Consider the following 67867-nt stretch of genomic DNA (forward strand, 5'->3'; position numbering starts at 1 on the left):
AGTTTGTTGCAGTATTATGCCACTTTTACAGACACATAAGAACAACTACCAAACCTAACCTAAATTGCATTTAACAGGCCAAAAAGGTAAAGAAACAGTTTTTCCTGCGTAATCACTTGTATATAAGGCTAAATAAACCAGAGAAACCCCAAAAAATATCCCTTTTAGCGTTTGTTGACACATACTATTGTGGCTTTTTTTCACCTTTTACAATTGGGAGGTCCCTGACTTATACATTTTGTAGGTCCCTCTGTCATACATCATTTTTAGCTTGCTATTCCCCAGCACTTTACAAGCACAGCTAGAAAGTACCAGTAGGTATGTTCATCTTTGACCTAAGAGGCCCCAGGTGGCTCTGTAACATGTGTTTTAGAGGGACAGCTGTTAATTAGACATTTGTCCGGTCCCTCCATCATTGATACTCAGATAGTGGAATACATATTCCATAGCAGTTTACAATGTGCCCATTGTAGTGTTGGGCTTGTCCCTCCTCCTACTCCTCCTCCTTCTCCTCCTCTTCCTCCACCAACATGTGATACTGCAGCCCTAAATTCAAATGTTCAGAGCGCCTGCAGTAGGCAGGAAAGCGGAGTTTTGTGAGAGCCCTCGTGTGGCCGTATAACATACATTTGGAAGTGTGCTCCTTTCCTAATTTTGGAGGTACCTCTTGTGTATATTTGAGAGTGCCCTTACTTATTCATATTGTAGGGCCTTCACTCTATTATTAAACTCATTTAAGGGCAGAGACAACAGAGAAAAAGGCCAAGAGACATGGAGTACTAGAAGGTAGCAGTGAGTGTGGCCTGCGATCCTCAGGTGTGGCTTAACTCTGTGAACTGGAAAAATAAAGCTGCATTAGTCAACTGGATGACTAGCTCAAATATATCACGTGTGCAAGTCATTGGACAAAGGATATATAGTGTCCCCCCCTCCAGGTTGGGTTGGAGAAGTTTCTTCAAATGGCTCAGAGATTTTATTCCCCAGATTATATAGGAAGAGAAGACTTTTTGATATTGTACTACTTGGTCCAGTGCAGAATGTGCAACGTATTTCCAGAAATTACTCCTGGGGGCTGTGTCATAGGTGCAGAAAGATTCCATGACAAGGGCCTCCCTTGACAAACATCATCTACGATCGGGTCATCAACAGTCAGTGTAAATTTCAATTGAATATGTATCCCCTATCTTAGTCACAGTGTAGCACAAGCCAGGCATGTTTTTTCGACAAAAAGGGTGACTGACCGTACATTTCTATTGAATATGTATCCCCTACATGAGTCACAATGTGGCACAACCTGTGACAAGGGCCTCCAATGACAAATATTAGTTTGGTAGGACCACTTTACAATGTGCATAGGGTTTTTAAAAATTAGCCCTATGGGCTGAGTCATGGTTGATGCAGGAAGCCACCATCCCAAGTGCCTCCAATCACAAATAGTAGTTAGGCTGGAGTAGGAATACTGTCCTAGTTTGTCCACAGCACAATGTGCATAGGGTTTGTAAAAATTAGCCCTATGGGCTGAGTCATGGTTGACGAAGGAAGAAAATGGGTTTTTATGGGAAGGGGGTGACATTAACAACAGTCACATGAATCTGCATTTTTGGTGAATTTAGGTTGGTTTGCTGTCATCTGGAGGGATTAAAAACTGTGGCGATATCCAGTCCTTGTTGAATTTAATCAAAGTAAGTCTGTCTGCATTTTCTGCTGAGAGGCATGTGCGCCTATCAGTGAAGATTGCCACAGCGTAACTGAAAACACGCTCTGACACCACACTAGCAGCCAGGCAGGCCAGCACCTCCAAGGCATATAAGGAGATTTCGGGCCAAGTGTTTAGCTTAGTCACCCAATAATTAAAGAGAACTGAAGCGTCAGAAAAGACGCACATATGGTCACTTAAGTACCCCTTGACCATGTTCTGCAACTTATCTCTCCTTGGCATTGCTACAGGCACAGATAGCCCTTGCTGTTGTGCTGGTTTATTGAAAATTGCCCAATTTGTGCACAATTTTCCCCCCACTTCTGTTGGTGCTGGTGTTCGTGTCTCTCCCCATTATTTCTTGGTGTTGAATAGAGCCGGTTCCTCTGCCACTAGCATTGTCTGAGGGTGATATTTTCAGCAACTGATCTACAACGACCCTCTTGAATGATCCCATTGAAAAACTTTTTGATGACATCAAAAGGAGAGAAGGAAATTTCTCCTTGTAGCGTGGATCGAGAAAGGTGGCCAACCAGTATAGGTTGTTGGATAAAATGTGTATCAGGCGAGGGTCTTGCAACAGTCACTTACACATGAACTGTGCCATGTGGGCCAAGCTGCAAAAAGGCAAATATTCTGTGTCCCCAACAGTAGAAACAGTACCCATCCTCTCCTCACGATGACTCGCCTCCTCCTCCACCTCCTCCTCTCCAGCCCATCCAGACTAGACAGACATGAAGCATGGTGTTATGCACACGCCCGGACTGACTGGCGTGTGCGGGTGTTGTGGTTCCACTGGACCATGAACTGGAGAGTGCCTGGAGGGGCGTGACTAAGTATCTGGCCGATCCGACCAAGATGGCACGACGGCATACGACGCCAGTGCACCAGGGAGAAACCGGGCAGAGGGACCAGGTGCTACTCCAGGTCAAACTCCGGACACGGGGGTTGACCCACAGAGGGATTACTGGAACAGGCTGGTTAGGCTGGTGCACAGACTGGAGGGTATAGGCAGGCACGACTGGTATGCAGGCAGGCGGGTAAAGGCAAGCGCAGCTAGAGTGCAGACAGGGAGGCACTAGCAGGTAGGAACACAGGCGGGATAGGACCCAGTACACACTGGGACTCAGGAACAGGCAGGTTAGGCTGGCACAGACTGGTGGATGTAAGCAAACATGGCAGGTATGCAGATGGGTGGATACAGGCGAGTATGCAGGCAGGGAGGAACTGGCCGAAAGGACGGGCTGGAGCACAGAAAGGTTAAGACCCAGTACAGACTGGGTCACAGAACCGCAGATACGGTAGACAACCACAGCAGAGAGGGAACGCCCGAAGCGGTGGGCAAGAACAGAGCAGGACGGGGCTGCAGGAGCAGCAAGCACAAGCAGGGCAGGACAGGACTGCCGGAGCAGCGGGCAGAAGCAGGGCAGGACAGGACTGCCGGAGCAGCGGGCAGAAGCAGGGCAGGACAGGACTGCCGGAGCAGTGAGCAAAAGAGTCAGAGCGGAGCAAGGCTGCCGGAGCAGTGAGCAAAATGGTCAGAGCGGAGCAAGGCTGCGGAGCAGTGAGCAAGAAGTCAGAGCAGGCTAGAACCGCCGGAGCGGTAAGCAAAGGAGTCAGAGCAGACTAGAACCGCCGGAGCGGTGAGCAAACGAGTCAGAGCAGGCTAGAACCGCCGGAGCGGTGAGCAAAGGAGTCAGAGCAGGCTAGATCCGCCAGAGCGGTGAGCAAAGGAGTCAGAGCAGGCTAGGCTGAGTAGGGGGGACAGGGCTCTGTTCACACGGAACAGACAGGAAGGGAAAGGCAGAGCCAGACACCCACAGGGTACTAGCAGAGAAGTAGCGAGTGGACCACAAACTCACAAACGGGAGTACAGAGACAACAAGCAGGAGTTAGGTACGAGTTCAGACTCTGCAGAAAAAGGAAGGGAACGGACATAGAGGCAAAACAGGTAAAGGATAGGAGAGAGTTCAGACTGGAACTGAGTGTACGGAGGAGACCGACACTGCAGCGGAATACAGGAGCGGGTCTGGGAATACGGCCCCCAGAGAGGCAGGACGAAAAGGCAAGGAGCGTGTTCAGACAGGACAGACAAGATACAGGAGCGGGTCTAGGTAATCGGCCCCTAGAAGGCGGGAGGAACAGGCTAGGAGCGTGTTCAGACAGGTCAGACAAGATACAGGAACGGGTCTAGGTAATCAGCCCCTAGAAGGCAGGAGGAACAGGCTAGGAGCGTGTTCAGACAGGCCTGGAAATACAGCCTCCAGGATAGGCAGACAAGAGAACACAGAACGGGACCTGGCACCTTCAGAGTGCAAGCACACACTGAATGAAACACTATGCTCAGGCAGGAATAGATGGGAGCAGCTGAGCTATATACCAGGTGACAGACAGCAATAGGCTGAGGACGCACAAGGGGTGTGACCCACAGCAGGTACAAAAAGCAGGAAGTGATCGGGCGCCGCCCTTAAGCAGCAGACACAGACACAAACAGACAGCATGGAGGGAAGCCAGAGAAACATTCTGGACTGGAGATCAAGTGCGCGCTCTTGCACAGTGGGAGATGGACCACCATGCAAGGACGCCGCCAGGTATGTTACAGTACCCCCCCCCTTACGCCCCCTCTTCTTCAGGCCTGCCAGAATCTTCCGCAGGGAATTCGAGGACCAGTCGTTCACTTCAAGGAGATCACTTCCACTGTCCACAGAAAAAACTGATCTCATCTGGTTAGCTAGGATGCTACCTCCTATCCAGCCATCCTCAGCAACAGACGAAACGGGTGGAGTACCAGGAACAGCACACAAGGAAGTCTCTCTCCACATATTTTCAGGTGGCACCCCAGAGGGTTCAGGAGACAACTGGAAGTCCTTCACCGGGTTGGAGGGGGACAGAGACTTGGGGGTAATCTCTGCTTCGAGGTACATCTTGTCAAGCTCACAGGAAGAAATAGACGGGTTATCAGGTACATAATGAGGAAAAGTCACTGTCTCTTTGTTATCTGGTGGTACCCCGGAGGATTCAGGAAACAACTGGAGGTCCTCCGCCGGGTCGGAGGGGTGTAGAGACTCGGGAGTAACCTCTGCTTCGGAGTACACTAGGTTGGACTCACTGGACGAAGCGAGCGAGGTATCAGGTACAGAGTATAGGAGAGTCTCTGTCCTTTCGCTACCAGGTAGCACCCCGAAGGGTTCTGGAGACAACTGGAGGTCCTCCGCCTGGTCGGAGGGGTGTAGAGACTCGGGGGTAACTACCACTTTGGGGTACCGATTGTCAGGCTCACAGGACGAAGCGGACAAAGTATCGAGTACCGAGTGTAGAGAAGTCTCTCTCCATTTGTCATCGAGTGGTATCCCGGAGGATTCAGGAGGCAACAGGGGGTCCTCCGCCAGGTAGTAGAGGTGCACAGACTCAGAGGTAACCACAGCTTTGGAGCATCCTTGGACATGCACACCGGTTAAAGTGGGTGAAGCATCTGATGCCGGGTGCAGGAAGTTCTCCTGTGTGGAGTCTGGATGGGCAGAAGTCTCTTCTGGCAGGAGAACCGGAGCACTACCCACGCACATTACCCGTTGGGGCTTCTCCGGGATACAGGGAGATGAAGCTTCAGTAGGGACTTCAAGGTTGGGGTCAGGAGGTCTCAGGGAGGACAGACCCTGGCGTGACGGCTTGCCTCTACGTCTAGCACGTCTGGACTGCCTCTTGAGGTTGGGAGATGTATTCCGGAAAGCGTAGTCACCCTGTGAAGATTCTGGGTGGACAGTAGTCTCATTGGGCTGGAGGACTATTGCGCTACCCACACACATTACCCATCGGGGCTGCTCCGGGATATTGGGAGGTGAAGCTTCAGCAGGAGCCTCCGGGTTAGGATCATCGAAGACCATTAGAAAGGCCACCAGGAAGGCCATTAGGTCCAGGAGGATCGGATCCTGTGTTTCATATAGGGGGTTGATCCATTCCAAGGCATCACCCGCCAGGTAAGACATAATGAATGCCACCTTAACCCGATCGGTGGGAAAACATAGAGGGTAGAACTTGAAGTGTAGCATGCATTGCTCCACAAATGCACGACTTTGTCTTGGATCCCCATAGTAACGTGGCGGATCCGCAGAAACGAGAGCAGATAGATCCATCTGGACGGGTGCGTAATTCGCCTGGAACTCAGCTGAGAAAAATAAAAAATAAATTTTATTTATTTATTTTTAATGCATGTATTCGCTGGAAAACTTCTCAGAGAGCGAAGGCTATGGGGCTCAACGGGAACCATGGCCTGAGCATGCTGTTATGCACACGCCCGGACTGACTGGCGTGTGCGGGTGTTGTGGTTCCACTGGACCATGAACCGGAGAGTGCCTGGAGGGGCGTGACTAAGTATCTGGCCGATCCGACCAAGATGGCACGACGGCATACGACGCCAGTGCACCAGGGAGAAACCGGGCAGAGGGACCAGGTGCTACTCCAGGTCAAACTCCGGACACGGGGGTTGACCCACACAGGGATTACTGGAACAGGCTGGTTAGGCTGGCGCACAGACTGGAGGGTATAGGCAGGCACGACTGGTATGCAGGCAGGCGGGTAAAGGCAAGCGCAGCTAGAGTGCAGACAGGGAGGCACTAGCAGGTAGGAACACAGGCGGGATAGGACCCAGTACACACTGGGACTCAGGAACAGGCAGGTTAGGCTGGCACAGACTGGTGGATGTAAGCAAACATGGCAGGTATGCAGATGGGTGGATACAGGCGAGTATGCAGGCAGGGATGTACTGGCCGAAAGGACGGGCTGGAGCACAGAAAGGTTAAGACCCAGTACAGACTGGGTCACAGAACCGCAGATGCGGTAGACAACCACAGCAGAGAGGGAACGCCCGAAGCGGTGGGCAAGAACAGAGCAGGACGGGGCTGCAGGAGCAGCGAGCACAAGCAGGGCAGGACAGGACTGCCGGAGCAGCGGGCAGAAGCAGGGCAGGACAGGACTGCCGGAGCAGCGGGCAGAAGCAGGGCAGGACAGGACTGCCGGAGCAGTGAGCAAAAGGGTCAGAGCGGAGCAAGGCTGCCGGAGCAGTGAGCAAAAGGGTCAGAGCGGAGCAAGGCTGCGGAGCAGTGAGCAAGGAGTCAGAGCAGGCTAGAACCGCCGGAGCGGTAAGCAAAGGAGTCAGAGCAGACTAGAACCGCCGGAGCGGTGAGCAAACGAGTCAGAGCAGGCTAGAACCGCCAGAGCGGTGAGCAAAGGAGTCAGAGCAGGCTAGGCTGAGTAGGGGGGACAGGGCTCTGTTCACACGGAACAGACAGGAAGGGAAAGGCAGAGCCAGACACCCACAGGGTACTAGCAGAGAAGTAGCGAGTGGACCACAAACTCACAAACGGGAGTACAGAGACAACAAGCAGGAGTTAGGTACGAGTTCAGACTCTGCAGAAAAAGGAAGGGAACGGACATAGAGGCAAAACAGGTAAAGGATAGGAGAGAGTTCAGACTGGAACTGAGTGTACGGAGGAGACCGACACTGCAGCGGAATACAGGAGCGGGTCTGGGAATACGGCCCCCAGAGAGGCAGGACGAAAAGGCAAGGAGCGTGTTCAGACAGGACAGACAAGATACAGGACCGGGTCTAGGTAATCGGCCCCTGGAAGGCGGGAGGAACAGGCTAGGAGCGTGTTCAGACAGGTCAGACAAGATACAGGAACGGGTCTAGGTAATCGGCCCCTAGAAGGCAGGAGGAACAGGCTAGGAGCGTGTTCAGACAGGCCTGGAAATACAGCCTCCAGGATAGGCAGACAAGAGAACACAGAACGGGACCTGGCACCTTCAGAGTGCAAGCACACACTGAATGAAACACTATGCTCAGGCAGGAATAGATGGGAGCAGCTGAGCTATATTCCAGGTGACAGACAGCAATAGGCTGAGGACGCACAAGGGGTGTGACCCACAGGAGGTACAAAAAGCAGGAAGTGATCGGGCGCCGCCCTTAAGCAGCAGACACAGACACAAACAGACAGCATGGAGGGAAGCCAGAGAGACATTCTGGACTGGAGATCAAGTGCGCGCTCTTGCACAGTGGGAGATGGACCACCATGCAAGGACGCCGCCAGGTATGTTACACATGGGTTAGGTGTCCCCTCTGTAGAATTACGAGTCCCCTTGGTAGCACAGAAAAACAATTCCTCTCCCTCTTCATCCTCCTCATCTTCCTCCTCATCACCCAATGTTGCCTCAGAATATTGGCTCGGCTGGGTAGTATTACTCATTGAGAAATCTAGCTCCATACCAACATGCTGGACGCTCAAAGCTTCCTCTTTGAGATTATGCAGTGATTGTTTCAAGAGACACATCAGCGGGATGGTTACTCTGATAATAGCCTGATCACGGCTCACGAGGTTGGTGCAGTACTCAAAGTTCTCTACCTTACAAATGGCAGCGATCCAAACCCACTCAACATTTGTTATGTGTGGTGGCTGATTCTCAGTCTGACGGGAATGTTGAAGCTGATATTCAGCTACTCCCCTCTGCTGTTCACTAATCCTCGCCAACATATGATAGGTTGAGTTCCACCGTGCGGGCAGGTCGCAAATAAGCCTAAGACTTGGCAAATTCAATCGCAAAAGCAGTAGAGGAATGGCGGAAATGGGCTCTAATATGGCACACCTTTTCAAGTAGGTACGGCAAGTCATGGTAAGTTTTCAGAATTTTTTTAAAAACTAGGTTCAGCACATGAGCAATGCATGGCACATGTACCAGCTTGCCAACCATTAAAGCCGTCACCAGGTTACGGCCATTATCGCAGACGACCAGATCGGGTTGGAGGTGCAGCGGGGACAGCCACTGATCAGTCTGTTCTTTTAAAGCTTGCCACAGCTCTGATGCAGTGTGTGCTTTGTGACCTAAACAGATAAGCTTCAGCAGAGGGTGTTGCTGCTTTTCCGATGCGCTGCTGCACAGGTCCCAGCTTAGCAGTGATGGGGAGGGTAATTAAGCAGAGGATAAGGATCAGGAGGAGGGGAGAGAGAAAGTGGAATATGAAGAGGCAGAAACCCTGACAGAAGTTGGGCCCGCTATTCTTGGCGTGGGTAGGATGTGTGATGTTCCAGTTTGCGCCTTTGTCCCACCCTCCTCCAGGTCCACCCAGTGTGTCGTGACAGAATTGTATCATTCCTGTCCACAACAACTTGTCCAGATGTCTGTTAGGTGGACCTTCCCGGTTAAGGCATTGGTGAGAGCATGGTTCAGCTTGTTTAATACGTGCTTGAGTAAGGCAGAAACGGCACACTGGGCAAAATAGTGGCGGCTGGAAACATTGCATCGTGGGGCAGCCACAGCCAAGAGATCACGTAAAGACTATGTTCCAACAAGCCTAAACTGCAACATTGCCACAGCTAACAATTTGGCAATGTGCAAGTTTAGTATTTGTGCCTGTGGGTTCATGGCTGAGTATTTATGCTTTCTTTCCAAGCTCTCAGGCATGGACAATTGGAAGCTTTGCTGGGACAAAGAAGTGGATGTGGTCAATGATTGTTGTGTGTGAGCAACCACAGCTTGTGGGCAGGAGGTATGAGCACCTGCTTCCTGAACAATAGATTCCAAAGGACAAAGCCCAGGTGACATGTCATTGGTTTAACCCGCAGATGCAGATTTTGTATCCTGGTGTTCCACCCACCTACTGGGGTGCTTGGCTGCCATGTAGTTTTGCATACTGTTGTTGCTCAGGTTGCCTTTGCCCTGGCCTCTGCTCAACTTGGTATGGCAGTTGCAACACACTACAATGTTTTTCTCTGAAGGACTTTAAGAAAAAAATTCCACACAGCAGCTGAACGCCCCCTTGCCCTGACTTGGCACACAGCGGGTATGTTCTTGGGAACAGCTGACCTAGTTCTCACTCTGGGCAAACCACGACATATCCATCTTCCTCTGTGTTGCTGTCATGGCTATAAATGCCAATGGTCCAGGTCGGATCAGTGGACTCATCATAGACCACATTGTCTTCCATCTCATCCTCCTTCCCAGTTGACATTGTAGGCTGACCTGATGCTAACTGTGTCTCATCATCATCAGCCTTCACCTCTGGAGACAGTAAATGATGTACCTCCAAGTGGCTTTCTTCTGGCCGTAGGTCCTCAAATACTTCAGCATCAATGCACACCAACTCCTCTTGTCCCTCTTCAGTGCTGCACATTGATAGGCCAGAGCCAACCAAAGGATATGTACCAAACAGGTCCTTGGAGTGGCCAAGCTTGGGGTCATATGTGTCCTGTGACTGATAATGGCGGGAGGAAGGAGAACCAGCTTCAGGATTCAATGGGCCAGACTTCTGTGTAGACTGTATGTCATGGAAGATTTGTTGCTGATTGGCAAATGCGTAAAGGCCTTGTCTGCTATCCAAGACAGAATCTGCTCTCGCTCCTCTGGCTTCCACACACGTTTATTTTCCAGACTGGGAAATTTTTCCAGGAAAATAGTGGATGCATCAAGCTTCTGACCTGACACAGACTGAGTGCCTTCTTGCACTCCACTGACAAAACCACCTCCACGTCTCTTAAGAACAGGCTTTTTTTTACATTTTGGGTTTTGTTGACAGATTTTTAGATGTTGATGGAAAAAGCCAAGCTAGCTGTCACAGCCAAAATAGTGGGTAAAATGGCGTGGTGCGTGCTTGGTAGCAGGCAGTAGAAAATGTTTGATCTACTGCCTAGCGTTGGGCCCTAAACACCTTTTTAAGTGGATTAATGTGGACAGAAGGCAGGCTGTCACCTCAAAAACAGCGGGGGGAAATGGCCTGGTGCATACTTTGTAGCAGGCAGTAGAAAATGTTTGAACTACTGCCTTGCGTTGGGCCCTAAACACCTTTTTAAGTGGACTAATGTGGACAGAAGGCAGGCTGTCATCCCAAAAACAGCGGGCAAAATGGGTTGGTGTGTGCTTGGTAGCAGGCAGGAGGAAATGTTTGGACTTCTGCTTTGCGTAGGGCACTTAACGCCTTTTTAAGTGGACTAATATGGGCAAAAGGCAGGCTGTCACCCCAAAAACAGAGGGGAGAATGGGCTGGTGCGTGTTTTGTAGTAGGCAGTAGGGAATGTTTGGACTACTGCTTTGTGTAGAGAACTAAACACCTTTTTAAGTGGACTAATGTGGACAGCAGAAGCCAGGCTCTGACCCCTAAAACATCAGGAAACATAGGCCGGTGCATTTAAAAAAAAAGGCAGCACAAAATGCTACTACTCTGTGTGCAGGAAAAATATTGCTTTGCCTCTGACAAAGAGCTGTTTTAAGATGGACACTGGAAGAACACTTTAACCTCTCCCTACCTAATGCACAATCTCTCCGTCTCTGTGCTCTGACTGTTATGTGTCTTCAGCTCTGAAAAGAGCTATGTTTTGGTGGTATTATGGATCTAGTGAGAGGCTCCTTTAAACTGTTCCTGCTCGAGTATCTCTCCCTCCCTACTCTACACTGAACTAGTATACACAGCAGATAGCCCTTACAAGGGGTTTTGTTTTATCAAGATGTCTCAACACTCTCCCTAGCAGCTCAGCGATCTCTCCCTATGCTTGTAGAACGTATGCAGTGTGCACAAAATGGCGGCAGCAGGGCTTAAATAGACCCTATGACGCTGGACGGCAGCCAACCACAGTAATGCCACAACCAAGGTGTCTGCGGCAATACTGTGATTGGTTATGAAGCCCAGCATGTTTAATGGCTGCAAAGGAGGCGCCAAAACTAAAGGGTGGACATCCGAATATAGCGAGGCAAGTACACAAATACTCGCAATATAACGAGTAACCCGAATACCATACTATCCTTGCGAATAGCGAATAGTAACGAATAGACTCGCTCATCAAAAACAACCAACTCGACCCCTCACTATAAGTAATTTTAAAAGTTAACATTTTTAAAGGCCAAAATATATAGTTATATTTTAATGTATCGTATTTTACGGACTATAAGATGCACTTTTTTTCTCCAAAATTTTCCAGGAATGTGGGGGGTGCGTCTTATAGTCCAAATACTATATACCTGGCTTTGCATGGTGGTGGGTGTGGGGGAGCAGCAGTGGGGGAGCAGCAGCGGGGGATCAGCAGGGCACAGAAGGTAGCTGCCACCTGCTGCAGCCTACGCTGTGCCTGCTACTAAAGAAAATTAATATTCCCTGCTCCCCACGCCCATGGGCGTAGAGAGCAATGAGTATTCGTTTTTCTTAATATCCGGCACACTGGAGCCGCAGCACGGCTCCTGCTGCTGCTCTGCAGTCTGTGTGCCCGCTATTGAAGCTCATGAATATCCGCTACAACCCACTCCCATGGGTTGTAGTGAATATCCATGGTCTTTAATAGAAGGTACACTGACCACAGAGCGGCAGCAGGAGTCGCGCTGCGGTACAGTGTGCCGGCTATTTAACACACTGAATGGTCACTGCTCCCCACGCACAGAGTCCCGGTGTGGGGAGCAGTGACTATTCCAGCACAGCTTCTTACACTGTGTGAGGGCACATGGCAGGAACGCCATGCGCGGCTCACACAGTGAGAGTGTCGGCAGCAGAGCGGGACAGCGCTGCAGGAGAGAGGTGGTGAGTATGATTGTTTATTTTTTTTTGTAGGCAGCGTGATGGGGGCTCAGAGAGTGCCATGCATACCAGGATGGGGGCTCAAGGGGTGCCATGCATACCAGGATGGGGGCTAAGATGGTGCCATGCATACCAGGATGGGGGCTAAGAGGGTGCCATGCATACCAGGATGTAGGCTCAAATGTGAAATGCATACCAGGATGGGGGATCAAAGGGTGCCATGAATACCAGGATGGGGGCTTAGAGTAGCCATGTATACCAGGATGGGGGTTCACAGAGTGCCATGCATACCAGGATGGGGGCACAAGGGGTGCAATACATACCAGGATGGGTGCTCAAATGTTGCAATGCATACCAGGATGGGGTCTCAAGGGGTGCCATGTATACCAGGATGGGGGCTCAGAGAGTGCCATGTATACCAGGATGGGGGCTCAGAGGGTGCCATACATACCAGGATGGGGTAAGAAGGGGTGCCTTTCATACCAGGATGGGGTATCAAGGGGTGCCTTTCATACCAGGATGGGGTATCAAGGGGTGCCATACATACCAGGATGGGGGCTCAGAGGGTGCTATGTATACCAGGATGGGGGCTCAGAGGGTGCCATGCATACCAGGATGGGGGCTCAAGGGGTGCCATGCATACCAGGATGTAGGCTCAGAGGGTGCCATGCATACCAGGATGGGGGATAAAGGGGTGCCATGCATACCAGGATTGGGGCTCAAGGGGTGCCATGCATACCAGGATGGGGGCTCAATGGGTGCAATGTATACCAGGATGGGGCTCAAGGGGTGCCATGAATACCAGGATGGGGGCTCAAGGGGTGCCATGCATACCAGGATGGGGGCTCAGAGGGTGCCTTGCATACCAGGATGGGGGCTCAGAGGGTGCCATGCATAACAGGATGAGGGATAAAGGGGTGCCATGCACACCAGGATGGGGGATAAAGGGGTGTCATGAATACCAAGATGGGGTATAAAGGGTTGCCATGCATACCAGGATGGGGGATAAAGGGGTGCCATGCATAACAGGATGGGGGATCAAGGGGTACCATGCATACCAGGATGGGGATGAGGGCCAGGTACACCAGGATGGGATGAGGACCACTTATACCAGGAAGGAGGGGCCATATATACCAGGATGGAGGATATTAACAGAATTGGGGGACAATACCCTAATACCAGTGTCAGCAGCAGACCTTCTCCCCCATAACAGGGCATCATGACCACATTTTTTGCTTAAATTTTTTTTCCTATTTTCCTCCTTTAAAACCTAGGTGCGTCTTAAGCTCAGGTGTGTCTTGAAGTCCGAAAAATACGGTATACTGTTTTATTTAAATTGTGTGTTATATTTTTGATACAAAACTATCAAAGGCCTCTTTATATGAAAAATGTATCTATTGATTTCGATCATATTAAATTAATTGTTTATAAAGTTCTTTGAGTCTGTTTCTTTCAGCTAAACAAACTCAGGGACAAAATTCTACCTTAGGTGATTTGATCCCAGCAGAAATGGGGGAGTGCGATTCACAGGTGTAGGGGATTACTTATGTTTTTAAACACTGACTACATGTATGCACCTCATCCCTGTCAGCCATGATGTACCTTTGTTTCCTAAGGTGATAGCAGAGAATGGATCAACTGGTTTATTACCAACTGACCCATTACACAAGAAAGGTTCTTGCTCCTGTACAGCTGAATAGGTCCGGCACCCCTCTGATGATCAGCTGATGCCAGAACTAAGGATTTCTTTAACTCTTTGCTTTAGCAGCCTCTGGTCATCTACTGGTATGGAAATTAACCATGTGAACATATGTCATGTGATCATCTGATGGACTAACCATGTGCTTTGGATATGCCCATAGTGGAAATAACTTTGTTCAGGGCACATCTTACTCCGAGCAGATATTCTGTGTTTGTGCCTGTTGGGCGATGTGAAACTTGTGGTAGACATAGATATAAGTTTGTTTATCTATCTATCTATCTATCTATCTATCTATCTATCTATCTATCTATCTAAAGCAGCACCAAGATGTAGTGTCTGGGTGTCAAGACTCCAGGAACAAAACATACCTTCAATATAATTTAAAATATTGTAGGCAGCACAACATTCAAAGTGAAAAAAATGCTATTTAATGGCCCATCATGGCAACGATTTGGTTCTGAAATAAGAACCTTTCTCAAGTCTCAAGCACTATTTTGTTCCCTTTGAATAGTGTGCTGTCTCAATCTTTTATGATATAGATATATATCTATGTATATGTATATATACACATACCGCTCATCTTACCTAGATATGTTGCTTGTCAACCCCCCTTTTTTTTAAAGGGGGAAATGATATGAAGACCACAATTACATTTTTAAACATTAATTTTACAGTAATAAAACAAACAATATTTTAGAGAAACAATAAATAAATATTATCCTTGGACATTCCTGTCCTGAACCATTTTCCATCATGTGCTTCATGTCTTCCCTCAGGGGATGTTTGCTCTACAGGATGCGCACCACCAACACAGGAGTATTGCCAGGGCACGGCCCCTTCAGAACTCATGAAATAATGAGCAAAGGTTTTTCTCAAACACACACACCTGTATTGTTGGGACGTCCAGGACCTCAGTTGATTACTGTATCAAAAGCTGAGTACAATGTCTCCACATCTACTTCAGGACTGTAGTCCCTAATAGAGATGAGCGTTGTTCTACTCGAACTGTTCGCCAATCTCAAATTCGAGCTGTTTTGGGCGGTGTTCGAGCCGTTCGGCGAACACGAACAATTTGAGAAAAATTCGGCTGTTCGAGGTTATGTTCGATAACTGTTCGTGCACCAAAATCATAACTGGATTTTTTCTCAGTAATGATGAAAATTAATGTTAATACGCAGTTTGAGTGTACAGCGGGGTGGGGGGAGGGGCAGGGGATGGATCTCTGCAGGAACAATGAAGATCTCCATTTTTTTTTCTCTTTCCCGCATTTGCAGTGGGGAGGTGCAATCTGTCAGCCTATCAGCAGCGCACACACGGAGCGAAGTGCTTTTTTTCACACAAGCAAGGGCATGTGTCATTGGCAGTGTATGTCACATGTCCTTGCCCTACAAGACCAAGCCATTTTCCCCGTCGCCACCATTTTCTCACTGCTGCAGCTGCGTGTTAGACGGCACCGCTGTTGCTGTGTGCGCTATACCTTGTTAATTTCAAGCCAATTTTCGCACAAATATACAGATAGCTTGGGAGTAGGGAATAGTTGTGATTGCAGTCCTTTTAAGGACTAGGTTACAGCATTTCCTACGACTTTTATCAGGGAGGTCTGTGCTCTTAAATAGATAGGTTGTGGGAGTAAAGACTAATTGTAATTGGAGTCCTTTTCAGGACTAGGTTACATCAGTTCCTATCAGTTTTTGCCAGGCAGGTCTGTGCCAGTGCTGTGCAAGTTTTTTTCACAGCATTTGGCTGAATCTAGCAAAGCTAATCCTTTTTGGCCTATTGCAGAGTGTGTTAGTCAGTGGAGTAGCCTATCTGTGTTGCAAGATATAACACCTGTGTATAGAATACCAATTTTTTTACTGCACCTAGTGAAGTAAAATCTTTTGGGCATAGCATCATTCTATTAGTCCATCTATACTGACCTCCATCAGGTTGCAAACTGAATATAATTTTTTTCTGCATCTAGCTCTGAAAAAATATTTGGGCTTCTAGCAGTGTGTGGGACTTGGTCTATTAGTCCATCTATACTGACCTCCATCAGGTTGCAAATTAAAAATAATTTTTTTCTTCATTTAGCTCTGAAAAAATATTTGGGCTTCTAGCAGTGTGTGGGACTTGTTCTATTAGTCCTTCTATACTGACCTCCAGCAGGTTGCAAATTGAATATAATTTTTTTCTGCATCTAGCTCTGAAAAAATAGTTGGGCTTCTAGCGGTGTGTGGGACTTGGTCTATTAGTCCATCTATACTGACCTCCATCAGGTTGCAAATTAAAAATAATTTTTTTCTGCATCTAGCTCTGAAAAAATATTTGGGCTTCTAGCAGTGTGTGGGACTTGGTCTATTAGTCCATCTATACTGACCTCCATCAGGTTGCAAATTAAAAATAATTTTTTTCTGCATCTAGCTCTGAAAAAATATTTGGGCTTCTAGCAGTGTGTGGGACTTGGTCTATTAGTCCATCTATACTGACCTCCATCAGGTTGCAAATTAAAAATAATTTTTTTCTGCATCTAGCTCAGAAAAAATATTTGGGCTTCTAGCAGTGTGTGGGACTTGGTCTATTAGTCCATCTATACTGACCTCCATCAGGTTGCAAATTAAAAATAATTTTTTTCTGCATCTAGCTCTGAAAAAATATTTGGGCTTCTAGCAGTGTGTGGGACTTGGTCTATTAGTCCATCTATACTGACCTCCATCAGGTTGCAAATTAAAAATAATTTTTTTCTGCATCTAGCTCTGAAAAAATATTTGGGCTTCTAGCGGTGTGTGGGACTTGGTCTATTAGTCCATCTATACTGACCTCCATCAGGTTGCAAATTAAAAATAATTTTTTTCTGCATCTAGCTCTGAAAAAATATTTGGGCTTCTAGCAGTGTGTGGGACTTGGTCTATTAGTCCATCTATACTGACCTCCATCAGGTTGCAAATTAAAAATAATTTTTTTCTGCATCTAGCTCTGAAAAAATATTTGGGCTTCTAGCAGTGTGTGGGACTTTGTCTATTAGTCCATCTATACTGACCTCCATCAGGTTGCAAATTAAAAATAATTTTTATCTGCATCTACAGTACCTCTGAAAAAATATTTGGGCTTCTAGCAGTGTGTGGGACTATTTGTATTAGTCCATCTATACTGACCTCCATCAGGTTGCAAATTCAAAATAATTTTTTTCTGCATCTAACCCAGCCAATAGTTTTGGCCTAATACCACAGTTTGGCCACTCAGCTCTGCTCGGTTACCATCCATTGTTTTTTTGTGCAAACAACTCCAGAGTTGTCAATTAGTTAACCACCAAAATGAGTGGAAAATATAGGCGTGTTGGGAAGGGCAAAAAAGGTTGTGTCCGTGGGGTAGGTGTTAAAGCAACAGTAACATCTGCAGAAGAAAGACCATCTTCCAGCCAAACTAAAATGTCTACTTCTTTTAGCGGACAATGTGATAAGATCCCTTTCTTACGGCCACGCCAATCGCTACAAATTCCAGATGAGGCATAAAAACAGCAGGTGCTTCAACGGATATCAAGTGCTCCTTTAAGTGGGCTCTCCTCCACATCAACTTCAACATCACAAATACTCCAGTCCTCAAAGGTGTCACCCAAATCGCACTTGCTTCCTCACAGCTCCCAAATCTCCAGCTGCCCGTCTGAGTATGAGGTAGAACAGATGGTTGAGTCTGCAGAGCTGTTTACTCATACTATAGCCTGGGAATCAGAGGTCGACTCCAGCGCTTCTGTGAATCCAGACGAGGAAATGATCTGCACTGATGCCCAGAATCTTTATGAGTCGGATCCAGGACCAGACGCAGAAGGTTCTGACCATAATGTAGACCCTCATTCCCAAACTGTAACTCCTGTTGGTGGAGACAATGAGGAAGACGATGATAATACTCAAATACCTGATTGGAGCGACAACTTTAGTTTTTTGTCAGGGCAGGAACAGGTTGGCTCTGAGGACGACGGGTGTGATAACGCACAGGGTGATGATGATGAGGTCGGAGATCCCACTTACTGTCAACCCACAGTCAGCCAAGAGATGAGGTCAGCAGAGGAGGTGGAGGAAGATGCTAGTGACGACGAGGTCAGGTTGCGCCTTCCTGGACAGAGACGTAGTACTGGAAGCACGTCAACAACTGCATCCTCAAACACAACTCTGCCTCTCACCACAAGTCGTGGTGGCTCTTCAGGTCGCATGGGTGCTAAGCCTTGCATAGCCTGGGCATTTTTTCAGATCGATAAAGATGACCCAACTCGTGTTATCTGTAACATTTGTCAGCAAAAGCTAAGTAGAGGCCAAAAAATACATAGTTTGAGTACTTCATGCATGAACCGGCACATGGACATGAAGCATAAGTTGCAGTGGGAAGCTCAGTGTGCTACAATGCGGCCTAGCCAGCCGGGCCAATCACCGTCTGCCATATCTTGTGCATCCGCGGCCTCTTCATCCTCTGTGACTGGGGGGACAGCAGTCACACCTGTTTTGGGGCGCAGACCTGCCACCTCTTTACCCGCAACAGCCAGCGTGATTGGCAGGTCATCATTTTCTTTGGAGGTGGTAACACCAGCTGGTGTTGAGCGCTGTCCGACATCGATAGCACCACCTTTGGATCAAGGCAACCTAACATGTCCGCCTGCATCTTCCTCACAGACCATCAGTTTGCCGGGGACACCCTTATCAACCCCGTCTAAGCAAAATAGCCAGCCCTCGGTCCCTCAGATGTGGACAAGTAAAAGACCATTTCCTCCTAGCCATGAGAAAGCTGAGAGGTTGAATTTCACCATCTGCAAGCTCTTGGCTACAGAAATGCTGCCTTTCCGCCTGGTGGACACAGAGGATTTTCGAGACCTTATGTCCGTCGCAGTGCCCCAGTACCAGATGCCCAGTCGGCACTACTTCTCAAAGAAAGGTGTGCCTGCGCTCCACCAGCATGTCGCACACAACATCACCGCTTCTTTGAGAAACTCTGTGTGTGACAGGGTGCATTTCACCACAGACACTTGGACGAGTAGGCATGGACAGGGGCGTTACATGTCGCTGACTGGGCACTGGGTAACTATGGTGACAGCAGGACAAGGGGCTGCTGTCCAAGTCTTGCCGTCCCCACGAGTTGTGCGTCAATCCTCTTTATGTCAAAGTTCCTCCACTGCTTCTGCCTCCTCAACCTCCTCTCGGTCTTCCACCTGCACCCAAAGCCTGTCTGGTCATGCCACAAGCTTTCTAACTGCGCAGAAGGGATCCTGCACACCTCCTTACTATGCTGGCAGTAGGGCTCAACGTCATCAGGCGGTTTTTACATTGAAATGTCTGGGAAATGTGAGTCACACAGCTGAGGAGTTGTGGTCAGCTCTGGAGAACCAATTTCATGAATGGTTGTCTCCACTGGACCTGAAACCAGGGAAGGAAGTGTGCGACAATGCTGCAAACCTGGGTGCGGCCCTTCGCCGGGGCAATGTCACACACGTGCCTTGTATGGCTCACGTGTTGAACCTGGTTGTCCAGCAATTTTTAGCCCACTATCCCAGACTAGATGGCCTTCTGCAGAGGGCACGGTCGCTGTGTTCTCACTTCCGCCGTTCGCATCCCGCAGCTCAGCGACTTACATCTCTACAGAAGTCGTTGGGCCTGCCACTTCACCGGCTAAAATGCGATGTGCCTACCCGGTGGAATTCAACTCTGCACATGTTGCAGCGACTGTGGCAGCACCGACAAGCCCTGGTGCAATACGTTCTGACGTATAGCCAGGGCCAACGATATTCAGAGGTGGGGCAAATCACGCTGGAGGAGTGGTCTCAGATCAGGGACCTATGAACCCTTCTGCACAGTTTTGAAATGGCGACGAAGATGTTTAGTGCTGACGATGCCATTATCAGCATGACTATTCCGGTGATTTACATGCTGGAGAACATGTTAAACAGAATTCGGAGTCAGGTGGTGGCACAAGAGGAGGTGGAGGAAGTAGAGGAGGAGGAGTTGTATGCGGAAGGGCTAACATCTGCAAGGTCCAGACGGTCAGCAGCACCAAGGCGGCAGGCATGTGAGGGTGGGGGAGATGGTTTTACCAGGGCGCATGTAGTGAATCTCACAGTTCCAACTTGCCAACCGTGGGACCGTCAAGTGTTCAGCACTCAAACAGTAACAGAACCACAGTATCTGCTGGTAACATCAATTTTGCGGAATCATTTCACCACTTTTTTAGCCCATCCTTTGCAAGGCCACAGGAGACAAGAAGTCTGACACATAGTCAACGCCTAGAGACGATGGTACAGGAGTATCTCCAAGTAAACATTGAAGCCACGACTGTGTCACTGGACCCTTGCTCTTTTTGGGCTTCCAATCTGGATAAATGGCCGGAGCTAGCCACTTACGCCTTGGAGATCTTGTCATGCCCCGCAGCCAGCGTTCTGTCTGAACGTGTGTTCAGCGCTGCTGGTGGTGTGCTGACAGATAAGCGCACGCGGCTCTCCACTGATAATGTAGACAGACTCACGTTCATAAAGATGAACAAATCATGGATCCGAAACGACTTTTCTACCCCTGTGTCATCCTGGGGAGAGTAAAAGCTTGATGATTGGTTAAAATCACCCTACCAACCGTTTTAAGCTTTCAAATTACTAATCATGTTTATCTGTATCTTGACTGGAAAATAATTTGGGCTTTGTAGCAGTGTGCAGCACTGATCCTATTAGGCCATCTATACTAAAGCTTCACCAGATTTAAAATTAAAAATAATTTTTAGCTGCATCTAGCCCGGAAAATAATTTTGGGGCTCCGAGATGCGCAAGGCACATAAGTGCCTTCTTGCTGCACTACCTGCAGCATGACCCTCATATTGTCAGAATTCGAAGTAATCATGACTACTGGGTTGCCACACTCTTAGATCCCCCAAACTTTTCGATCAACCTTTTCATTTTAATAAAGACCAAAAAAATGGTCATTTTTGAAATTATAAGCATTAGCAGGTTGTTAGAAACTGAAATCAAACAGTTTTCAACTCAAAACTTTATTCTAGGTGATGTTACATTTTCACATAGGACCCCTTGTTCGAAAGGAGCTTCTGAACTCTCTCGTCCATTGAATTTGTCAGGTTTTGGATGGTTTCTGCTTCAATTGTTTTGCATGAGGACAGAATACCCTCCCAGAGCTGTTGCTTAGATGTGAACTGCCTCCCGCCATCATAGACACTCCTTTTAATGATGCTCCAAAGGTTCTGAATGGGGTAGAGGTCAGGGGAGCATGGGGGTCACACCATAAGTTTGTCCCCTTTTATGCCCATATCAGCCAGAGATGCAGATGTTTTATGTGCAGCATGAGATGGTGCATTATCATGCAGAAAAATGATCTTGCTGTGAAATACACGGTTCTTCTTCTTGAACCATGGCAGGAAGTGCTGTTTGAGAAAATCCACATACATTATGGAGTTCATCTTTAGCGCCTTCAGGGATCCTAAAGGGGCCGACAATCTCTCTCCCCATGATTCCAGCCCTAAACATTACTCCACCTCCTCCTTGTTGGCGCTGTAGCCGTGTTTGCGTGGGGTGTCCATCAACCAGCCATCCTCCACTCCATCCATCTGGACCATCGAGCGCTGCACGGCACTCATCCGTGAACAAAACAGTTTTGAAATCAGTCTTCATGTAATGTTTGGCCCACTGGAGCCGTTTCTGCTTGTGTGAAGTGGATAGAGGAGGTCGACAGGATGGCGCATGCACAGCTGCAAACCTCTGAAGGACCCTGCATCTTGTTGTTCGGGGGACGTTGGAGGCACAAGCAGCTTCAAAAACTTGTCTGCTGCTATGACAAGGCGTTTTTGCCGCTGCTCTTTCAACCTGACGTAATTGCCTGTAGGAAAGAGTCCTCAATTTGCCCTTATCAGCACGCACACGTGTGTACTGTGAATCAGCTACATACTTCTTGATTGCCAAGACACTTCATCCTGATCATCGCACAATGTTGATTGTAGTCATGCCTTGACCTAAACACTCCACAATTTGTTGCTTCTCAGCAGCCGACACATCCTTTTTCTTTCCCATTTTGGCAGAAAATGTAGGCTGCTTAATAATGTGAGAGAGCCTTCTTAAGTAGTCTTGCCTTTCATTGGACACACCTGCCAAACTAATTAGCACAGGTGTCTGCAATTGCTTACAGTGATATAAAGAGCCCTGACACACATCACCATCAATGAGTTTAACTGACAAACAAACAAATTCTTCCCTTATCACTCCTAAACACTTTTTGCATAATAATTTGGAACGCAGTGTACATGTGCTTTTCCACAAAACACCAGTGGTTCACGTAGTGAATCTTACAGTTCTAACTTGCCAACCGTGGTCTGTATGGAGTTGTTCAATAAAGGGCCCAAAATTAAGATAACATAGATGGGAGAGGTCTCTATGAATAGGAATTCCTAAGTATTTGTTACCCTGTGAGGGCCAGGCAAAGGGAAAGTTGGACTGGATGGAATCCTATATGGATTTGGGGAGGGAGACATCGAGGGCCTCAGACTTCGCTGCATTGATTTTAAAATTTTACCATGTAACAAAGTGATCTATTTCAGCCATAACAGCATGGATGGATATATGTGATTGAGTGATATATACTAGGACATCATCAGCAAATAGAGAGCACTTGTACTCGGTGCCTCCCACCTCAATCCACCTAATATTGGGGTTATGGCGAATTGATGAGAGCAGGTGCTCCGTCACTAGGATGTATAAGAGAGGGGACAGAGGACATCACTGCCTTGTCCCATTGGTGATTGTGAAAGGTGATGAAAATGTTCTGACGCACCCCCTGGGCCTTGGGACACCTGGAGCCGGACCCTTTTTGGTGGATGCTGGTGGTTGTAGTCTTCGTGGCGGCGACCCAGTTCCGTGGCTCAGGGCGGTCAAACCAGTGGCGGAACTATTTATGTGGTTTTCATGTTTAAATGTCCGACTACGCCACCCGTGGATTGCGGTCAGAGTGAACCGCCGCTACAGGGCAGACCACTGAGGCTGGTGTTGTGGGTGCAGCAGAGCGTAGCATAACTCCCCACGGGAGGAGTATAGCCTCAGGGCAGTGTATGCGGAGGATGGGGGTGATGATGCAGGGCAGCAGCAGTAACGACACGGAGTCAGTGATGCAGTTCAGGGCCTTTACTCACAGTTCTTATTATCCAGACCACGTCTGCAGGTAACGGCTGCCCACGTCGTACTGTGCTCACCAGGTGAGGGGCTCAGACAACTCCCAGATAACTTTGGAGCACTTCACAGGACCCCCTTTGTGTGTCCTTTGTCTGGCCTTTCTTACCAACACTTCTGTCCGGCTGCCTCGGGCCTCCTCTTGGTAAACTTGGCGCCAGTTTCCCTGACCCTATGTGGTGCCTTCCTAGCGGGTGTAGCGAGGGGCTGCGCCACATAAAATGTCAGAGCCTCCGGTTTCTAGCTGAGGGTCGTTTCCTGCCTCCACTAGTTCGGGGACCGGTCTCCCCCTTTGGCCTGACCCCTCCACGCAGGTGGATTCGGGCGTGCGGTGGCGACTCGCCCGTCCGCACCCCTGGGATCCCTTCATTCCTCGTTCCTGGAGCCTTCTCCGCTCCTCTTCCTTCCTTCTCCCTCTTCCAGGCCTGGGCCTCTGTTACTAGGCCCGCCTCCGGAGCAGAGCTCATGCAGAGCCCCTGCTCCCTGCCACTTCTGCTCAGACTTCTCTGCACTGAACTAAGATGGTGCCCACCTTTTATACTCCCTTCTCAATGCACCCAGGAACTGCTTCCTCCCTGCTCCTGCACTACAGGGTTCCCCTTCCTCAGTGTTCCCTCCCCCCACTCCAGCCAGGGACAGGGACTGTCGTGCCCATCTCAGGGGCATATTGGTCGCCCTGCCCCACGGCAATGTGGTGTAATGCATGCAGGTGTCGGGTCCTGATCCACACTCCATCCTTATCTGAGAGTGAGATATCACACCTCTGGGTGAGGTGCAATACGTCTGTAGCAACCGAGCCCTCAGGGTGCTACAGTTCCATTTATCTTCAGCCTAGGTGACGTATTGCGATACAGGGCCGTGATTTTGGCTATAAAAGGGTCCCCTAGACCCCTACCCCAAGCTTTTTAAGAGAATCATATATGGCGTGCCAGGAGACTCTATGGAATGCTTTCTCAGCATCCAACGAGAGTATCTAATTACAAATTTTTAACTGCATCTAGCCCAGGAAATACTTTGTGCCTAGTAGCAGTGTCTGCTAGTGAGCGGATTATCCCGGCTGTTAAGCAAGCTGCACCACCTGTAGTTTAGACCCTTAATTTTTTCAAAGGAAATGCTTCGGGACCATGGGATACTTAGTGAAGAGCATCAGGAGGCACCCCAAGGCATAGGGGCTGGGACTGGCAGTAGGATGCCTTGCGGTGGACAGCCGAGCTCGATCCTTATAAAAGCTTTTTAACTGCAGCAGCTTTAGTGGACGCTACTGGAGCTGGAATTACCGCGGCTGCTGGCATGAGACTTGCCCTCCAATAGATCCTTGTAAATGGATTTAAAGTGTATTCATTCAAATTAGAGAGACAATTTAAATTAAAAAGCTTAGAGCTGCCTCCACCACAGGGGGGCTCGCTCGACCCACCAGCGGACAGGCACCAGTATTGGGAGAGGGGGGCTGGCCGTCAGGGTTCACCGCGGCTCTGGCACAAACCCGGCGACACGGAGGTGGCACGGGCAGGAGCGGACTGGCCGTGTCGGCTTCTCACTTTTTGGATTTTAGAAGGGCATGACATGCCTATATCTGTGTCTCCCCCTCCTTTTACTCCTCCACCTCTTTTATTTTCGCATGACTATATGTACTTGTCACTTTTCCATGTGTTAGTTATGTCTTCTGAGCAGTTTGTCAGCTTTTGGACACCTTTGAAGGTGTTTTCTATGTGTTTCTATGTGTTTTTGTTTGCCTGCCATTGGTTTTAACGGTGTTCGAAGGTGTTCGATGAACAGTTCGACGAACAGTTCGGCGAACACACGGGTGTTCGACGAACCGAACCGAACTCGAACACTACGGGGGTGGCTCAACACTACTTATTATCTGCACAATAACCAGTGATCACATAGGAGCGGCACTGAGGGGCTAATGTGATGCTAATGGCTACTAGTGAAGCCCCTCTGAGAATATCCACATATAATTCTAGAATCTGTAGATCTATGGTGGTCTCCACAGGTGATCTGTTCTATGGGAAAGTCGCCTGGTACCGAGATCATTGATCAGAGACTGCTCCTAATTGTTAGCACATCTGTAATAGAGACAAGGCCAAAAACTGTGATTCCCCCATACACATTAGATAAAGATCAGCCAAACAATCTGAGATTGATACGAGAAATTAGTAATTAATAAGGCAATAACTCCATGATAATGACCATATTAATATTGGCCAGACTCTTTTTCCTCAAGAACAGATTCATGTAAGATGAAGCTTAGTCAGGTGGTCGGCAGAGAAGACTGCTGGTCCAGCTCACATTTGATCTATCCATGAAAATCAGACATGGGATTGATGCCCAAGTACCCATTAAAGGCTATGGTGCTCTTCACATACCATTTTTTGTGGAAAAACTGCACAAAAAACTAATTTGTGACTTCTCCATTTTTGATCTGTGTTGTAGATATAAACTCACTTATTCAAGAGTAAGGGTCCATAAAAAAATAACCTGAAAGAATTGATAGCACATGGACACCATACAAGCACTGTCTAAGTGTTGCCCATTTTTCCCATTTATTGGTGGGGAAGCTTGGAAGGTTTTTTTGCAAAAGAAAAAAAAATTGTAAAAATCAGATTGAGCGCTTCAATGAAAAACATGCATTTATTATTGAGATTAAAATCAGAATATGCGATCGAGGCTTTCCTGGAAATAGTCTGAGTTTGCGCAGGTAATGTATTATTGTAGCAGACAAGGCGCTGACATTTTACAAATCTCACCCAGATGCTCCCTAAATATTCAAAGTGAAATCTGGCATGGAGTTTGGATTCTTAGATAAATTCTGACAGATATTAATTAGTTTCATAGAGGAAGAAATAATCTCAAATCAAATCTGAAAAAAATATTTTATTTAAAGTGAATTATTTCTTTGCTTCCTTCATAGCTAAACAATTCAGTGCAGATTTTATTTGATAACTTTACTGTAGATTTTGTCAAATTAGCAGCAAAAAGTTCTTAAAAATCTGCCAATTACGAGGTACGTGAGAACTTCAGTAACTCTGACACAGATATATCCAGAATGAAATGTTTAATCTCAACGATAATGAGCCACCATAATCTGTGCGGTGGAAAAGAATGAACATTTTAAATCATCCAGAACACTGGTCCCGCGCGTCAGATTTTCTCGGCAGATGATCAGATCTAATGCTAGAAAAAAAAAAATAATTTCCCCAAACACATCACAGAATATATCAGCCAATCACTAACAATGGTATGTTGCCCCATTTTCATCTAATGTGTATGGGGCCTTTACCCTTATTTGTATTATCAGCTTTACTATAGAACAAATAGACAATTCTGTTATTTCCATCTAATTACAATGTCAGTTGGGACAAGACTATTCTACAAGTTATGTTAAATCAGTTTCTGGCAATAAACACTGGATAAAAGAACCGTGCATGACAAATGTATATTTAGAACTTCATGGGTCTTGTTGAATTATTCCTGAGAACATCTTTCTGAAGATCGGACCTCTCAGACCAAGCCATAAGAAAGCGACACTCAACATTTTTTGGAGCAGAACCCAGCTAATCATCAACATCACCAGAATCCCAACCCAGGTAAGACTACTCTTCAATAGTATATCCACTGGGGTTATTTATTATTTGCTTGGGTCTCCTTGCCATATCCCATCTTTATTGGCACAATGGACCACTATGCACTTACTCAGGAGTTGGCAACGGCAGGCACCTTGCATCATATCATACAAAGTGAGGTAAGTAAGGCCGGCTCCATATGTTCTCCTACAATGTACAAATATTTAATTTATGAAACACCAGAAACAGGAGATACACATCAACAGTCAGAGGAAAAGCTAGATACCCCTGTATATGGTAGCCAGTTAGCTAACTATTACATATGGGGGTCTTTGTGAAAAAATCAAACCTTTCCATAGGTGGAGGCGGGTTCCATAACAATGCACTGTTTGAAGCCTCATGACCATCACAGCAGCAGTTTTATCCACTATACCATCCACTGCCCCAACAACAGCAACATCTTCAATGTTTAGTATTTTTGCTTTGGATAAAGAACTACACAAATGAAACTAAATCTCATGAACCTGATCTGTTTTCTGCAGGTTGGAATTCCTGAGGACGCAGTGAAGAGGTGTGCCAAACAGATATCATCAGCTCTGGACTATATACATGGTAGAGGGTTGGTTCACAGGGACCTGAAGCCGGACAACGTGTAGCTCATGGACTAAGAGTGCTACCAAATCAAATTGAGTGATTTTGGTTTGACCAAACCTATGGGACACTATGTGTCGTCCATGTCAAATATCATTCCGTACATGTCTCCAGAGTTGTATGACTTGAAAGGAGGAGAATATTTGATCTTGAGACCTACTATAGATACTTGGGCTTTTGGGGTTCTTGTCTCTGTTGCTTTGACTGGATACTTCCCCTGGATTGAAGCAACAGAATCTGACACCATGTATCAAGTCTACATCGACTGGATACAAAGTCCAGACTTCACTTCTCCCCCTTTTTGTTGGCAGATGTTGTCGAGAGAAGCCATATACATGTTTGACAATCTCCTTGATCATTGTCCCTTTCTCGTCAGTCAGTTCTCTCCATCTTCAATTACCTTAATTTTCCCTGGAAAATAAAGGTCTTTGAGAATGGAACAAACTTGGCAGTTGAGGAAGAGGTGGTCAGTTCAAGATATTTGGAAAAACCTCCCTGCTAAGTTCCTTCAAAAACTGTGTGCAAGTATTAGTACCTAGAAGAACTGATGAAGTCAAAGGGCGGTCACCAAATACTGATGCAATTTAGATTTGTTTTGTTCATTCAGTTTGTATTTTTTTAATTGATAAAAAATAAATGATTAACACTTCTGTTTTTGGAAACTTCTTACTTTGCGGCATTTTTTTCACACCTTCCTAAACCGTTTCCACAATACTGTATATCTAACCCCTTTAATATATAATGGGCTACAAGCTGGGGGTTTTCTTTTTCCATATTTGCAATATTGCAAAAACCTTAAGTAACCTTTAACAGAGGCAAGTTGTGGCTGAGAAATATTGTTTAAAATATCTGGGGATCAAGGTTTCACTCTGTGCTGAGGACATTATTAGGTTCATTATTAGGTTAAGTATATGGTCACTGGTAAAAAAAAAATAAAATAATAAAAAAAAAAAAGATAAAAGGTAGAAGAAAAGCGTAAATGTGGAAAAAAAAAAAGAAACTTTCCTTATTGGGTAGAATTGTATCAATCACTATCTGCCTTCTCCCCTTCATTCTATACACTATCTTGTATTCACCAAAATGGTCCCTTGAAAATTCTTCAATATTTTGCATTATTATTTACAGAGTTAGAATTTAATCTTTATTCTCTGCTATCTTCCCTTCCATACTGACAGCGCCCAGTGGATTTGTGTGGGATGGGGGTACCGGATATGTTTGGTTACTTCATAGTCCCGCACCTGAAGCACCCGGTACATTAAGATGGGCAATGTATCAAAGCCAGAATCGCCTAATTTACCAAATATTAAAGATTAGAACTTTTTTTTGCAGTAAAATGGATAAATGTTTGACTGGAAGATTGATTGGATTTGGCATACGATATGACCAATTTTATCAATATGAAAGGAATTTGAATTTTCTCCTACCTGATGCAATATCAATCTTAAAGACCTCAATAAACTTCAACATTCAACTTCAACAAAGCTCTGCATTTTGGGAAAATAACCAACCCGACCCCTCACTATAAGTCATTTTAAAAGTTAACATATTTACAATATATATATAATTATATTTTAATATATATTGTTTTGTTTAAATTGTGTTATATTTTTATTACAAAACTACCAAAGGCCTCTTTATATGAAAAATGTATCTATTTGATTGTGTTCATATTAAAATAATTGTTTATAAAGTTTTTTGAGCCTGTTTCTTTCAGCAAAACAAATTTAGGGACAAAATTCTACTGTATGCGATTTGATCCCAGCAGAAATGGGGGAGTGCACTTCACAGGTGTAGGGGATTACTTATGTTTTTAAACACTGACTACATGTATGCACCTCATCCCTGTCAGCCATGATGTACCTTTGTTTCCTAAGGTGATAGCAGAGAATGGATCAAGTGGTTTATTACCAACTGACTCATTACACAAGAAAGGTTCTTGCTCCTGTACAGCTGAATAGCTCCGGCACCCCTCTGACGAACAGCTGATGCCAGAACGAAGGATTTCTTTAATTCTTTGATTTAGCAGCCTCTGGTCATCTACTGGTATGGAAATTAACCATGTGAACGTATGTCATGTGATCATCTGATGGACCAACCATGTGCTTTGGATATGCCCATAGTGGAAATAGCTTTATTCAGGGCACATCTCACCCAAAGCAGATATTCTGTGTTTGTGCCTGTTGGTCGGTGTGAAACTTGTGGTAGACATAAACTTATATCTATCTATCTATTTATTTATCTATTTATCTATGTATAAAAACAGAAGCAGCACCAAATATTAGAATTGGTAAATATTGCAAGTTCTTGGTGTACAAAATGTATCAATATATACAGCAAAGAGATAATTTTACTGTATATATTCATACATTTTGTACACCATTTTGTACACCAAGTACTTTCCATATTTGCCAACTCTAATCGTCACTTCTCTTTTAGACCCTAGTAACCTTCAAGGACAAAGACTTTGCGTGTTCGTATCTCTATACTCTCATATGGTCCCAAAAAGTTGGGTATGCGCACATATACATACACACAAGGTGTAACAACAATATACTCCTTCCTGGTCTGGACTCTGGTACCGATGCATTCCAGGTAAAAACCCAGTCCACCACCAAGTCAGGCACTCCGGACCGTACATTTTCATGGTACACCCTTTCTCTCCCTATTAGGTCTCAATTAGATATGGATCTTCATTCACTATTCTCTTCAACAAGGGAATATATACATCCAAAATCCTACCATCCAGGTAATTATAAACTGATCCTTATATTGAGACTAACTCTGCATCCCACTTTAATAACCATTTAAATGAATTACTACAGTACAATGAGTCTGCTCTATATAATGCTCTTAATAGAGATATTAATAGAAATCTACTAACCTTTGAGAACAACCTCATTGAAGTAAAAACTAAAAAAGTACGCAGAGATTTTTTTGAGCTAAAAAACTCAAAAAATCCAAAGCTAACAGGAGAAAAGGTTTTAAACCAAAAACCCATTTTAGACAAGAATGCCATTGAAAATATAGAACAAGCTAACCATCCTCGACTACCAGTTCATCTGGAATTATTCAAAAAACAAAATGAGGTTATAGATGGGTTACGTACTTTCTATAATTCTAAAACGCAACAAAAGGAGAATTCTGACTCAAATAAATTTAGAAAGTGTTTTTCTGCAATAGAAGCAGGAGCTATCCCAAAAAATACTAATGTAATTAAAACTGTTGCTAAAACAACGAGAAAAAATCATGATAAAAACAAAAAATTTCATGATATAATCTCCACTGGGCAGAATTCTTCCACACCAGATATCACACTTATCAAAAATCTCAAGGGTATTAATGATTTCAGAAAAAAAACTGTGGAGATTAACCCTTCCTTGCTTCCTTTGCTGGATAGAGATATCTCTCCCATTTGCATCAACTCCACACCCTCTATTATTCCGGCCATTAACTCTGAATTACCTCCTGTATATATCACCACAAAACTTCCACCCAGTAATGAAACCCCAAATGTATTTTTTAACACAAGTGATTTCACAGTACATGATACTACAGAATCTTCATTAGTTTTCACTACTGTGTTACAAGCGACCACCCCATCCCCTTCACCTGTCAGCTCACATATATCTTTTTTAGAGATATGTCCCAATCTTCCTCCTCCAATATCGGAAGTTCTTTTACCCAGACTAGAGAGCCGGTCTCTCACAGCAACACCGCTACAATCCCTGGTAAAAAATCCGATCACAAATTATTTCTCGCGGACCCCTTCACAGTCGGCAAAAAGAAAAAGAGGTCCAGAGGCACTAGGGGAAAAGGAACCAAAAAAACATTGATGGAAATAGAACTGGTAAATTTATAAAAATCAAAACAAAAACAATTCTATCAGATTATTTTAAAAATATCAAAGATAGTGAAAAATCTGATAAAAACAATGCAATAAAAATATTTAATTTATCTAGACATACTCTCACTACAATGGAACAAAAAATCCTATCCAATTGTTTAAATTATTGCCCCACACAAAAAGTTAAGGAGTTCGATTTGTTTCTGGATCTAAATGAATTTGTACGAAAACTCACCCTAAAACGCCATTTCGAAATTCAGGAGCGAACAGCAGAAATAAAACAACCTCCAGATAAAGAATTCACAGTTCCAAACAATAATTGCATTCATAAAGAAGTCCAACCGAAATCCAATTTTAACCCTGTACACCACAGGGGGAGCAATTTGAACACATTCTACACATTAGTAGCCGATGAATTTCGCAATTTAAATTCATTGAAAAATTAAAAAAAAAACAGAGATTCTAAACAAAAATCTAAAGCCAACAAAGAGGAAAAAAACGTTCTAAATAAATACAAAAATACTGAAAAAATATCATTCAATACCAAAGACAATATTTCAAAATCAGAGAAGTTAGCTCTCAAACAATTGAAAAATAATAAAAAAATAGTCATCAGACTAGCTGATAAAGGAGGTGGAGTGGTCATTCAGGACAGGGAAACATATCTGCAGGAAGCTCACAATATCCTAGCAGATAAAAAATACTATAAAAAATTAGATACAGATCCTGCAAAAACATTTAAATCAGAATACCACATGTTCATAGATGTAGCATATTCACAAAATATTATCAATAAAAAAGAAAAAAGTTTCCTGACAAACAAAAACCCAAACAAGGCAATTTTTTATCATTTACCAAAGGTCCACAAAAACCCTGTAGTACCACCAGGTAGACCGATTATTTCCGGTATTGGATCTCTAACTAGTCAGTTATCTCACTATATAGACTTACATCTTCAGGACCTTGTAAAAAAGCTACCGTCTTTCCTCCATGATTCTAACCAACTTATAAAGGAATGTAGTTCTTTAAACTGGGAAAATGATTATCTTTTCATTACACTGGACGTGAATGCTCTGTACTCCAATATAGAACATAATATGGGAGTTGAAGCAGTATCACACTATTTATCTGAGATTCCAAATATGCCGTCGGCCCAGAGAGATTTCCTTCTAACAGGCTTAAAGTTTATATTGGAGCATAATGTTTTTGAATTCCAGGGTGAATTGTTCCTGCAGCAGTTTGGCACCGCGATGGGGACTCGGGTCGCGCCAAGATTCGCTAATCTTTTTATGGGGCGATTCGAGTCCTCATCGCCCATCAGCCAAACACCATATAAGGAACACATATTACTATACAGGCGATATATAGATGATTTAATCATCTTCTGGAAGGGCACAGAAAAACAAGCTATTTCTCTTATAGAGGAACTTAACAAAAATAGTTGGGGTATTTCATTCACATATAACATGGATAAAGAAAAAATCCATTATCTGGACCTGGAAATCAGTCACTCTAATAATAAAATTATAACTAAAACCTTTTTTAAAAAAACAGATTCTAATGGATTTTTGGACTTTCGGAGCGCACATTATCCTAAATGGAAGCAGAACATACCGTTCAGCCAATACCTGCGCATCCGAAAGAACAATACGAAAGACCAAGATTATGTGGAACAATCCAAAATTCTGACTAAAAATTCTTGGATAAAAAATACCCCAAAAAATTGATAGCAGAAGCCTATGAAACCAACCTGAAAAAAACTCAAAATGAATGTCTGTATGAAAAACTCACAGAAAAACAACAGTGCTCTGTTATAGACAATGAACAAACAAATACATACAAAAAGAGAGATAAAGAAAATAATACAAGATGGCAATATAATTTTATTACTGCTTTTAATCAGGGAAGTGTGAAAGTAAGACAGATTTTAAAAAAGTATTGGTACATTCTAAGAAGGGATTCCTTTCTCAAAAAGTGGCTACCGGAGAATCCTGGTATCACATTCCGGAGGGGGGTTACTATTGGGAACATTATTGCGCCTAGTGTCTTAGGGAAACCCCTCTCTCCTTTAAGACCAAAAAAGACTCCTATACAAAATCCCCTTGGAGTTTTTAGATGTGGATCAAAAAAATGTCATTGCTGCAATATCATTAGTCACAAACAAAAATGTATCACATCAAGAAGCACAGGAGAGACAATAAATATAAAGCAGCACCTTACTTGTGAGAGTGATCACGTTATCTACGTGATGAATTGTGCCTGTGGTCTTCAATACGTGGGCCGCACTACACAGACACTGCGGTCGCGTATGAATGGCCACAGACACAACACCAAAAAAGGTTTTTTAAAACACAGTTTGTCCAGACACCTTTTAGTTAAACATCACAAACAATTTGACATAAAGGTAACTCCTGTTGAACAAATACCACAGAATGACATAAATAGGATCCAGAAACTAAACAGAAAAGAGTCTTATTGGATCTTTAGATTGAAAACCCTATATCCAGATGGTCTTAATGATATAGTGGAAAATGTGTGAGGGGGAAAAAGAAGAGGAAAAAAAAAAAAAGTGTATATTTAATAATGCACAGCCCTATTTACCAATACTGAAAAAATAAAAATATTTGTTTTATTGTAAGATCTCATTTCTGTAAAAATAACTTGTATATTATGATTTTTTTTTATACACTAGACTAACAATTATGTATTTTTATGATCAGTACTATGTAATTTATTTATTTTTTTATATATATATATATATATATATATATATATATATAAAACCATCATCAGGTATATTTTAATCACAACTATGTATTCTAAAATTACTATTATATATCACTTTCTCTTTCTATATATATAAGGAGGGGAAAGTGAAGGAAACGATAAGAGAAAGGAATTTTATTATATATATGTTCATTCTAATATAAAAAAATATACCATTCTAGTACACAGAATGGTGATAGAATGTAATGCTGAACAACTACCTACTATCCTAACTTAATTGGGATGTGGTGTCAATCCAAATCAATTCAACCAAGTCAAGGAAAGGAGAGAAAAAAAAACAAACAAAAAAAAACACTACATCTTAAGAGTAACCAGTCTATAAAGATTGTCTTCCCTTAAAGTCCTACAAGTGCATATTATACCTGATGAAGGCCGTTGCTGGCAGAAACGCGTTGTTTGTTCTTAATATAGTGTCCGAATAAATCTGATTTTGAGAAAAAGAATTAATCTGTAACGATCCTTAGCCTCTGGAAGCGCCGAAAAAGGGAAATCTTCTCTCTACTACAATATCCAACATGCAAGCCTTATACCAGGGCTGACATAGTTCCCGCATTTGTGCTGCACACCAGAGGATTGCAAAGAGCTGATCCACTATACGGATCATTTGAGTGAAAATACAAGACATCCAAAGGGTGAGTGCAAAAAACAAATATTGTTGTGGCAAATGCACATATTCATCTACACTTAGACTCTGCGCCCCTTGTCTCCCCTTTTATTCTTTTTTTATATCACTGTCCATTGAATTTGTCAGGTTTTGGATGGTTTCTGCTTCAATTGTTTTGCATGAGGACAGAATACCCTCCCAGAGCTGTTGCTTAGATGTGAACTGCCTCCCGCCATCATAGACACTCCTTTTGATGATGCTCCAGAGGTTCTGAATGGGGTAGAGGTCAGGGCAGCATGCAGGTCACACCAGAAGTTTGTCCCCTTTTATGCCCATATCAGCCAGAGATGCAGATGTGTTATGTGCAGCATGAGACGGTGCATTATCATGCATAAAAATGATCTTGCTGTGGAATACACGGTTCTTCTTCTTGAACCATGGCAGGAAGTGCTGTTTGAGAAACTCCACATACATTGTGGAGTTCATCTTTACCCCTTCAGGGATCCTAAAGGGGCCAACAATCTCTCTCCCCATGATTCCAGCCCAAAACATTACTCCACCTCCTCCTTGTTGGCGCTGTAGCCATGTTTGCGTGGGGTGTCCATCAACCAACCAATCTCCACTCCATCCATCTGGACCATCGAGCGTTGCACGGCACTCATCCGTGAACAAAACAGTTTTGAAATCAGTCTTCATGTAATGTTTGGCCCACTGGAGCCGTTTCTGCTTGTGTGCAGTGGAGAGAGGAGGTCGACAGGATGGCGTACGCACAGCTGCAAACCTCTGAAGGACCCTGCATCTTGTTGTTCGGGGGACGTTGGAGGCACCAGCAGCTTCAAAAACTTGTCTGCTGCTATGACAAGGCTTTTTTGCTGCTGCTCTTTTAACCTGACGTAATTGCCTGTAGGAAAGAGTCCTCAATTTGCCCTTATCAGCACGCACACGTGTGTACTGTGAATCAGCTACATACTTCTTGATTGCCAAGACACTTCATCCTGATCATCGCACAATGTTGATTGTAGTCATGCCTTGACCTAAACACTCCACAATTTGTTGCTTATCAGCAGCCGACACATCCTTTTCCTTTCCCATTTTGGCAGAAAATGTAGGCTGCTTAATAATGTGGGACAGCCTTCTTAAGGAGTCTTGCTGTTCATTGGACACACCTGCCAAACTAATTAGAACAGGTGTCTGCAATTGCTTACAGTGATATAAAGGGCCCTGACACACATCACCATCAATGAGTTTAACTGACAAACAAACAAATTCTTCCCTTATCACTCCTAAACACTTTTTGCATAATAATTTGGAACACAGTGTACATGTGCTTTTCCACAAAACACCAGTGGTTCACGTAGTGAATCTTACAGTTCTAACTTGCCAACCGTGGTCTGTATGGAGTTGTTCAATAAAGGGCCCAAAATTAAGATAACATAGACGGGAGAGGTCTCTATGAATAGAAATTCCTAAGAATTTGATACCCTGTGAGGGCCAGGCAAAGGGAAAGTTGGACTGGATGGAATCCTATATGGATTTGGGGAGGGAGACATCGAGGGCCTCAGACTTCGCTGCATTGATTTTAAAATTTGACCATGTAACAAAGTGATCTATTTCAGCCATAACAGCTTGCTGATGGATATATGTGATTGACATCATCAGCAAATGCAGAGCACTTGTACTCGGTGCCTCCCACCTCAATCCACCTAATATTGGGGTTATGGCGAATTGATGAGAGCAGGTGCTCCGTCACTAGGATGTATAAGAGAGGGGACAGAGGACATCTCTGCCTTGTCCCATTGGTGATTATGAAAGGTGATGAAAATGTTCTGACGCGCCCCCTGGGCCTTGGGTCATCCAGAGCCGGACCCTTTTTAGTGGATGTTGGTGGTTGTAGTCTCCGTGGCGGTGACCCGGTTCCGTGGCTCAGGGCGGTCAAACCAGTGGCGGAACTATTTATGTGGTTTTGATGTTTAAATGTCTGACTACGCCACCCGTGGATTGTGGTCAGAGTGAACCACCGCTGTAGGGCAGACCGCTGAGGCTTGTGTTGTGGGTGCAGCAGAGCGTAGCATAACTCCCCACGGGAGAAGTATAGCCTCAGGGCAGTGTATGCGGGGGATGGGGGTGATGGTGCAGGGCAGCAGCCGTAACGACACGGAGTCAGTGATGCAGTCCAGGGCCTTTACTCACAGTTCTTATTATCCAGACCACTTCTGCAGGTAACGGCTGCCCACGTCGTACTGTGCTCACCAGGTGAGGGGCTCAGACAACTCCCAGATAACTTTGGAGCCCTTCACAGGACCCCCTTTGTGTGTCCTTTGTCTGGCCTTTCTTACCAACCCTTCTGTCCGGCTGCCTCGGGCCTCCTCTTGGTAAACTTGGCGCCAGTTTCCCTGACCCTATGTGCTGCCCTCCTAGTGGGTGTAGCGAGGGGCAGCGCCACATAAAATGTCACAGCCTCCGGTTTCTAGCTGAGGGTCGTTTCCCGCCTCCACTAGTTTCGGGGACCGGTCTCCCCCTTTGGCCTGACCCCTCCACGCAAGTGGATTCGGGCGTGCGGTGGCGACTCGTCCTTCCACACCCCTGGGATCCCTTCGTTCCTCGTTCCTGGAGCCTTCTCCGCTCCTCTTCCTTCCTTCTCCCTCTTCCAGGCCTGGGCCTCTGTTACTAGGCCAGCCTCTGGAGCAGAGCTCATGCAGAGCCCCTGCTCCCTGTCACTTCTGCTCAGACTTCTCTGCACCTTTTATACTCCCTTCTCAATGCACCCAGGAACTGCTTCCTCCCTGCTCCTGCACTACAGGATTCCCCTTCCTCCGTGTTCCCTCCCCCCACTCCAGCCAGGGACAGGGACTGTCATGCCCATCTCAGGGGCATATTGGTCGCCCAGCCCCACGGCAATGTGGTGTAATGCATGCAGGTGTCGGGGTCCTGATCCACACTCCATCCTTACCTGAGAGTGAGATATCACACCTCTGGGTGAGGTGCAATACCACTGCAGCAACCGAGGCCTCGGGGTACTACAGTTCCATTTATCTTCAGCCTAGGTGACGCATTGCGATACAGGGCCGTGATTTTGGCTATAAAAGTGTCCCCTAGACCCCTACCCCAAGCTTTTCAAGAGAATAATATATGGCGTGCCAGGAGACTCTATGGAATGCTTTCTCAGCATCCAACGAGAGTATCTAATTACAAATTTTTAACTGCATCTAGCCCAGGAAATACTTTGTGCCTAGCAGCAGTGTCTGCTAGTCAGCAGATTATCCCGACTGTTAAGCACGCTACACCACCTGTAGTTTGGACACTTAATTTTTTCAAAGGAAATGCTTCTCACTTTTTGGATTTTAGAAGGGCATGACATGCCTATATCTGTGTCTCCCGCTCCTTTTACTCCTCCACCTCTTTTCTTTTCGCATGACTATATGTACTTGTCACTTTTCCATGTGTTAGTTATGTCTTCTGAGCAGTTTGTCTGCTTTAGGACACCTTTGAAGGTGTTTCCTATGTGTTTCTATGTGTTTTTGTTTGCCTGCCATTGGTTTTAACGGCGTTCGAAGGTGTTCGACGAACAGTTCGGCGAACACAAGGGTGTTCGACGAATCGAACCGAACTCGAACACTACAGGGGTGGCTCAACACTAACAGTGACCTCAGGTGCAGACTTCATTGCAGATTTCACCTGTGTGAAAGCCTGAGCAAACACTGAGCTAATCCTGGTCATGTGCACAGACCCTTAGTAATTATGCAAAAAATGGATTTTTAAAACAGAAACTTATAATTATTTTCTGCCATATTAGAGTAACGTCACTTCTGTCTCAATCTTATATTACAGTATATATACCGTATTTTCTATCATCACAAACATTTGTTCCCAATAACTCCGGACCCGCGGACAGCTCCACAGCACGTGTGTGTTGTCGGCCTCTTTCTCACCACACGTAAAACAAGTTTTAATCTAAATAAGTTGTCCCGTATGTGGGGTAAGAAATGTAAATGATGTGCAACCCCAATTCCAAAACAGTTGGGACGATGTGTAACAAGAATGTGATGATTTGGAAATCTCAGACAGATTTTTTCTTTCATAAATTTGTGAACAAAAGATGACAATGGAGTAAGGGTCTGCTGGCTCAGAGGTCAATGATGGGATAGTCTGACCAAAGCTTCATGATGAGCGATAGGTTCCTGGACCCAGAGGTCTTCATCACACATCTTGGAGGAAACAATATTGGGAAAATGGGGAACATTAGATTTGCCCTTCCTGATGAAGAGAAGTTTGCTGGATGTCAGGAGGTTGTTTCCTTAGTGTTAAAGTAGTTTTCTCTGAAATAAATTTTAGATCATTGTGGGTAATGTCTGCGGAGTTAAAATTTAAAAGCGTTTAAAGTATTTGTAAATGTAATTTATACCGTGGACAAACTCTTATCCAGCGTCATCTTGTCGGTTGTATTTCAAATTTCGATTTAATTTCTGTAAGTAGTGAGTTATGTAATATCATAATGGAGAACTTACTGCTGAGATCTCCACAGATCTGTCACACTGTGCCATCTTATTCTCAGCCTCCAAGAGCCCATCTACGTACCACCCACAATGGCTGGGTTGACTCCCACTCAGAAGTAACTTACAGGTTTATATCCATATCCTAACATTTTCTCTATTGTCTTAACCACTTTTTACCTCACCTGTCTATTTTTCCTTCAGTCCACAGAGAAGGTTTCCTACCTGGATCCTCCATAACACCCCTCCCCCGTCCCTAGGAAGGTAAAGGCCCCGTCACACATAACGAGATCGCTAGCGAGATCGCTGATGAGTCACGTTTTGGTGACGCAATAGCGATCTCGTTAACGATCTCGTTATGTCTGACAGGTAGCAACGATCAGGCCCCTGCTGTGAGATCGCTGATCGTTACAAAGCTTCCTGGACCATTCCTGGGTCGTTGCGCTCCCGCTGGGCAGGGTGCATCGCTGTATTTGACACCTTGTCAACGACCTCGCTAGCGATTCAGAACTGAGACACATAGAGGTGCATAAATTGGACTTTTCTGCGTTCATCGTCCCCGATTGGTGGTCGCTACTGCGTCCTTGTTTTTTCAGATCCCACCAGCGTTCTCCGGCTGTGACTCCACTTTGAACAAATCAGACATCTTTAGCGAAATAGGTATTGTTTGGGGTCTCAAATGAGTTTCCATTTTTAATTCATTTATAGGACATCTACCAATTATCTGCTATCATTGCTCTTCAGGGAGGGAGGGCTTGGCTTCTATCTGTATATATATGCTTTTGCATGGGCAGATATTTTAGGGGTCTCGTGCACACACACCCACACAGCACGTTTTCTGACACGCTGTCGTGGCCAACCGCTTCAGAGTTTTTCATACGCCAATTAACATGAAGCTTAAATCAATAGACTCTGTTCTTTTGGACTGTTGCACGCTTCAAAACTTTCTTCGTCGACGTGATGCAATTACGTACTGTCCGCCAGGCTTTGTGGACTCTGTGGACCGAGCCAATGGGGAAGTGGAGCTCGGTAAATAGCGTGCAAACGATCCTGCAATTGCAGGCCTTCAACCAGTGGGACATGGCAGAAACACCCATGATGCAAAGACCTGCCGCGACAACTGCTGCCAGTATTTTAACGGTCCTGGTGCCCCGTCACACATAACGAGATCGCTAACGAGATCGCTATTGAAGCCAAGCCCTCCCTCCCTGAAGAGCAATGATAGATAATTGGTAGATGTCCTATAAATGAATTAAAAATGGAAACTCATTTGAGACCCCAAACAATACCTACTTCGCTAAAGATGTCTAATTTGTTCAAAGTGGAGTCACAGCCGGAGAACGCTGGTGGGATCTGAAAAAACAAGGACGCAGTAGCGACCACCAATCGGGGACGATGAACGCAGAAAAGTCCAATTTATGCACCTCTTCGTGTCTCAGTTCTGAATCGCTAGCGAGGTCGTTGACAAGGTGTCAAATACAGCGATGCACACTGCCCAGCGGGAGCGCAACGACCCAGGAATGGTCCAGGAAGCTTTGTAACGATCAGCGATCTCACAGCAGGGGCCTGATCGTTGCTACCTGTCAGACATAACGAGATCGTTAACGAGATCGCTATTGCGTCACCAAAACGTGACTCATCAGCGATCTCGCTAGCGATCTCGTTATGTGTGACGGGGCCTTAACTGTTTTTCCATCCACAGTTCCACAGGCAATCACTAGTGCATCTGAGGTTCTTATCTTTTCTTTTTTTCTCTCCTTTTTTCTCTTCCAGGGGATGACCACATTCTAAGTCATGTTATACCCATTGGAAAACTGAGAACCATTCTATATACTAAATCAAAAGCTACAAGGAAATCATTTACTCCCTGCCTACAATGATTTTCATCTTTTAAATCCCCTGATCTTATCCGCACACCATCTTTTATCTCTAATAATTGTTTTAACTGAACCAATAAAATTCTTTGTTTTTATTCACTACTGTACCGTTCTAATTATTATTACCATTACCTTGGTTTTTTAACTATCCCATTGATATCACCCACTTTCCCCCCAACGTCTCCAGCACAAGTTGCTTATTTTATTGAATTCTAATTTATTTCTATTAATTTTTATTTAACAAAAAAAAAAGTAAAAAACAATTAATGATAAAAATGTACAGAATGGACACTTGGCTTCCAGGGAGAAGGAGACACCTGAGGCTATGGGAAACACATGATTGTACTAATGAGCTGCACAAAACCCATTGACCACATAGGAGCGGCAACGATGAGCTAATGTGATGCTAATGGCTACAAATGAAGCCTCTCTGAGAACATCCACATATAATTCTAGGAGCTGTAGATCTATGGTGGTCTCCACAGGTGATCTGTTCTGTGGGAAAGTCCTCTGGTATGGAGATTATTGATAAGAGACTGCTCCTAATTGTTAGCACATCTGTAATAGAGACAAGGTCAAATACTGTGATGCCCCCACACACATTAGATAAAGATCAGCCAAACAATCTGAGATTGATACGAAAAATTAGGTATTAATAAGGCAATAACTCCATGATAATGACCATATTAATATTGGCCAGGCTCTTTTTCCTCAAGAGCAGATTCATGTAAGATGAAGCTTAGTCAGGTGGTCAGAAGAGAAGACTTCTGGTCCAGCTCACATTTGATCTATCCATGAAAATCAGACATGGGATTGATGCCCAAGTACCCATTAAAGGCTATGGTGCTCTTCACATACTATTTTTTGTGGAAAAACTGCACAAAAAAATAATTTGTGACTTCTCCATTTTTGATCTGTGTTGCAGATAAAAACTTGCTTTCTCAAGAGTAAATGTCCATAAAAAAATAACCTAAAAGAATGGATAGCACATGAACACCATACAAGCGCTGTCTAAGTGTTTAGAAGATTTTTTTGCAAAAGAAAAAAAAAATTGTAAAAATCAGATTGAGCGCTTCTGTGAAAAACATGCATTTTATTAAGATAAAAATCAGAAAATGCGAAATAGGATTTCCTGGAAATAGTTTGAGTTTGCGCAGGTAATGTATTATTGTAGCAGACAAGGTGCTGACATTTTACAAATCTCACCCAGATGCTCCCTAAATATTCAACGTGAAATCTGGCATGGAGTTTGGATTTTTAGATAAATTCTGACAGATATTAATTAGTATAAAACAGGAAGAAAACATCTCTAAAAATAAATCTGAAATAAATAATTTAAAGTGAATTATTTCTTTGCCTCCTTCATAGCTAAACAATTCAGTGCAGATTTGATTTGATAACTTTACTGTAGATTTTTTCAAATTAGGAGCAAAAAAGTCTTAAAAATCTGTCAATTACGAGGTACGTGAGAACTTCAGTAACTCTGATTCAGATATATCCAGAATGAAATGTTTAATCTCAACGATAATGAGCGGTGGAAAAGAATGAACATTTTTAATCCGCCAAAACACTGGTCCCTCTCGTTGGATTTTCTCGGCAGATGATCAGATCTAATGCTAGAAAAAAAAATGTACCCCAAACACATCACAGAATATATCAGCCAATCACTGAACAATGGTTTATTGCCCCAATTTCATTGAATGTGTATGGGGTCTTTACCCTTAGTTGAATTAACAGCTTTACTATAGAACAAATAGACAATTCTGTTATTTCCATCTAATTATAATGTCAGTTGGGACAAGACTATTCTACAAGTTATGTTAAATCAGTTTCTGGCCATAAACACTGGATAAAAGAACCGTGCATGACAAATGTATATTTATATAAAAACATGGGTCCAGTTTCTCTTTTGGTGAAAGCAGCAGGATGTCGGGAAGGTGAGATGTGACCATAGGAGGTAGAATAAATTCAGAACTGATTACATTAGCAATTTACTACAAATACTAACAATACTAAGGTGGGCGCCTCCCAGATACCATTGTGGCACCACACAGTCTAATAAATAACAATTAGGTTTTCATGAACGTCCAACATCTAGGAGTCACTTTAATCTGTAATTCAAAGGAGGTTTTTGACATCCAATTGGCTAAGGAGAAGGATTGACCTCAATGTCAGGTAGCTACTTCCCTATAAAGCGTAGAACTTCATGGGTCTTGTTGAATTATTCCTGAGAACATCTTTGTGAAGATAGGACCTCTCAGACCAAGCCATAAGAAAGCGACACTCAACATTTGTCTCAAGTGGGGTACCACAGGGCTCCGTCCTGGGACCTGTATTGTTCAACATCTTTATCAATGATTTAGATGAAGGAATTGAGGGTAAACTGATTAAATTTGCTGATGACACAAAGCTAGGAGGGATAGCTAATACTAGAGAAGAGAGAGAGAGGATTCAAAAAGACCTAAATAAACTGGAGCAGAGGGCAGCAACCAACAGAATGGTTTTTAACAGGGAAAAATGCAAAGTACTACATCTGGGCAATAAAAATGAAAAAAAGCATATACAGAATGGGAGGAATAGAGCTAAGCAACAGTACATGTGAAAAAGACTTAGGTATACTAATAGATCATAGACTGAACATGAGTCAACAGTGTGATGCAGCAGCAAAAAAGGCAAATACAATTCTGGGATGTATTAACAGAAGCATACAGTCTAGATCACGTGAAGTCATTATCGGTCTTTACTCCTCTTTGGTCAGACCTCATCTGGAATACTGTGTACAGTTTTGGGCACCACATTTTAAAAAAGACATAGACAAACTGGAGCAAGTTCAGAGAAGAGCGACCAGAATGGTGACTGGTCTGCAAACCATGTCCTATGAGGAACGGTTGCAGGATTTGGGAATGTTTAGCTTGCAAAAAAGAAGACTGAGAGGAGACTTAATAGCTGTCTACAAATATGTCAAGGGCTGTCACATTGTAGAAGGATCATCTTTATTCTCATTTGCACAAGGAAAGACTAGAAGCAATGGGATGAAACTAAATGGGAGGAGACACAGATTAGATATTAGAAAAAACTTTTTGACAGTTAGGGTGATTAATGAGTGGAACAGGCTGCCACGAGAGGTGGTGAGTTCCCCTTCAATGGACGTCTTCAAACAGAGGCTGGACAGACATCTGTCTGAGATGATCTAGTGAATCCTGCTTTGAGCAGGGGGTTGGACCAGATGACCCAGGAGGTCCCTTCCAACTCTACCATTCTATGATTCTATGATTTTTTGGAGCAGAACCCAGCTAATCATCAACATCACCAGAATCCCAACCCAGGTAAGACTACTCTTCAATAGGATATCCACTGCGGTTATTTATTATTTGTTTGGGTCTCCTTGCCATATGACCATTAAACAATCATTTCTCTTTCTAGTCACATTTCACCCGGCATAGAGTCTAATTTTCATGTGTGTTTTAATGACAAAAAATATAAAAAAAATCACTAGATACAAACAGTTCTGTATTATTGTAGAACCATTTAGAATTATCATCATTTTGTCTATCTGATTACAATGTCTTCATGGAAAGGTTGATTACAACCAATATGCCCACCAAGATACCTTTTACAAGGGTTGTCAGCCATCCTATATTGGTCAGGAACATCTTTGTTTATGATGGGTTTCTTAATTATGATTGAGCTTAATTATGATAAATGCCCACAGAACCCATGAATATGATCACTACAGGATGTTTCATTAATCATATTCCTTATATTTTCTTCTAGAGTCATACACAGTTTGTCGCTTAGCCCAAGAATCAACAACTTCCAAGCAGCAATGGCCGCCTCCCAGATCTTTTGGATTCAGGAGATTTCGGAATGCTACAACGTAATCAAGAAACTGGGCCAAGGGTCATATGGAAAAGTTCTACTGGCACAGAACAAATTGACAGGTATGTGAACAAGTCAAAAACAAATTTGGCCATTTACCTGAATTGATTAAATAAAAGTGGTAAATTATGTAACAAAATGTGAAAATGATTTTAATCGGCCATGGAGATGAGATATTTATCTGTAAGCCATTGGAAAATCCAGATTATTTTAGTAACATCAACTCATACACATAGGTGTAAAGTCATCCAAACCAGCCAAATTTGGTGGGTCTTGATCACTATCTTATGTGTATGAGGGGCGCCTAACTCTTTCCAGACATGTTGGGTTATCGAAGGATCGTATGAAAATGAAGGTTGGGAAAAAAGTTTTGTTCAAATAAGCATTGGGTGAATAGCTGTTTATCTTGATTTCCACCATATTCAGCTGGATCTGCCAATGGTCGGCAGACAAATATCCATGTGTTTGGTAGTGTTGAGCCACCCCCGTAGTGTTCGAGTTCGGTTCGGTTCGTCGAACACCCGTGTGTTCGCCGAACTGTTCGTCGAACACATTCGAACACCGTTAAAACCAATGGCAGGCAAACAAAAACACATAGAAACACATAGAAAACACTTTCAAAGGTGTCCAAAAGCTGACAAACTGCTCAGAAGACACAACTAACACATGGAAAAGTGACAAGTACATATAGTCATGCGAAAAGAAAAGAGGTGGAGGAGTAAAAGGAGGGGGAGACACAGATATAGGCATGTCATGCCCATCTAAAATCCAAAAATTGAGAAGCCGAGACGGCCAGTCCGCTCCTGCCCGTGCCACCTCCGTGTCGCCGGGTTTGTGCCAGAGCCGCGGTGAACCCTGACGGCCAGCCCCCCTCTCCCAATACTGGTGCCTGTCCACTGGTGGGTCGAGCGAGCCCCCCTGTGGTGGAGGCAGCTCTAAGCTTTTTAATTTAAATTGTCCCTCTAATTTGAATGAATACACTTTAAATCCATTTACAAGGATCTATTGGAGGGCAAGTCTCATGCCAGCAGCCGCGTAATTCCAGCTCCAGTAGCGTCCACTAAAGCTGCTGCAGTTAAAAAGCTTTTATAAGGATCGAGCTCGGCTGTCCACCGCAAGGCATCCTAGTGCCAGTCCCAGCCCCTATGCCTTGGGGTGCCTCCTGATGCTCTTCACTAAGTATCCCGTGGTCCCGAAGCATTTCCTTTGAAAAAATTAAGTGTCCAAACTACAGGTGGTGTAGCTTGCTTAACAGCCGGGATAATCCGCTGACTAGCAGACACTGCTACTAGGCACAAAGTATTTCCTGGGCTAGATGCAGTTAAAAATTTGTAAGTAGATACTCTCGTTGGATGCTGAGAAAGCATTCCATAGAGTCTCCTGGCACGCCATATATGATTCTCTTAAAAAGCTTGGGGTAGGGGTCTAGGGGACCCTTTTATAGCCAAAATCACAGCCCTGTATCACAATACGTCACCTAGGCTGAAGATAAATGGAACTGTAGCACCGAGGGCTCGGTTGCTACAGACGTATTGCACCTCACCCAGAGGTGTGATATCTCACTCTCAGATAAGGATGGAGTGTGGATCAGGACCCGACACCTGCATGCATTACACCACATTGCCGTGGGGCAGGGCGACCAATATGCCCCTGAGATGGGCACGACAGTCCCTGTCCCTGGCTGGAGTGGGGGGAGGGAACACTGAGGAAGGGGAACCCTGCAGTGCAGGAGCAGGGAGGAAGCAGTTCCTGGGTGCATTGAGAAGGGAGTATAAAAGGTGGGCACCATCTTAGTTCAGTGCAGAGAAGTCTGAGCAGAAGTGGCAGGGAGCAGGGGCTCTGCATGAGCTCTGCTCCGGAGGCGGGCCTAGTAACAGAGGCCCAGGCCTGCAAGAGGGAGAAGGAAGGAAGAGGAGCGGAGAAGGCTCCAGGAACGAGGAATGAAGGGATCCCAGGGGTGCGGACGGGCGAGTCGCCACCGCACGCCCGAATCCACCTGCGTGGAGGGGTCAGGCCAAAGGGGGAGACCGGTCCCCGAACTAGTGGAGGCAGGAAACAACCCTCAGCTAGAAACCGGAGGCACTGACATTTTATGTGGCGCAGCCCCTTGCTCCACCCGCTAGGAAGGCACCACATAGGGTCAGGGAAACTGGCGCCAAGTTTACCAAGAGGAGGCCCGAGGCAGCCGGACAGAAGTGTTGGTAAGAAAGGCCAGACAAAGGACACACAAAGGGGGTCCTGTGAAGCGCTCCAAAGTTATCTGGGAGTTGTCTGAGCCCCTCACCTGGTGAGCACAGTACGACGTGGGCAGCCGTTACCTGCAGACGTGGTCTGGATAATAAGAACTGTGAGTAAAGGCCCTGAACTGCATCACTGACTCCGTGTCGTTACTGCTGCTGCCCTGCACCATCACCCCCATCCTCCGCATACACTGCCCTGAGGCTATACTCCTCCCGTGGGGAGTTATGCTATGCTCTGCTGCACCCACAACACCAGCCTTAGCGGTCTGCCCTGTAGCGGCGGTTCACTCTGACCGCAATCCACGGGTGGCGTAGTCGGACATTTAAACATCAAAACCACATAAATAGTTCCGCCACTGGTTTGACCGCCCTGAGCCACGGAACCGGATCGCCGCCACGAAGACTACAACCACCAGCATCTACCAAAAAGGGTCCGGCTCCGGGTGTCCCAAGGCCCAGGGGGTGCGTCAGAACATTTTCATCACCTTTCACAATCACCAATGGGACAAGGCAGGGATGTCCTCTGTCCCCTCTCTTATACATCCTAGTGACGGAGCACCTGCTCTCATCAATTCGCCATAACCCCAATATTAGGTGGATTGAGGTGGGAGGCACCGAGTACAAGTGCTCTCTATTTGCTGATGATGTCCTAGTATATATCACTCAATCACATATATCCATCCATGCTGTTATGGCTGAAATAGATCACTTTGTTACATGGTAAAATTTTAAAATCAATGCAGCGAAGTCTGAGGCCCTCGATGTCTCCCTCCCTAAATCCATATAGGATTCCATCCAGTCCAACTTTCCCTTTGCCTGGCCCTCACAGGGTATCAAATACTTAGGAATTCCTATTCATAGAGACCTCTCCCATCTATGTTATCTTAATTTTGGGCCCTTTATTGAACAATTCCATACAGACCACGGTTGGCAAGTTGGAACTGTGAGATTCACTACGTGCACCACTGGTATTTTGTGGAAAAGCACATGTAAGATTCTGCAACAGTCTCTGCTGATACTCCTGCATGCGTGCATCCCTTTCTATGGCAGGAATAATTTCTGCAAATTTACTTTTGTACCGGGGATCTAACAGTGTGGCAACCCAGTAGTCAGGATTATTTCTAATTCTCACAATTCGAGGGTCATGTTGCAGGTAGTGCAGCAAGAAGGCACTCATGTGTGTTGCGCATCCAGGAGCACCAAGTCCCTGTTGTGTTGGTGGCGAGGTAACAATCATGCTTCCTTCCTCTGTCCTCTCCCCCCAACCTCGCACAACAGAAATGTGATCAAGGTCTCCCTCATCTGATGAGTCTTCCATCAGTTCGTCCTCCACTTCTTCCTGGGCTCCTGCACCTTCCTCACTAGTTTGGCTGCTACCATGCGCCCTGGTAAAACCATCTCCCCCACCCTCACATGCCTGCCGCCTTGGTGCTGCCGACCGTCTGGACCTTGCAGATGTTAGCCCTTCCGCATACAACTCCTCCTCCTCTACTTCCTCCACCTCCTCTTGTGCCACCACCTGACTCCGAATTCTGTTTAACATGTGCTCCAGCATGTAAATCACCGGAATAGTCATGCTGATAATGGCATCGTCAGCACTAAACATCTTCGTCGCCATTTCAAAACTGTGCAGAAGGGTGCATAGGTCCCTGATCTGAGACCACTCCTCCAGCGTGATTTGCCCTACCTCTGAATCTCGTTGGCCCAGGCTATACGTCAGAACGTATTGCACCAGGGCTTGTCGGTGCTGCCACAGTCGCTGCAACATGTGCAGAGTTGAATTCCACCGGGTAGGCACATCGCATTTTAGCCGGTGAAGTGGCAGGCCCAACGACTTCTGTAGAGATGTAAGTCGCTGAGCTGCGGGATGCGAACGGCGGAAGTGAGCACACAGCGACCGTGCCCTCTGCAGAAGGCCATCTAGTCTGGGATAGTGGGCTAAAATTGCTGGACAACCAGGTTCAACACGTGAGCCATACAAGGCACGTGTGTGACATTGCCCCGGCGAAGGGCCGCACCCAGGTTTGCAGCATTGTCGCACACGGCCTTCCCTGGTTTCAGGTCCAGTGGAGACAACCATTCATGAAATTGGTTCTCCAGAGCTGACCACAACTCCTCAGCTGTGTGACTCACATTTCCCAGACATTTCAATGTAAAAACCGCCTGATGACGTTGAGCCCTACTGCCAGCATAGTAAGGAGGTGTGCAGGATCCCTTCTGCGCAGTTAGAAAGCTTGTGGCATGACCAGACAGGCTTTGGGTGCAGGTGGAAGACCGAGAGGAGGTTGAGGAGGCAGAAGCAGTGGAGGAAAAATGACAAAGAGGATTGACGCACAACTCGTGGGGACGGCAAGACTTGGACAGCAGCCCCTTGTCCTGCTGTCACCATAGTTACCCAGTGCCCAGTCAGCGACATGTAACGCCCCTGTCCATGCCTACTCGTCCAAGTGTCTGTGGTGAAATGCACCCTGTCACACACAGAGTTTCTCAAAGAAGCGGTGATGTTGTGTGCGACATGCTGGTGGAGCGCAGGCACACCTTTCTTTGAGAAGTAGTGCCGACTGGGCATCTGGTACTGGGGCACTGCGACGGACATAAGGTCTCGAAAATCCTCTGTGTCCACCAGGCGGAAAGGCAGCATTTCTGTAGCCAAGAGCTTGCAGATGGTGAAATTCAACCTCTTAGCTTTCTCATGGCTAGGAGGAAATGGTCTTTTACTTGTCCACATCTGAGGGACCGAGGGCTGGCTATTGTGCTTAGACGGGGTTGATAAGGGTGTCCCCGGCAAACTGCCGGTCTGTGAGGAAGATGCAGGCGGACATGTTAGGTTGCCTTGATCCAAAGGTGGTGCTATCGATGTCGGACAGCGCTCAAGACCAGCTGGTGTTACCACCTCCAAAGAAAATGATGACCTGCCAATCACGCTGGCTGTTGCGGGTAAAGAGGTGGCAGGTCTGCGCCCCAAAACAGGTGTGACTGCTGTCCCCCCAGTCACAGAGGATGAAGAGGCCGCAGATGCACAAGATATGGCAGACGGTGGTTGGCCCGGCCGGCTAGACCGCATTGTAGCACACTGAGCTTCCCACTGCAACTTATGCTTCATGTCCATGTGCCGGTTCATGCATGAAGTACTCAAACTATGTATTTTTTGGCCTCTACTTAGCTTTTGCTGACAAATGTTACAGATAACATGAGTTGGGTCATCTTTATCGATCTGAAAAAATGCCCAGGCTATGCAAAGCTTAGCACCCATGCGACCTGAAGAGCCACCACGACTTGTGGTGAGAGGCAGAGTTGTGTTTGAGGATGCAGTTGTTGACGTGCTTCCAGTACTACGTCTCTGTTCAGGAAGGCGCAACCTGACCTCGTCGTCACTAGCATCTTCCTCCACCTCCTCTGCTGACCTCATCTCTTGGCTGACTGTGGGTTGACAGTAAGTGGGATCTCCGACCTCATCATCATCACCCTGTGCGTTATCACACCCGTCATCCTCAGAGCCAACCTGTTCCTGCCCTGACAAAAAACTAAAGTTGTCGCTCCAATCAGGTATTTGAGTCTTATCATCGTCTTCCTCATTGTCTCCACCAACAGGAGTTACAGTTTGGGAATGAGGGTCTACATTATGGTCAGAACCTTCTGCGTCTGGTCCTGGATCCGACTCATAAAGATTCTGGGCATCAGTGCAGATCATTTCCTCGTCTGGATTCACAGAAGCGCTGGAGTCGACCTCTGATTCCCAGGCTATAGTATGAGTAAACAGCTCTGCAGACTCAACCATCTGTTCTACCTCATACTCAGACGGGCAGCTGGAGATTTGGGAGCTGTGAGGAAGCAAGTGCGATTTGGGTGACACCTTTGAGGACTGGAGTATTTGTGATGTTGAAGTTGATGTGGAGGAGAGCCCACTTAAAGGAGCACTTGATATCCGTTGAAGCACCTGCTGTTTTTGTGCCTCATCTGGAATTTGTAGCGATTGGCGTGGCCGTAAGAAAGGGATCTTATCACATTGTCCGCTAAAAGAAGTAGACATTTTAGTTTGGCTGGAAGATGGTCTTTCTTCTGCACCTACCCCACGGACACAACCTTTTTTCCCCTTCCCAACACGCCTATTCCCCTTTCCACCAGCAGCAGGCCTTTTTCCACTCATTTTGGTGGTTAACTAATTCACAACTCTGGAGTTGTTTGCACAAAAAAACAATGGATGGTAACCGAGCAGAGCTGAGTGGCCAAACTGTGGTATTAGGCCAAAACTATTGGCTGGGTTAGATGCAGACAAAAATTATTTTTAATTTGCAACCTGATGGAGGTCAGTATAGATGGACTAATAGACCAAGTCCCACACACCGCTAGAAGCCCAAATATTTTTTCAGAGCTAGATGCAGAAAATTTTTTTATTCAATTTGCAACCTGATGGAGGTCAGTATAGATGGACTAATAGACCATGTCCCACACACTGCTAGAAGCCCAAATATTTTTTCAGAGCTAGATGCAGAAAAAAATTATTTTTAATTTGCAACCTGATGGAGGTCAGTATAGATGGACTAATAGACCAAGTCCCACACACCGCTAGAAGCCCAAATATTTTTTCAGAGCTAGATGCAGAAAAAAATTATTTTTAATTTGCAACCTGATGGAGGTCAGTATAGATGGACTAATAGACCAAGTCCCACACACCGCTAGAAGCCCAAATATTTTTTCAGAGCTAGATGCAGAAAAAAAATTATATTCAATTTGCAACCTGCTGGAGGTCAGTATAGAAGGACTAATAGAACAAGTCCCACACACTGCTAGAAGCCCAAATATTTTTTCAGAGCTAAATGAAGAAAAAAATTATTTTTAATTTGCAACCTGATGGAGGTCAGTATAGATGGACTAATAGACCAAGTCCCACACACTGCTAGAAGCCCAAATATTTTTTCAGAGCTAGATGCAGAAAAAAATTATTTTTAATTTGCAACCTGATGGAGGTCAGTATAGATGGACTAATAGACCAAGTCCCACACACTGCTAGAAGCCCAAATATTTTTTCAGAGCTAGATGCAGAAAAAAATTATTTTTAATTTGCAACCTGATGGAGGTCAGTATAGATGGACTAATAGACCAAGTCCCACACACCGCTAGAAGCCCAAATATTTTTTCAGAGCTAGATGCAGAAAAAAATTATATTCAATTTGCAACCTGCTGGACGTCAGTATAGAAGGACTAATAGAACAAGTCCCACACACTGCTAGAAGCCCAAATATTTTTTCAGAGCTAAATGAAGAAAAAAATTATTTTTAATTTGCAACCTGATGGAGGTCAGTATAGATGGACTAATAGACCAAGTCCCACACACCGCTAGAAGCCCAAATATTTTTTCAGAGCTAGATGCAGAACATTTTTTTATTCAATTTGCAACCTGATGGAGGTCAGTATAGATGGACTAATAGACCAAGTCCCACACACTGCTAGAAGCCCAAATATTTTTTCAGAGCTAGATGCAGAAAAAAATTATTTTTAATTTGCAACCTGATGGAGGTCAGTATAGATGGACTAATAGACCAAGTCCCACACACTGCTAGAAGCCCAAATATTTTTTCAGAGCTAGATGCAGAAAAAAATTATTTTTAATTTGCAACCTGATGGAGGTCAGTATAGATGGACTAATAGACCAAGTCCCACACACCGCTAGAAGCCCAAATATTTTTTCAGAGCTAGATGCAGAAAAAAATTATATTCAATTTGCAACCTGCTGGACGTCAGTATAGAAGGACTAATAGAACAAGTCCCACACACTGCTAGAAGCCCAAATATTTTTTCAGAGCTAAATGAAGAAAAAAATTAATTTTAATTTGCAACCTGATGGAGGTCAGTATAGATGGACTAATAGACCAAGTCCCACACACCGCTAGAAGCCCAAATATTTTTTCAGAGCTAGATGCAGAACATTTTTTTATTCAATTTGCAACCTGATGGAGGTCAGTATAGATGGACTAATAGACCAAGTCCCACACACTGCTAGAAGCCCAAATATTTTTTCAGAGCTAGATGCAGAAAAAAATTATTTTTAATTTGCAACCTGATGGAGGTCAGTATAGATGGACTAATAGACCAAGTCCCACACACTGCTAGAAGCCCAAATATTTTTTCAGAGCTAGATGCAGAAAAAAATTATTTTTAATTTGCAACCTGATGGAGGTCAGTATAGATGGACTAATAGACCAAGTCCCACACACTGCTAGAAGCCCAAATATTTTTTCAGAGCTAGATGCAGAAAAAAATTATTTTTAATTTGCAACCTGATGGAGGTCAGTATAGATGGACTAATAGACCAAGTCCCACACACCGCTAGAAGCCCAAATATTTTTTCAGAGCTAGATGCAGAAAAAAATTATATTCAATTTGCAACCTGCTGGACGTCAGTATAGAAGGACTAATAGAACAAGTCCCACACACTGCTAGAAGCCCAAATATTTTTTCAGAGCTAAATGAAGAAAAAAATTATTTTTAATTTGCAACCTGATGGAGGTCAGTATAGATGGACTAATAGACCAAGTCCCACACACTGCTAGAAGCCCAAATATTTTTTCAGAGCTAGATGCAGAAAAAAATTATTTTTAATTTGCAACCTGATGGAGGTCAGTATAGATGGACTAATAGACCAAGTCCCACACACCGCTAGAAGCCCAAATATTTTTTCAGAGCTAGATGCAGAACATTTTTTTATTCAATTTGCAACCTGATGGAGGTCAGTATAGATGGACTAATAGACCAAGTCCCACACACTGCTAGAAGCCCAAATATTTTTTCAGAGCTAGATGCAGAAAAAAATTATTTTTAATTTGCAACCTGATGGAGGTCAGTATAGATGGACTAATAGACCAAGTCCCACACACTGCTAGAAGCCCAAATATTTTTTCAGAGCTAGATGCAGAAAAAAATTATTTTTAATTTGCAACCTGATGGAGGTCAGTATAGATGGACTAATAGAACAAGTCCCACACGCTGCTAGAAGCCCAAATATTTTTTCAGAGATAAATGAAGAAAAAAATTATTTTTAATTTGCAACCTGATGGAGGTCAGTATAGATGGACTAATAGACCAAGTCCCACACACTGCTAGAAGCCCAAATATTTTTTCAGAGCTAGATGCAGAAAAAAAATATTTTTAATTTGCAACCTGATGGAGGTCAGTATAGATGGACTAATAGACCAAGTCCCACACACCGCTAGAAGCCCAAAGATTTTTTCAGAGCTAGATGCAGAAAAAAATTATATTCAATTTGCAACCTGCTGGATGTCAGTATGGAAGGACTAATAGAACAAGTCCCACACACTGCTAGAAGCCCAAATATTTTTTCAGAGCTAAATGAAGAAAAAAATTATTTTTAATTTGCAACCTGATGGAGGTCAGTATAGATGGACTAATAGACCAAGTCCCACACACTGCTAGAAGCCCAAATATTTTTTCAGAGCTAGATGCAGAAAAAAATTATATTCAGTTTGCAACCTGATGGAGGTCAGTATAGATGGACTAATAGAATGATGCTATGCCCAAAAGATTTTACTTCACTAGGTGCAGTAAAAAAATTGGTATTCTATACACAGGTGGTATATCTTGCAACACAGATAGGCTACTCCACTGACTAACACACTCTGCAATAGGCCAAAAAGGATTAGCTTTGCTAGATTCAGCCAAATGCTGTGAAAAAAACTTGCACAGCACTGGCACAGACCTGCCTGGCAAAAACTGATAGGAACTGATGTAACCTAGTCCTGAAAAGGACTCCAATTACAATTAGTCTTTACTCCCACAATCTATCTATTTAAGAGCACAGACCTGCCTGATAAAAGTCGTAGGAAATGCTGTAACCTAGTCCTTAAAAGGACTGCAATCACAACTATTCCCTACTCCCAAGCTATCTGTATATTTGTGCGAAAATTGGCTTGAAATTAACAAGGTATAGCGCACACAGCAACAGCGGTGCCGTCTAACACGCAGCTGCAGCAGTGAGAAAATGGTGGCGACGGGGAAAATGGCTTGGTCTTATAGGGCAAGGACATGTGACATACACTGCCAATGACACATGCCCTTGCTTGTGTGAAAAAAAGCACTTCGCTCCGTGTGTGCGCTGCTGATAGGCTGACAGATTGCACCTCCCCACTGCAAATGCGGGAAAGAGAAAAAAAAATGGAGATCTTCATTGTTCCTGCAGAGATCCATCCCCTGCCCCTCCCCCCGCCCCGCTGTACACTCAAACTGCGTATTAACATTAATTTTCATCATTACTGAGAAAAAATCCAGTTATGATTTTGGTGCACGAACAGTTATCGAACATAACCTCGAACAGCCGAATTTTTCTCAAATTGTTCGTGTTCGCCGACCGGCTCGAACACCGCCCAAAACAGCTCGAATTTGAGATTGGCGAACAGTTCGAGTAGAACAACGCTCATCTCTAGTGTTTGGCCAACTTTACTCTGTTAGGTCATAAAAATGTCCATCTAAAAATATCTATAAGTTGCACCATTGATTATCTTAATAGGGGTTCCAGAATATCATCCCTAGTTTTACATCAAAGGGCTTGTGCCCTATATCATGACCAAAAAACTCAATATAAGCATTTCCAAAAGCTGAGAACACTGAGTTAGCGATATCATAAAACAAATAGTTTATTTAATGCTATTAAAAATATTGCATATACCCATTATACGGTGCTCCAGCAGATCTTCAGCCTGGACCCTTTCTTACTTTTGGGTGGATTCAATACCTTTGCTTATAGGTGCTCAGTGGTCCTTATCTTCAGCCTTTTTACTGGGTTTGTAAATTTTATCACTTCACATTTGTTACATGTATGTAATTGAATATGCAATATTTTTAATAGCATTAAATAAACTATAGATTTTATGATACCTCTAAGGGTATGTGCACACGATGCAGAAATGCTCAGGATTTTTTCCTGAGCGTTTCTGCATCTCTCTGGCAGGAAAAAACGCATGCGGATTGTACATGCGGTTTCCTGCCAGGGACATGCGGAAATGAAGCGGTCTTCACTTTCATTTCCGCATGCGGGTTGACAAGCGCTTCCCAAGCGATTTTAGCATCACTTGGAAAGTGCTTGTCAACTTTACACTATATAAATCCATGCAACCGGCATGGATTTATATAGTGTGTGAATGTCAAAAAATAAAAAATAAATCTATACTTTACCCTCTGATGGCCCCCGGTGTCCTGCTTCATCGGTCCCGGCTGCCGGCAGTGAAGACTTTAGGACCTTCCGACGTCAGCGTCACGTGACCCGGTCACATGACTCTGACGTCAGCGAAGGTCCTTCATTCAACCGCGAAATGCCCGGGAAGCCAGCAGGACGCAGCGCGGGCCGTCAGAAGGTGAGAATATATATATTTTTTATTTTATTCTTTTTTTTTTTAATGGTACCTGGGTCTGGATGAGAGTCCTCTCATCCACACCCGGGTACCATCCGCACATTAGACCGCATGAAAAGCGCATCAACATATACAGTGATGCGGATTCCATGCGGTCTAATGCAAGCCAATGGCGGCAAAAGAGCAGCGTTTCCGCAAAATTAATTGACATGCTGCGGATTTTTGACCGCAGCGTTTACGCTGCGGAAAAATCCGCATCATGAGCACAGCACATGCGGATTTCAATTGGGGAACATTGCTGCCCTTCTACCATGCGTTTTTCATGCGTTTCCGCGGCGTTTCCGCAACTGCAAAAACGCCGCGGAAACGCATGAAAAACGCATCGTGTGAACTCAGCCTAACTCAGTGTTCTCCGTCTTTCTAAAAACAATTGATTATCTGTCTGACAGAAGATATCAGGAGACAAAAGAATTAAGCAGTTAAAGTTCAATCTCCCAATAACTTTTTTCTCATTGGAGATAAATGGCCCCAAAACCACTAACAATTTTACTATGGTAATATCAGTTAGAAAAATAAATGAATAAACTTGGAATTAAACTGTTTTAAATCCAAGCTGCCCCCAAGTTAGCAAAGTCAGGCCTCCTCATAGATATGAGATTGAGGATTAGGCACTGATATCCACCAGCACACATCCCATGCCAGTGGTGATAATTATGTGTTTGAATATAAAGTTTCTATGTGAGATCTTGGAGGTTTTTATAGACTTACTTTTGTTTTGTTTCTTTTTATAGGAGAACCAGTTGCTGTGAAACTACTGAAGGACAGAACTCTTCTGAAAACCTTTCTGAAGTAGCTGTCTTTGTCAATCAGTCTCTCTGACCACCCTCATATTATTACCACATATCCCATCTTTATTGGCACAATGGACCACTATGCACTTACTCAGGAGTTGGCAACGGCAGGCACCTTGCATCATATCATACAAAGTGAGGTAAGTAAGGCCGGCTTCATATGTTCTCCTACAATGTACAAATATTTAATTTCTGAAACACCAGAGGCAGGAGATACACATCAACAGTCAGAGGAAAAGCTAGATACCCCTGTAAATGGTAGCCAGATAGCTAACTATTACATATAGTGGTCCTTGGGAATACCTCAAACATTTCCATAGTTGAAAGCGATTTCCATAGCATTGCACGGTTTGAAGCCTCATGACCTTCACAGCAGCAGTTTTATCCACTATACCATCCACTGTCCCAACAACAGCAACATCTTCAATGTTTAGTATTTTTGCTTTGGATAAAGAACTACACAAATAAAACTAAATCTCATGAACCTGATCCGTTTTCTGCAGGTTGGAATTCCTGAGGACGCAGTGAAGAGGTGTGCCAAACAGATATCCTCAGCTCTGGACTATATACATGGTAGAGGGTTGGTTCACAGGGACCTGAAGCCGGACAACGTGTTGCTCATGGACAAAGACTGCTACCAAATCAAATTGAGTGATTTTGGTTTGACCCAACCTATGGGAAACTATGTGTCGTCCATGTCACATATAATACCGTACATGTCTCCAGAGCTGTGTGACTTGAAAGGAGGAGAATATTTGATCTTGAGCCCTACTATAGATATCTGGGCTTTTGGGGTTCTTCTCTTTGTTGTTTTGACTGGATTCTTCCCATGGATTGAAGCAACAGAATCTGACACCATGTATCAAGTCTACATCAACTGGAGACAAAGTGCAGACTTCACTTCTCCCCCTTTTTGTTGGCAGATGTTGTCGAGAGAAGCCATATACATGTTTGACAATCTCTTTGCTCAATGTCCCTTTTCTCGGCAGTCCGTTCTCTCTATCTTCAATTACCTTAATTTTCCCTGGAAAATAAAGGTCTTTGAGTATTAAACAAACTTGGTAGTTGAGGAAAAGGTGGTCAGTTCAAGATATTTGGAGAAACCTCCCTGCTGAGTTCCTTCAAAAACTGTGTGCAAGTATTAGTACCTAGAAGAACTGATGAAGTCAAAGGGCGGTCACCAAATATTGATGCAATTTAAATTTGTTTTGTTTATTCAGTTTGTATTTTATTAATTTATAAATAATAAATGATTAAAACTTCTGTTTTTGGAAACCTCTTACATTGCAGAATTTTTTTCACACCTTCCTAAACCGTTTCCACAATACTGTATATCTAACCCCTTTAATATACAATGGTCTTCAAGCTTGGGGTTTTCTTTTTCCATATTATTTGCAATATTTCAAAAACCTTTAGTAACCTTTAACAGTGGCAAGTTGTGGCTGAGAAATTTAGTTTAAAATATATGGGGATCAATGTTTCACCCTGTGTTGAGGACATTATTAGGTTAAATATATGGTCATAGGTAAAAAAAAATAATAGTAAAAAAAAAAAAAGTAGAAGAAAAGCATAAATGTGGAAAAAAAATGAAACTTTCCATGTTGGGAAGAATTGTATCAATCACTATCTGCCTTCCCCCCCCCTCATTGTATACATTATCTTTCATTCCCCAAAATGTTCTCTAGAAAATTCTTCAATATCTTGAATGATTATTTATCGAGTTAGAATTTAATCTTCATTCTCTACTATCTTCCCTTCCATACTTACAGTGTCCAGTGGATTTGTGTGGGATGGTGGAACCGAATATGTTTAGTTACTTTATAGTACCGCACCTGAAGCCCCCGGTACATTAAGATGGCCAATGTATCAGAGCCAGAATTGCTTACTTTTTTTTGCAGTAAAGTGGTAAAATGGTTGACTGGAAGATGGATTGGATTTGGCATACGATATGACAAATTTTATCAATATGACGGGAGTTTGAATTTTCTCCTACCTGATGCACTATCAATCTTAAAGACCTCAATAAACTTCAACATTAAACTTCATCCAAACTCTTCATTATGGGAAAATAACTAATGATGAGCGAGAACCGCAATATTCTTAATCGCTATACTCGTAACGAGTACTTTGCAATTATTGCGTATTCGTTCCGAATAGCAAGTACAATGTAAGTCAATGGGAAATGCAAGTAATTTTCTACTGAACCCTACAAAGGTGTCTGGGGGCCTGAGGAATAGGCTGAAATGGATGGGAAAGTGATGAAACAGAATGGAAAGAGCCTGGAGAATATGCCTGCATGCATTTCTGACTCACATATGGTTTCTGGGAATAAGTTTATTGCAGTATTATGCCACTTTTACAGACACATAAGAACAACTACCAAACCTAACCTAAATTGCATTTAACAGGCCAAAAAGGTAAAGAAACAGTTTTTCCTGTGTAATCACTTGTATATAAGGCTAAATAAACCAGAGAAACCAAAAAAATATCCCTTTTAGCGTTTTTGACACATACTATAGTGTTTTTTTTTCGCCTTTTACAATTGGGAGGGCCCTGACTTATACATTTTGTAGGTCCCTCTGTCATACATCATTTTTAGTTTGCTATTCCCCAGCACTTTACAAGCACAGCTAGAACGTACCAGTAAGTATGCTAATCATTGACCTGAGAGGCCCCAGGTGGCTCTGTAATATGCGTTTTAGAGGGACAGCTGTTAGACATTTGTCCGGTCCCTCCATCATTGATACTCAGATAGTGGAATACATATTCTATAGCAGTTTACAATGTGCCCAGTGTAGTGTTGGGCTTGTCCCTCCTCCCCTTCCTCCACCACCATGTGATACTGCAGCCCTAAATTCAAATGTTCAGAGGGCCTGCAGTAGGCAGGAAAGCGGAGTTTTGTGAGAGCCCTCGAGTGGCCCTATAACATGCATTTGGAAGTGTGCTCCTTTCCAAATTTTGTGTATATTTGAGAGTGCCTTTACTTATTCATATTGTAGGGCCTTCACTATTATTTAACTCATTTAAGGGCAGAGATAACAGAGAAAAAGGCCAAGAGACATGGAGTACTAGAAGGTAGCAGTGAGTGCGGCCTGCGATCCTCAGGTGTGGCTTAACTCTGTGAACCGGAAAAATAAAGCTGCACTAGTCAACTGGATGACTAGCTCAAATATATCACGTGTGCAAGTCATTGGACAAAGGATATATGGTGCCCCCCCTCCAGGTTGGGTTGGAGAAGTTTCTCCAAATGGCTTAGAGATTTTGATTGTCAATATTCCCCAGATTATATAGGAAGAGAAGACTTTTTGATATTGTACTACTTGGTCCAGTGCAGAATGTGCAACGTATTTCCAAAAATTACTCCTGGGGCTGTGTGATAGGTGCAGAAAGATTCCATGACAAGGGCCTCCCTTGACAAACCTTATCTACGATCCGGTCATCAACAGTCAGTGTAAATTTCAATTGAATATGTATCCCCTATCTCAGTCAAAATGTGGCACAACCTGTGACAAGGGCCTACAATGACAAATATTAGTTTGGTAGGACCACTGTACATTCCAGATTTGTCCACTGCACAATGTGCATAGGGTTTGCAAAAATTAGCCCTATGGGCTGAGTCATGGTTGATGCAGGAAGCAACCATCCCAAGGGCCTCCAATCACAAATAGTAGTTAGGCTGGAGTAGGAATACTGTCCTGGTTTGTCCACAATAGTTAGTCACCCAATAATTAAAGAGAACTGGAGCGTCAGAAAAGACGCACTTATGGTCACTAAAGTACCCCTTGACCATGTTCTGCAACTTATCCCTCCTTGGCATTGTTACAGACACAGATAGCCCTTGCTGTTGTGCTGGTTTATTGAAAATTGCCCAATTTGTGCACAATTTTCCCCCCACTTCTGTTGGAGCTGGTGTTCGTGTCTCTCCCCATTATTTCTTGGTGTTCAAAAGAGCCGGTTCCTCTGCCACTAGCATTGTCTGAGGGTGATGTTTTCAGCAATTGATCTACAACGACCCTCTTGAACGATCCCATTGTAAAACTTTGATGACACCAAAAGGAGAGAAGGAAATTTCTCCTTGTTCAGTGGATCGAGAAAGGTGGCAAACCAGTATAGGTTGTTGGATAAAATGTCTATCAGGCGAGGGTCTTGCAACAGTCACTTACACATGAACTGTGCCATGTGGGCCAAGCTGCAAAAAGGAAAATATTCTGTGTCCCCAACAGTAGAAACAGTACCCAACCTCTCTTCACGATGACTCGCCTCCTCCTCCACCTCCTCCTCTCCAGCCCATCCTGACTGGACAGACATGAAGCTTGGGTTGGGTGTACCCTCTGTAGCATTACGAGTCCCCTTGGTAGCACAGAAAATCATACCAACATGATGGGCACTCAAAGCTTCCTCTTTGAGATTATGCAGTGATCGTTTCAAGAGACACAGCAGGGGGATGGTTACTCGGATAATAGCCTGATCACGGCTCACGAGGTTGGTGCAGTACTCAAAGTTCTCTACCTTACAAATGTCAGTGATCCAAACCCACTCGACATTTGTTATGTGTGGTGGCTGTCTCTCAGTCTGATGGGCATGTTGAAGCTGATATTCAGCTACTGCCCTCTGCTGTTCACTAATCCTCGCCAACATATGATAGGTTGAGTTCCACCGTGCGGGCAGGTCGCAAATAAGCCGGTGACTTGGCAAATTCAATCGCTTTTACAGAGCTGTAAGAGCAGCAAAAGCGGTAGAGGAATGGCGGAAATGGGCTCTAATATGGCGCACCTTCTCAAGTAGGTACGGCAAGTCACGGTAAGTTTTCAGAAATTTTTTAACAACTAGGTTCAGCACGTGAGCAATGCATGGCACATGTACCAGCTTGCCAACCTTTAAAGCCGCCACCAGGTTACGCCCATTATCGCAGATGACCAGATCGGGTTGGAGGTGCAGCGGGGACAGCCACTGATCAGACTATTCTTTTAAAGCTTGCCACAGCTCGGCTGCAGTGTGTGCTTTCTGACCTAAACAGATTAGCTTCAGCAGAGCGTGTTGCTGCTTTTCAGATGCGCTGCTGTACAGGTCCCAGCTTAGCAGTGATGGGGAGGATGAGGATCAGGAGTAGGGGAGAGAGAAAATGGAATATGAAGAGGCGGAAACCCTGACAGATGTTGGGCCTGCTATTCTTGGCGTGGGTAGGATGCGTGATGTTCCAGTTTGTGCCTTTGTCCCACCCTCCACCAGATTCACCCAGTGTGCCAGGACAGAAATGTATCATCCCTGTCCACAACAACTTGTCCAGATGTCTGTTAGGTGGACCTTCCTGGTTAAGGCATTGGTGAGAGCATGGTTCAGATTGTTTAACACGTGCTTGTGTAAGGCAGAGATGGCACACCGGGTAAAATAGTGGCGGCTAAAAACATTGCATCATGGGGCAGCCACAGCCAAGAGATCACGTAAAGACTGTGTTCCCACAAGCCTAAACGGCAACATTGCCACAGCTAACAATTTGGCAATGTGCGAGTTTAGTATTTGTGCCTGTGGGTGCATGGCTGGGTATTTACGCTTTCTTTCCAAGCTCTCAGGCATGGACAATTGGATGCTTTGCTGGGACAAATAAGCGGATGTGGTAAATGATTGTTGTGTGTGAGCAACTGCAGCTTGTGGGCAGAGGTATGAGCGCCTGCTTCCTGAACAACAGATTCTGAAGGACATAGCCCAGGCGACATGGCATTGGTTTGACCCGCAGATGCAGATTTTGTATCCTGGTGTTCCGCCCACCTACTGAGGTGCTTGGCTGCCATGTAGTTTCGCATACTGTTGTTGCTCAGGTTGCCTTTGCCCAGGCCTCTGCTCAACTTGGTATGGCAGTTGCTACACACTACAATGCTTTTCTCTGAAGGACTTTAAGAAAAAAAATTCCACAAGGCAGCTGAACGCCCCCTTGCCCTGACTTGGCGCACAGCAGGGATGTTCTTGGGAACAGCTGACCTAGTACTCTGGGCAAACCACGACATATCCATCTTCCTCTGTGTTGCTGTCATGGCTAAAAATGCCAACGGTCCAGGTCAGATCAGTGGACTCATCGTAGACCACCTCGTCTTCCATCTCATCCTCCTTCCCAGTTGACATTGCAGGCTGACCTGATGCTAACTGTGCCTCATCATCATCAGCCTTCACTTATGGAGACAGTAAATGACGTTCCTCCAAGTGGCTTTCTTCTGGCCGTAGGTCCTCAAATACTTCAGCATCAACGCACACCACCTCTTCTTGTCCCTCTTCAATGCTGCACGGTGATAGGCCAGAGCCAACCAAAGGATATGTACCAAACAGGTCCTCGGAGTGGCTAAGCTTGGGGTCATATGTGTCCTATGACTAATAATGGCGGGAGGAAGGAGAACCAGCTTCAGGATTCAATAGGCCAGCTTTCTGTGTATCCACAGTAGACTGTATGGTCGTGGAAGATTTGTTGCTGATTGGCAAATGCGTAAAGGCCTTGTCTGCTATCCAAGACAGAATCTGCTCTCGCTCTTCTGGCTTCCACACACGTTTATTTTCCAGACTGGGAAATTTTTCCAGGAAAATAGTGGATGCATCAAGCTTCTGACCGGACACAGACTGAGTGCCTTCTTGCGCTCCACTGACAAAAGCCCCTCCACGTCCACGTCCCTTAACAGGCTTTTTTTTTTTGCATTTTGGGTTTTGTTGACAGATTTTTAGATGTTGATGGCAAAAGCCAAGCTAGCCGTCACAGCCAAAATAGTGGGTAAAATTTTGTGGTGCGTGCTTGGTAGCAGGCAGTAGAAAATGTTTGAACTACTGCCTTGCATTGGGCAATAAATGCCATTTTAAGTGGACTAATGTGGTCAGAAGGCAGGCTGTCACCCCCAAAACTGCGGGGGGAAAATGGCCTGGTGCGTGCTTTGTAGCAGGTAGTAGGAAATGTTTGGACTACTACTTTGTGTAGGGAACTAAACACCTTTTTAAGTGGACTAATGTGGACAGCAGAAGCCAGGCTCTGACCCCTAAAACAGGGGGAAAATAGGCCGGTGCATTTAAAAAAAAAAAAAAGGCAGCACAAAAGGCTACTACTCTGTGTGCTGAAAAAATATTGCTTTGCCTCTGACAAAGAGCTGTTTTAAGATGGACACCGGAAGAACACTTTAACCTCTCCCTATCTAATACACAATCTCACCCTACCTGTACTCTGACTTTGTTATGCATCTTCAGCTCTGAAAAGAGCCATTTTTGGTGGTATTATGGATCTAGTGAGCAGCTCCTTTAAACTGTTCCTGCTCGAGTATCTCTCCCTCCCTACTCTACACTGAACTAGTATACACAGCAGGTAGCCCTTAAAAGGGGTTTTGTTTTATCAAGAAGCCTCGACACTCTCCCTAGCAGCTCAGCGATCTCTCCTTATGCTTGTAGAACGTATGTAATGTGCACAAAATGGCGGCAGCAGGGCTTAAATAGACCCTATGACGCTGGACGGCACCCAACCACAGTAATGTCACAACCAAGGTGTCTGCGGCAATACTGTGATTGGTTAAGAAGCCCAGCATGTTTAATGGCTGCAAAGGAGGCACCAAAACTGAAGGATGGGATATCCGAATATAGCGAGGCAAGTACACAAATACATGCAATATAACGAGTAACGCGAATACAGTACTATCCGTGCGAATAGCTAATAGTAACAAATAGACTCGCTCATGAAAATTAACCAACCCGACCCCTCACTATAAGTCATTTTAAAAGTTAACATTTTTAAAGGCCAAAATATATAGTTATATTTTAATGTACCGTATTTTACGGACCATAAGACGCACTTTTTTTCTCCAAAATTTTCCAGGAATGTGGGTGGTGCGTCTTATAGTCCAAATACTAAATACCTGGCTGCGCGTAGTGGTGGGTGTGGGGGACCAGCAGCGGGGGATCAGCGGGGCACAGGAGGCAGCAGTCGCCTGCTGCAGCATACGCTGTGCCCGCTACTAAAGAAAATTAATATTCCCTGCTCGTCACGCCCATGGGCGTAAAGAGCAATGAATATTCGTTTTTCTTAATAGCCGGCACACTGGAGCCGCAGCACTGGTCCTGCTGCCGCTCTGCAGTCTGTGTGCCCGCTATTAAAGCTCATGAATATTCGCTACAATCCACTCCCATGGGTTGTAGTGAATATTCTTGGTCTTTAATAGCAGGCACACTTACCACAGAGTGGCAGCAGGAGCCACGCTGCGGTACAGTGTGCCGCCTATTGAACACACTGAATGGTCACTGCTCCCCACGCACATAGTCCCGGCATGAGGATCAGTAACTATTCCAGCACAGCATCTCACGCTGTGTGAGATTGCATGGCAGGGATGCCATGCGCAGCTCACACAGTGAGTGTCGGCAGCAGAGCGGGACAGCGCTGCAGGAGAGAGGTGGTGAGTATGATTGTTTATATTTTTTGTAGGCAGCGTGATGGGGGCTCAGAGGGTGCCATGCATACCAGAATGGGGGCTCAAGGGGTGCCATTCATACCAGGATGAGGGCTCAGATAAGCCATGTATACCAGGATGGGGGCTCAAGGGGTGCCATGCATACCAGGATGGGGGCTCAAGGGGTGCCATGCATATAAGGATGGGGTATAAAGGGGTGCCATACATACCAGGATGGGGGCTCAAGGGGTGCCATGCATACCAGGATGGGGGATCAAGGGGTACCATGCATACCAGGATGGGGATGAGGGCCAGGTATACCAGGATGAGATGGGGGCCACTTATACCAGGAAGGAGGGGCCATACATACCAGGATGGAGGATATTAACAGAATTGGGGGACAATACCCCAATACCAGAGTCAGCAGCAGACCCCCTACCCCATAACAGGGCATCAGGACCATATTTTTTGCTTAAATTTTTTTTTCCTATTTTCCTTTAAAACCAAGGTGCGTTTTATGCTCCGGTGCGTCTTATAATCCGAAAAATACGGTATACTGTTTTATTTGATAGTTTTGTATTAAAAATATAACACAAATTAAAGGCCTCTTTAAATGAAAAATTTACCTATTTGATTCCGTTCTCATTCAAGTAATTGTTTATAAAGTTCTTTGAGCCTGTTTCTTTCTGCAAAACAAATTTAGGGACAAAATTCTACCTTAGGCGATTTGATCCCAGCAGAAATGGGGGAGTGCGCTTCACAGGTGTAGGGGATTACTTATGTTTTTAAACACTGACTACATGTATGCACCTCATCTTTGTCATCCATGATGTACCTTTCTTTCCTAAGGTGATAGCACAGAATGGACCAACTGGTTTTTTACCAACTGACCCATTACACAAGAAAGGTTCTTGCTCCTGTACAGCTGAATAGGTCCGGCACCCCTCTGATCATCAGCTGATGCCAGAACTAAGGATTTCTTTAACTCTTTGCTTTAGCAGCCTCTGGTCATCTACTGGTATGGAAATTAACCATGTGAACATAGGTCATGTGATCATCTGATGGACTAACCATGTGCTTTGGATATGCCCATAGTGGAAATAACTTTGTTCAGGGCACAACTTACCCAAAGCAAATATTCTGTGTTTGTGCCAGTTAGGCGATGTGAAACTTGTGGTAGACATAAACGTACGTATGTACATCCGTACGTACGTACGTACGTCCGAAAAAACAGAAGCAGCACCAACATGTAGTGTCTGGGTGTCCAGCCTCCCAGGTACAAAACAAACCTTCAATATAATTCAAAAAATTGGAGGCAGCACAACATTCAAAGTGAAAAAAAAGGCTATTTAATGGCCCATCATGGCAACGATTTGGTTCTGAAATAAGAACCTTTCTCAAGTCTCAAGCACTATTTTGTTCCCTTTGAATAGTGTGCGGTCGCAATTTTTTATGATAGATATATATCTATCTATATGTATACAGTATATACACTACATATACTGTACATCTTACCTAAATTTGTTGCTTGTCAACCCCCTTTTGTTTTTAAAGGTGAAATGATATGAAGACCACAATTACATTTTTAAACATTAATTTTACAGTAATAAAACAAACAATATTTTAGACAAACATTAAATAAATATTATCCTTGAATATTCCGGTCCTGAACCATTATCCATCATGTGCTTCATGTCTTCTCTCAGGGGATGTTTGCTGTACAGGATGCGCACCACCAACACAGGAGTAATGCCAGGGCACGACCCCTTCAGAACTCATGAAATAATCAGTAAAGGTTTTCCTCAAACACACACACCTGTAATGTTGGGACGTCCAGGACCTCAGTTGATTACTGTATCAAAAGCTGAGTACAGTGTCTCCACATCTACTTCAGGACTTTAGTCCCTAACATAATTGTGAAGAACACCGCAAGCTTTGACATCAGAATCAACTGTCACAATATCCAACTGGATGGCCATGTTCAAGATCCTCCACTGACTGATGAGTCCAAAGTTGCTCTCCACAACTCTTCATGCCCGGCTCAGCCAAAAGTTAAAAATCCTCTTCTTGGCATTCAGTTCCCTTCATGGGTATGGGCGCAGCAGGTTTGTCATCAGGGAGACAGCAGCCTTTCCTCAGCAGATATCGCCTCCCTCATGATGGTATCTTTAAAGGTCAAATGTGGCCAAAGGATTTCC

General features: G+C 44.6%; 1 pseudogene; it reads left to right on the forward strand.

The window, feature by feature from the left end:
• Positions 1–42021: 42021 nt before the first annotated feature.
• Positions 42022–58319, forward strand: LOC141258470 (serine/threonine-protein kinase SBK1-like; annotated as a pseudogene).
• Positions 58320–67867: the final 9548 nt, after the last annotated feature.

The sequence above is a fragment of the Phyllobates terribilis genome, unplaced genomic scaffold, assembly GCF_046119375.1.
Source record: "Phyllobates terribilis strain yellow unplaced genomic scaffold, ASM4611937v1 Scaffold_3__8_contigs__length_932513732, whole genome shotgun sequence".
Classification (NCBI taxonomy): domain Eukaryota; kingdom Metazoa; phylum Chordata; class Amphibia; order Anura; family Dendrobatidae; genus Phyllobates; species Phyllobates terribilis.